At 37.8% G+C, this 55,401-nt stretch overlaps 1 protein-coding gene and 1 pseudogene across 1 annotated transcript; one reads left to right on the forward strand and one right to left on the reverse strand.

Moving 5' to 3' along the window:
- Positions 1 to 26,383: 26,383 nt before the first annotated feature.
- LOC103948858 lies at positions 26,384 to 30,712 on the forward strand (annotated as a pseudogene).
- A 291-nt stretch (positions 30,713 to 31,003) lies between these two features.
- LOC103948860 (N-terminal acetyltransferase A complex auxiliary subunit NAA15-like) lies at positions 31,004 to 47,951 on the reverse strand. The gene is made up of 26 exons (XM_048587267.1): positions 47,732 to 47,951; positions 46,576 to 46,654; positions 45,406 to 45,488; positions 45,151 to 45,300; positions 43,744 to 43,859; positions 43,555 to 43,660; positions 42,570 to 42,641; positions 42,344 to 42,459; positions 41,570 to 41,702; positions 36,406 to 36,483; positions 36,267 to 36,320; positions 36,075 to 36,145; positions 35,721 to 35,775; positions 35,522 to 35,617; positions 34,695 to 34,823; positions 34,311 to 34,393; positions 33,985 to 34,215; positions 33,659 to 33,791; positions 33,476 to 33,583; positions 33,201 to 33,332; positions 32,835 to 32,891; positions 32,643 to 32,740; positions 32,483 to 32,541; positions 32,275 to 32,386; positions 32,072 to 32,172; positions 31,004 to 31,645 (listed from the first exon to the last, which is right to left on the reverse strand). The coding sequence occupies exons 1-26, from the start codon at positions 47,780 to 47,782 to the stop codon at positions 31,455 to 31,457; spliced, it is 2,694 nt and encodes an 897-aa protein (XP_048443224.1). The 5' UTR covers positions 47,783 to 47,951; the 3' UTR covers positions 31,004 to 31,454.
- Positions 47,952 to 55,401: the final 7,450 nt, after the last annotated feature.

The raw sequence follows: 55,401 nt of genomic DNA on the forward strand, positions 1-55,401 counted from the left end.
GGGATGGGAATATACATATAAGGATCACACCCCTGGGTGATGTGGGATGTCACATTTAAAACCAATTCTTAATTAACTATTCAACACAAAATATGAAATTTTGAATTTTGAATTTTGAAATCATGAAATAAAATATAGATCGCAAGTAAGACTGGAAAAAATTCTCAAAAATTGCGAACCAAACCAAAAAATTCTTGATCCCAAACCAAAATTCCTGAAATTTTCGTGATGAAATACCGAACCAATCCCGAAATTTTGGTACAAGATTCAGTATTGTCTATTGAATTTTCAGTAATCCCATACCGAACCGAAAATAAGTATTATATATATAGATTATTATTTTATTATATATATATGTATATATATTATACATTTGAACAGTTGCTCACTACTAGTAGCAATATAATTGTATGGTCTACATGTAATAACCATAACCAATTATCGCCACATTTGCCGGTATGAACCTCTTGCAAATGTGTCTATTTCTTCAATACGAAATTAAAAAAAATTGTATTGTTAGTTTTTTAACATATTAGGTTTGTAACTTATATTTTTGCTTTTGGGTTTTGTTTCTTATTTTATTTGGGTTGCATGTTAATTTAACTTGGTATGAATGATTGTCATTTCAATTTGTATGAAATTTGGGAATACCAAACCATTCCGAAATACCGAAAATATTTCAGGAATCCCAAAAATTGGGATTACTTAAATTTTGGTTTAGGATTTGTCTTCAAATTCCCATCCTGAAAACTTTTGGTTTGGGATTCGGGATTCGGGATTTCATTTTCGGTTTGGGATCCCATACCAAACCACCCCTAATCGCAAGTAATTAAAGTTAACTTATTGGCAACAATATAAATCAAAGAAAGTAAAGATAGTACACTGTGACAGCCCGTCCCGAAATATTTGCATCGATGGCGTGGAATGACGATTTTGCCCTTGGACGTTAGTTGGTGTCATGGGTGATTTGTTTTTGGTTGGTGGCTGCAATCTGGACAAACACACACACACACCCAAACAACCTTGTTGACCCTTATATCTCTCCTCCCTCTCGGATTTTTCCGCATTTCTGTACAAGTCGTACGGACATCACCCAAATCAACCATTTCAGGCACGGATCGAGATCATTGTTGGTGTTTTTGAGTTCCTTGCAAGCTCAAAAACCCATTGATACCTTTGGTTGGACGTGAGGCCTTCGTTTTCCCAAGAAACCACGAATCCCGAATTGGTGGACTATTCATGCAATCGTGATCGAGAAGTTTTTAGAAGTTTTTAAGCTTCTAGGGAGCTTTAGAACATCTTCACAAAGCTCGGAGTAAAAAAACAAAGTGTTTTGGACGTCGTGAAGTTGAGTTTGTCGAGTTTCAAAAGTGGTAAGGTTTTGTTCTACTCTTTGTAAGCTTCATTTTGGTACAAATTTCATGGAATTTGGTTAAGAATTGAAGAAGATAGGAAGTTTTGAAGTTTTTGCAGAATCTGGCAAAAATTCAAGTTGTAGACGACGGTACTGACGGCGACGGATGGCGGCGACCGACGAGACTCACAGGAGAAAACGAAGAATATTCCGTCAACTTTGACGAAATATACTAACGGCATTACTAACGGCGTCAGGTATATATAACGGTATATTCCATTTTTGGACGGAATATTCCCTAATGTCGTTAAGGTTTCCGTACGTGTGCCAGGCACGTGCCTACGCGTCTGGCCTTGCCTTGGCTGATGCGTGGGTGGTCGGAAAATTTTTCTAAAAATATGGAGATGTTCGTGGTGTCGAGTAGATCATGTTGGTATATTCAATCACCCTATTTGAGCAATGTATGAGAAGTTATTAGCTAGTTTTTTTTATGTGCTTTAAATTGACGTTTATATAGTTATTTCGCATATAGGTGAGACCTATCCTGAGGACGAGCGCAGTCACTCGAGGCTCGGGGGCTACGACGGGCTACGACCCTTCCACATACTAGTGAGTGGGCTTTTGGTTTTCAGTATATATCTATATACTTGATTTTTCCTAGAAATTCATTTAAATGAAAGTATGTTTTGAAGTACCATGCCAAGTATTCATATGTTTTATACATGCATTAATAGTTGCATATATTTATGGTTGACGTTGTGGACGCTCATGTAAGTACCAGGTGAGTTATCGAATGTTTATGTAAATTGAGGATTATGTGAGATGTTTAGAGAGCTCATTAACCTGCACCCCGGTGTTAGTGCGCCGCCAGAGTTGAGGGCCTAGCCTTCACGTGATCGTTCACCTCTCGCACCACACATGCTCAACTTAAATCCAAGGCAGGTGCCAACTTGTCATACAAACCGCTTTAGGTGGTTCTGACTTGTAGGTGACTTGCAATACTTCGCACAGCCTTCGCATGATTGTAGCACTAAAGCGTATTTATTTACACCCAGCTTGTCGTACAGACCACTTTAGGTGGTTCCGACTCGCGTGCAGGCATATTGTCGATGAAATATGTATATATTGTTGCTGAGATGTGGATTTGAGCTCTAGATTCAGCTGTATAGGTCACGTTAGGTGACTCCAGCTGATATATCATTTGCATTGATTTATATCACCTGGATTACATATTTCATATTGAGATATTTGGCATGGCATATTCATGATTAAAGCTTGTTGAGCATGGTTTTGAGATACGAATATATTCTATTTTCTAGGAAATTATACAGGTTTTACGGCGAGGGGTTACTAGCTTTGATAATTGAAATGGTTTTGAAAAGCTTTGTTTTTGCCCACTCACACTTTCTGTTTTGTGCCCCTCCAAGTTTTAGGTAAAAGTGTTTTTGCTGCTCATAAGGATCTTGACGGTGGTTTTGACAGAACAATACAAATGTAGGATCACCTTTAGGTGTTGTTTAATTAGTACTTGTCCAGTCGGACTGCACTTAGGCTATTTATGCTCTGATTGTGTATTTCACACTTAATCTCGCATTAGCATGTTATCCTAGCTAGTATTGCTAGTAGTTTGGTTTTTATTCACTCGTATTTCTTATATCTTTATCGTTTCCGCACTGTGCACATGGTTACGTCACCCTTATGTGACAGCCAGCATGCCTTGATTTCGATCGGGGTGTGTCAGTTTAGTATCAGAGCATAGGTTTGCAATCCTGCATGTTTTGTGAATTCCCTAATTATTTTGGTGTCTTCTATCAGAATTATGCCGCCTTGTAGAGAGCCACGTCGTTTAGTTGAGCCTATTTTCCATGATATTGCTCAATTAGGGGAAGTTATAGCTCATGCGATTCAGTCTTCGCTTCACCCTCCTTAGATGACTCCTCTTGAGACTGTATATAATTTGAAGTTAAATCATTTTATGGGGAATGAAGGACCTGAAGGAACAGAGAAATGGTTCAATCGTGTGGAGAAGACCTTTCGAGTAATGCAAAGTCAAAGGAATCTTCTTCCTGATAAGTGGGTCGAGACGACTACTTAGTTTCTAGGTCCGGAGCCTACATCCTGGTAAAGACAGGAGTCTTATTCGATGAAACCTGAGGAAGTAGCTAACTATGAGGTATTTAAACAGTTGTTTCAGAAAAGGTTTATTCCTCCAGCTTATATTAACAGTAAGAAGCAAGAGTTTACTCATATGAGACAGGGGAAGATGACAGCAAATGAGTATTACAGGAAATTTACTGACTTGTCTCGTTATCATCCGGAGGTTGCTGCTAATCCAGTTGAGATGCTTCGTCGCTTTAGATTAGGTACTAAGAAGAAATGGCATTCTATGGCGACCACTACTCCTTGCAATGCTTACCAGGAGTTCTATGAGATTTTGTTGAGGATTCAAAGAATATGCCTAGTGAAAGTGAGGAAGAAGAGAAGGACATCAATCAAAAGAAAGATGATAAAGGCAAAGGTCATTCATCTCAGGGACCTCACAAGACCCAGAGTTTTAAGAAAAGTGGAGCTAGTTCTAGTTCTTCCAGCGGGGGATTTAGTTCCACTGGTCCGAGGAGAGGTGGTAAATTTTCTAGAGGTCCTAGATTCCAAAGACAGGGGGATTCTAGTAAAGGAAGTGCTCCTTTGTGTCGTAGATGTAATAATCAACATTTTGGGGAATGCAGGCAAGGTAGTAGAGGATGCCTTACTTGTGGTCAAGTGGGTCATAGAGCTATGAATTGTCCTCAGAATCAGCAGAGGCCCCAGCAGCATTCCTTACCACCACCTACACCAATGCAGCAAGGGCCAGGACCTGGTACTTATCCTCAGATAGGTCGTGGAGGTGCATATCATTATCAGGGTGATGCTGCCCCCTATTCGGCAGAGCGGTATTCATATCCTCAGGAATCGTATCAGTAGAGTGGGTATCCCCAGTTTTCGGGAGGTTATATGCCATATCAGCAGTTTTCAGCTAGTGGATCTCAATGGTACCAGGGAGGATAGCCCCAACAAGTAGAGATAGCTTCCAGTAGTGCAGGATCTTCAAGGCAGTCTGGTCAGCCTAGTCAGGGGCGAGGTATGTAGGGTCGAGGTGGTCAGACTAGCAAAGGTCGTGGTGGACGACAGCACACCCAGGGGCGTATCCACAACATCACATTGCAGGATACTCAAAATAATCCTGACTTGATCATGGGTACGTTAAATATTCTTGGTCACATTGCTAGAGTGTTAATTGATTATGGTGTTACACATTCTTTCATTTCTCATACATTTGCTCAAGTGGCGCAACCTCATCCAACACCTTTAGGGTATGATTTAGAGTTTGCTATGCCTAAAGGGGAGAGATGTTATGTTGATTGTGTATATCCAGGATGTCTAGTGATGGTAGAGGATATAGTTATGCCAGCTAACCTTATCCCGTTAGATATTGTTGATTTTGATGTGATTTTGGGCACAGATTGGTTGCATTATAATCATGTCAATATAGATTGCTACGGGAAAACAGTTACTTTCCATCGTCCTGGATTACCTGAGGTTACTTTTGTGGGAGAGCAAAGTGGGGTGAGGCATGGCATTATTTCCGCTATGAGAGCAAAAAGATTATTATCAAAAGGTTGCCAGGGATATTTAGCTCATGTGGTGTTGAATGATGTTGCTCCTTGTAGTGTGGATGATGTGAAAGTAGTCAGGCATTTTCCTGATGTATTCCCTGAAGATTTACCTGGATTACTGCCAGACCGAGATGTGGAGTTTACTATTGATTTGCTTCTAGGTACAGATCCTATATCTTTAACTCCTTATCGAATGGCTCCTGTTGAGTTGAGGGAATTGAAAATCCAGTTGCAAGAATTGGTTGATAAGGGTTTTATTCAGCCTAGCACTTCAACCTGGGGAGCTCCAGTGTTATTTGTGAGGAAGAAAGACGGGACTTTGAGGCTATGCATTGATTATAGGCAATTAAATCGGGTAACAATTAAAAACCGTTATCCATTGCCGCGTATAGATGATTTGTTTGATCAGCTTCGTGGTACCTGCATATTTTCTAAAAATGATTTGAGGTCTGGTTATTACCAGTTGAAGATCAACAATGTGGATGTCCCTAAAACAGCTTTCAGGACTCGTTATGGTCATTATGAGTTTTTAGTGATGCCATTTGGATTAATGAATGCACCAGCAGCTTTTATGGACTTGATGAATCGAGTGTTCCAGCCATATTTAGAGGTTTGTGATTGTTTTTATTGATGACATTCTAGTATATTCTAAGTATAAATCATAGCATGTTCGATATCTTACTTTGGTGTTGAAAAGATTAAGGGAACATCGATTGTACGCTAAGTTTAGCAAATGCCAATTTTGGTTGTATTAAGTGTCATTTTTGGGACACGTCATATCTGCTCAAGGCATTCTGGTGGATCCTCAAAAGGTAGCAGCAGTGGAGAATTGGGAGCAACCTCAAACCGTCACTGAGGTACGGAGTTTTCTTGGCTTGGCAGGATATTACAGATGGTTTGTTAAAGATTTTTCCGTTATTGTTTTACCACTGACGAAGTGAACTAGGAAGGATGTTAAATTTGAGTGGGATGATAATTGTGATCAAAGTTTCCAGTAGTTGAAGTATTATCTCACTAATGCACCTGTTTTAGCATTCCCAGATGATAGTGGTAATTTCAAGATCTATAGTGACGCTTCCTTGAATGGTCTGGGTTGTGTGCTAATGCAACATGTAGGGTGATTGCTTATGCTTCACGACAATTAAAACCTCATGAGATGAATTATCCTACTCATGATTTGGAGTTAGCAGCCATCATTTTTGCCCTGAAGATATGGAGACATTATCTTTATGAAGAAAAATGTAAGATTTTTACGGATCATAAGAGTCTTCAATATCTTTTCACTCAGAGAGATTTTAATCTTCTACAGCGGAGATGGTTGGAACTGCTTAGTGATTATGATTGCACAATTGATTATCACCTTGGTCGTGCAAATGTGGTAGTTGATGCACTTAGTAGGAAATCTCAGGGACGTATTAATGCTTTATACGCTAGTCGTGTTCCTCTTCTGGCAAACTTGAGATCAACTGGAGTGAAGTTAAGGGTAGAAGATCAGGAGGAAGCCTTACTTGCTAATTTTCAAGTTAGGCCAATTTTAATTGATCGATTACTTGAAGCCCAGTTGGATGATGAAGAGACCTAGGAAATAATTCAAGCAAGAAGTCAAGGGAAAAAGAAGGACTTTAGAATTTGAGAAACTGATGGCATGCTTCTGCAGGATAGTAGAATGTATGTGCTGAATAATATGGAATTAAAGAAAGAAATTTTGGATGAAGCGCATATTTTGGCATGTGCAATTCATCCTGGAGGTACTAAGATGTATCATACCATTCGACCTTTTTATTATTGGCTGGGTATGAAAAGAGAAATTGTTGAGTATGTGAGTAGGTGTGCCATTTGTCAGCAAGTTAAAGTTGAAAGGAAGAAGCCGTTTAGGTTGATGCATCCGCTTCCCGTTCCATAGTAGAAATGAGAAAACATTACTATGGATTTTGTGTACAAGCTTCCTCGTACACATAATGGTTATGACGGCATTGGGGTGATAGTTGATCAGCTTACTAAGTCAGCACATTTTATTCCTGTGAGGGAAAAGTATTCTTTAAGCCGATTAGCTGAATTATTCATATCGAAGATTGTGAAGTACCATAGAGTTCCTGTTAGTATTGTCTCGGATCGTGACCCTAGATTTACTTCTAAATTTTGGGTGGCTTTTCAGGAAGCTTTGGGTTTGAGATTACTTTATAGTACGGCATATCATCATCAGACAGACAGACAATCAGAGCGAACGATTCAGACGTTAAAGGATATGTTGAGATCTTCGGTATTGCAGTTTGGTGACGCTTGGCACAAGCGGTTGGATTTAATGAAATTTTCCTACAACAACAGCTTTCATTCAAGTATTGGCATGTCACCATTTGAGGCACTTTATAGTAAATCTTGTCGTACACCCTTATGTTGGTTAGAGGTCGGAGAAAGAGTTTTGGTGGGCCCCGAGATTGTAGATGAGACTACTTAAAATATTCAGGTGGTTAAGTCTAACCTGAAAATGGCCCAGGATCGACAAAAGAGCTTAGCAGATAGGCATGCCACTGATAGGGTATATAAAGTTGCGATTGGGTGTTTTTAAAGCTTTCACCGTGGAGAGGTGTAATGCGGTTCGGAAAGAAAGGCAAGCTAAGTCCTAGATATATCGGACCATATCAGATCACCGAGCGAGTTGGTGAAGTTGCTTACAGGCTTCAGTTGCCTTTAGAGTTGTCTCAAGTGTATGATGTATTCCATGTTTCGATGCTTCGTCATTTCATTGCAGATCCATCACATGTGATTCCTCCTCAACCATTGGAAATAAATCCGGATTTGACTTATGACGAGGAACCAGTGACTATTTTGGATTGGAAAAAAAAGGTTCGGAGGAACAAAACCGTGCGTTTAGTGAAAATTTTGTGGAGAAATCATTCAGTGGAAGAGGCTACTTGGGAAATGGATGACCGAATGAGAGATTTATATCCACGCTTGTTTTAGATTACTAGTGGTTGTATTTATTGTGTGAATTTCGAGGATGAAATTTTCTTAAGGGGGTAGGTTGTGACAGCCCGTCCTAAAATATTTGTATCGATGGCATAGAATGACGATTTTGCCCTTGGACGTTAGTTGGTGTCATGGGTGATTTGTTTTTGGTTGGTGGCTGCCATCTAGACACACATACACACACACACACACACCCAAACAACCCCGTTAACCCTTATCTTTCTCCTCCCTCTCGGATTTTTCTACATTTCCGTAAAAGTCGTACGGACATCACCCAAATCAACCATTTTAGGCACGGATCGAGATCATTGTTGGTATTTTTGAGTTCCTTGCAAGCTCAAGAACCCATTGATACCTTTGGTTGGACGTGAGGCCTTCGTTTTCCCGAGAAACCAAGAATCCCGAATTGGTGCACTGTTTATGCAATCGTGATCGCGAAGCTTTTAGAAGTTTTTCAGCTTCTAGGGAGCTTTAGAACATCTTCATGAAGCTCGGAGAAAAAAACGAAGTGCTTTGGACGTCGGGAAGTTGAGTTTGGCGAGTTTCAAGTTTGGCCAGATTATCGTGGGTTTTTCCGACGAGATTCCGTTGGATTTAAGTTCCAAAAGTGGTAAGGTTTTGTTCTACTCGTTGTAAGCTTCATTTTGGTACAAATTTGGTGGAATTTGGTTAAGAATTGAAAAAGATATAAAGTTTTGAAGTTTTTCCAGAAACCGGCGAAAATTCAAGTTGCAGACGGCAGTGGACGGCGGCGACCAGCGAGATTCACTGGAGAAGACGAAGAATATTCTGTCAACTTTGACGGAATATACTAACAGCGTTGCTAATGGTGTTAGGTATATATAACGGTATATTCTATTTTTGGACGAAATATTTCCTAACGCCGTTAGGGTTTTCGTACGTGTGCCAGGCACGTGCCTGCGCGTCTGGCCTTGCCTTGGCCAGTGCGTGGGTGGTCGGAAAATTTTTCTAAAAATTTGAGGATGTTCGTGGTGTCGAGTAGATCACGATGTTATATTCAATCACCTCATTGAGCAATGTATGAGAAGTTATTAGCTAGTTTTGTTTATGTGCTTTAAATTGACGTTTATATAGTTGTTTCGCATATAGGTGAGACCTACACTGAGGACAAGCACAGTCACTCGAGGCTCGGGGGCTACAACGGGCTACGACCCTTCCATATACCAGTGAGTGGGCTTTTGGTTTTCAGTATATATCTATATACTTGATTTTTCCCAGAAATTCATTTTAAATGAAAGTATGTTTTGAAGTACCGTGCCAAGTATTCATATGTTTTATACATGCATTAATAGTTGCATATATTTATGGTTGACGCTGTGGACGCTCATGCAAGTACCAGGTGAGTTATCGAATGTTTATGTAAATTGAGGATTAAGTGAGATGTTTAGAGAGCTCATTAACATGTACCCCGGTGTTAGTGCTTCGCCAAAGTTGAGGGCCTAGCTTTCATGTGATCATTCACCTATCGCACCACACACGCTCAACTTAGATCCAAGGCAAGTGCCAACCTGTCGTACATACCACTTTATGTGGTTCCGACTTATAGGTGATTTACGATACTTCGCACAGCCTTCGCATGATTGTACCACTATAGCATATTTATTTACACCCAGCTTGTCATATAAACCACTTTAGGTGGTTCCGACTCGTGTGCAGGCATATTGTTGATGAGATATGTATCTATTGCTGAAATGTGGATTTGAGCTTTAGATTCAGCCGTACAGGTCACGTTAGGTGACTCCGGCTGATATATCATTTGCATTGATTTATATCACCTGGATTACATATTTCATATTGAGATATTTGGCATGCCATATTCATGATTAAAGCTTGTTGAGCATGGTTTTGAGATACGAATATATTCTATTTTTAGGGAAATTATACAGGTTTTACGGTGAGGGGTTACTAGCTTTGATAATTGAGATGGTTTTGAAAAGCTTTGTTTTTACCCACTCATACTTTCTGTTTTGTGCCCCTCCAGGTTTTAGGTAGAAGTGCTTTGGCGGCTCACGAGGATATTGACGGTGGTTCTGACAGAACAACACAAATGTAGGATCACCTTTCGGTGTTGTTTAATTAGTACTTGTCCAGTCGAACTGCACTTAGGCTATTTATGCTCTGATTGTGTATTTCACACTTAATCTCGCATTAGCATGTTATCCTAGCTAGTACTGCTAGTAGTTTGGTTTTTATGCACTCGTATTTCTTATATCTTTATCGCTTCCGCATTGTGCACATGGTTACGTCACCCTCACGTGATGGCCAGCATGCCTTGATTTCGGTCGAGGTGTGTCATACACGGTTTAGAACATTCAAAGGTAAAAGACACTAGAGTTTAGCCGTCACCATTAACAATCCTATGTATTTTTTCCAATTACTTATTAGTTTACACATGCAAATTTTGAAGGTTAGGTTTTCCTAATGCATATTTTACCTGTGGTATTCAAGCTAGAACGTATACCTAACATGCAATCCGTTTATGGCATTCATATCAAATATAAACATGCAAGACTCATTAATAAAACCTTTTGAAAAAACATGCAACCTTTAAGAGCGTGGTTCGCCTTAAGTTAACCTACAATTGTCAACATTAACCAAGTTCAAGATAACATTCTAACAAAAATTGCATCTGATTACTTGTCTAAACATCCCAATGGTGATCAAACATCAAGATATATAGATAGTTTAAACACAATGATTAATAATTCAGAGCATGCATCTATAACATCATAATCCAATTGAAAAAAACAAACTGCATATTCATGCTAAGGCTCCTAGCCTCGCCCTAGCAATGGAGAATTAGTTACGCATAAGACAATCATCCAAAGCTCTATAAACAGAATTCACAGAAAAAACGTTATTCCCCTTTGGACTAAATACTCGGTATATAAATAAATTAATAAACCTGGGGTAAATTACATTTTACCCTCTCAGTTTTGGGGTCGATTTCAATTCCTTACAAACATGCGGGCCTCGTCGTCGCCGACCGCATTGGTCGTGAAGTCAGGCCGTGAAGTCCTGTTTGTGGTTGGGGTTTTGATTTGGGATCGAATTTTCGAATTCAGTGTGCAGGTGTTTGTGGGTGGGGTGGAAGATGGGTTTCTGGATGGTTTGTGGGGTGAGGGGGGGAGGTTGCGTGGGAGGTGGGGTGGGGTGTGCTCAAGGAAGAGGATGGTTTTTTTTTTTATTAATAGGATAAATTATTATAATATTTTAAATGCATAAAAAAAATTGCCACGTGGCACAAATTTGGCAGCCACATCATCACTTAATGGATGTATGAAATTGAAATAAAATGATAAGTAAATGTATGAAATTGAAATGTTTTCAAGATGTTGTAAGGAAGAAATTGACCCCAAACCTGAGGGTGTAAAATGTAATTTACCCATAAATATGAATCCTACCTAAAATAGGTATCCTAACAAATCTGGAAAACCAAAAAAAATAATAAATTTGAAAACACAATCTTATTCTAATTGGTTAATCTGGGCAGCCAAAGAATCAACACGTTCATTGATTAAATCTACACCAAATCAGACATACAAAGCGGTGTTGGAAATCTTAAGACAGCCCCTTCAACATTGTAGAAAGAACTTTCCTAAAAAAGCATCATATTCAATGATTTATGACCCCAAATAAGCCTAAACATCAATCTGGCGGCATTGCTCAGTTAACCTTCTTTTATTTGCCATGATCAAACACACTTGGAATTTAGGGTTGAGATTTTGACACAATCATCTTCGAAGACTTGCAAATCTACTCCATTTGGAATCACACTAAAATTCCACCATTTAACCACAATTTTAGCAAAGTAGATCTCACATGACCTATAATCAAAACATATAGAAAAGTATTAAAATTATCCCAAAATAACAAATATAGTAGTACTAAAACTTGTGTAACAACCCGTCCCTAATTTTACAATTTTATAAATTTTAAAAGAGTAAATTTACGAAAATGCCCCTAAAGGCAAGATTGTTGACTTTCATTGACATTCATTTCGTGACGCGTATGAGCTATTATATTAATGTATTTGTGTTGTACTCAATGGTACGAACGCGTGGGCATGAGCAGAATTGAATTGGGAGTTATAATGAAGATTTTACAACACACTAAATACCGAAAGCAAATTGGTAATTTCATGTTGGGAAGATACTTTCTGTCTTGTTTTGTGAGCCACGTGGGGCCCACACACCACTCCTCCCTTGTCCCTGGGTTCTCTTCCAGAACTTTTTGGACCACTCTCTTGCTACCACCTCATTTTTTTTTTAATTCTCTCTGTCCCATTATCTTATTCATCTCTGTAAATAGAGAGGCGGAAAGGCCAAGAACCAACCACACCACCTTCTTCTCCGGCCAACCACCCTTCCAGACCACCAACCCAACTTCTATTTTCTCTCTTCCCTTACCATCTATCTCTCTCACACTTAAAACTCTCTCAAGTTGTCTCTTCCTGTACACCGATGCATCATCTAGCCCATCACCATACACACACCACCATCGCCACTCCGCGAGTCCTCTGACCACCATCACACATTTTCAGGCCTTGAAATTAAGACAAAAATGTGTAGGAACCCAAACTTGAGGACTCTCAACCTCTGTATGAACTCAAAGATTTTCCCGACAAAACTCTGCCGTTCACGGCCTTGGTAAGCCTGAAAACTTTCTAGACCTTTTCCTTTTTATCCTTGTATTTTTTGTTGACGTGTTTTGGATGGTGGAATTTCACAAAGACAACCTGGGAACTTTTCCCCAGATTTCCAGTGAACTCACGAGTTATTGCAGGCTTTTCCAGCCATGGCAAGACCCAGCAAGGTTATACTTCAATTCCTTGTTCTCTGCTCTTCGTTTTGGTATGTTACATGGCTAAGTTTTGTGCTTAATTGAAGCCAGAATTTATCACCGCCTTTTCTTTCGCAGTCTCCGGCGGTTGCAGTGGCGATTGACCCAAAAAAAAAAGTCCTAAGCCCAAACCCGGCCCAAACCTTTGGCATGTTGACCCAATCTAGCCCACTTTCGAAAATGGATCTGGAATACTCTCTAGAATATTCCTTGTGTTGACTTTTTTGAAATTTTTCTCGAAAACCCTCCTAGTCTAATTTCGACACCCCAAGTCCATTTTTGACATCCATATAGTAAAATTCTAAAGTTTTAACGTAATTGATCACCGGGGCGGCTTGGTTGACTTTTAGGGTTGATGTTGACTTTTTACAAAATTTGCCCGGGACCCTTCCTAGCGTATTTCAACGCGCTGATTTTGAATCCACCGTCTATTTCTCCAAATTCAAACGTTTTAACTGAGTTTTACTAATGGGTCTCTATTATGCTTAGGTACGATTAGCATTGGCAATCTGTATCTACTTGTCCAAACGGCTACGACTTTGCAGGTATTTGTGAGTGGGTCTTTTCTTTTATATATTATTGAGTTTCCATACGTAGATTAATTATGCATTTTCTAAGTGATGCCATAATTAAATTGACGTTATAAGAATTGTTGCGATGATGAAAATTGTGAGATTATTATGAATCCCACGGGATGCACAGGTATACATATTATTACAGGATACCTTATTTATATTTACGGTAGTGAATAGTAATTTGTCAACATAAATTATTGATTTACCGCTATATGATTTTATTTACGTTATCTTCTCATTGTTGCTGCACCGGTGTTAATACTCGCCCAGGCCAAGCCCATTCTTGCACATGTATGTTCACATCACACTGTACGCTCACTTTGGATCCATTGTAGGTGCCAGTCTTGTCCTAGGTTGTTATAGGAAATTAGGACTTTTATGTGACGTGCTTAGCACCAGTCTTCATGTGATTGTAGTACCTAAGCGTAAATCAATATTACACCCAGTGTTATTCATGTTAGAATATCTCTGCATGAACTTGTGTGTCAGCATATGTCGATAAGCACTCGTTATGATATGTTTGTTATGCAATATATTGTGATTATCAGACGTTTAGTGTTTATTCAAAAAATATTGTGACATATTGAAATCCTGAGATATTGCATGGTACGGTAAGTATTTTCATACTATACGTAGTATGTATATTTTGAAAACTATACTTGTTTTACGGCGAGAGGTTATTATGTTTTTGAAAAGGATTTTACAAAGTTTTATTTTTAGGCCCACTCACGTTTACTTTTCGCCCTTCCAGGTTTTAGTAGCTGAGCTTTCATATTGGCGAAGATTCTCGGCAAATCTCGGTCTTGGAGATTACCTTCGAGGGTATAATTCTCACCCTATCTCTATTGTACATTACTTATGCTCTACATCACATGTGAATTGGGTTTAATCCCACTCACATGCGCACTCTTATATTTAGGCACTTTTAGGTTTGAATTCACTCACATTTTCCACATCACTATACTTTATGGCTTCGTCACCTTTATGGTGTCAGCCAACGCAGCTCGATTCGAAGTCCAGGTGGACATTCTGGGTCGAGGTGTGTTAGCTTGGTATCAGAGCATAAGTTTGGGCAATATTGCATTCATCAAACGCGTGATGTAAGCAAGGTTCTAAAAAATGCAAGGCGCTAGTCGGGCGGCAGGTAGGCGGATTTATGTAAATTTATTATATATCTTATAGATAAGTGCCTATTTACACTAAAAAATAAATAAAAATTAATTAATTAATTAAATAAAATAAAATAAAAAAATAAACTATGCTTGTATGAATAATAGAATAATGATAAAATGCAAAAATAGAAGTAGAAGAATACACAAAGTACATCCATCCAACAAGTTCAATATCTAAAAAACAGTAAGCATGTAATCATAATGAGGAGTATTCTTAGATAAATAGACTAAATTCTTCTTGTTCATAATCCTTGCATTGGATTGGATATAGATTAAATTATTTAACATTGTTGTTTCTAGTTTATTTCTTTTTTTTTTTTTTTCTATGTATGTATCCCCTCAAAAGTTCTCCAATTCATTTCACAATTGGATGAACTTGTAGTCAATCCATCCTTTGCAAATTAGGTACACCATTTTCATATGTATACCACCATGAAACTAAAAAATAAAAAAGCACACAATTAATTAAAAATTATATATATATATATATATATATATATACATGTGTGTGTGTGTGTGTGTGTGTGTGTGATTCTATCAAGTAAAATAATAATAAAACATTATCCCAAAAAAATAATATCCCAATATATATATATATATAACACATATATATGTATATATTCGAAGCAGTTTGAAATGATAAAACCCCCACGTAGTGGGTGGTTTATTAAAGATTAAAAACCAAATAATATCCCTGTGTTTCTAACCCCTCCACCCCACCTCTAACACGCCACCCAATATTTCCAAAGCCCATATCATTATCACACTTTGACCCATTGAAAAGCGGAACTTCTTCCATCTGTGTTTTTTCATTTCTTCTTCTTCCTTCAATCATCAGAACGTCAAACTGGATCTCAAATCCAGATCACGCTGCCATGGATTGATACCTTAAAAGTTAAGAGTTTCTCTCTTTTTGCATTCTCTCTTTCCTTTTCTACTCATAAACGGTGGGCTGCAGAATTTCAATCGAGGCCCTACTTTGAGATTGGGCGTTGCAAATTCTTAGTTGTAGAGCCAGTTAGAACCGCCCAAACCACCTAGAACGCCTAGTTAGTGCCTAGGTGGCCACCTAAATCTTCCCTGCCTTAGATGACCGTTTTGGCCTAAATCAGGTCGAAGACCCTCCGCCGAGTGCCTAGACGGCTGCCTAGACCATTTTTTAGAACACTGGATGTAACCATTCTCGGTTTTTGAACCTAAACGTCGAATCTTGCCACCTTGTCGAATACAAAAAAATGTGTTAGCTTTTCCTAAGTTATGGGTTACTTAAATGATTTATCAACCTTCTAGAAGAACATTTTGGCAACCGCCTCTGTAGTTTAAATAGAGAACCTCCCTGCCAAGAAGAAATCCCGATTTGGAATGAGTTTGTGGCCCTGAAACAGGGTTAAGTTATTGGTAGTTGTGCACCACTGAAGATTTACCCATCAATCTCTCTACTAATATCCAATCATCATTACCAAACCTTTCAAGATAGGAAACCAAAATTAGTTTTGATTATTGGTTGTACCTGTTAGTATACCACCTATTAGAATTCCTACGAAGTTTTACTTTCATCGAGATTTCCAAAAAAGTCTCGAGTATAATGTGGTGCTAAAGTTGTAGAACTCAACAGAAGAACATATGGGGGGACAGCCACTTTTGGTCCTCGATAACACTAATCTTCTCAAACACACTAGTCATAATTCTAGAACTTCAGGAGGAAGATCGAATCTCATTAGTCCATTCAAAAGTAGGTTGTTAGCAAATTCCTTTTCTTGGCCTTAGGACATTTCAACCAACACTAGTTCCTAGAATCTCTTTCATTGCCGTACTCATCATTTCAATGAGTATAGGCATGGATGTATGAGTTGTTATACCTTCGATTAGGGGTAATCAATTTCCCCTAGAATCAACTAAACCAAATCATAAGACCAATTCTTCACCAATCATCTGTAACTCATCACCCAAGCGGGCTTTAACCTGTAATCAGCCTACGGTGGCGCTACTTATTAACGATATTGTCTGATATCCAGAAGCTGAAAACCAATATTTAGGCAGTATGATTTATGATACCGGACACATGCTAGTATCTGGGAGTTATACCTTTGTGCCAGAACGCCGATTCATAATTGTAGGGTAACGAACAATATCAAAATATCATAAATGCTTTAATTAGCGGCGTGGCTGATAGACTGATTAACAATAACTACCTGTGTTGAAGAAACTAAATCATGAAAACTTAGGAGTAAGCCTTTTAGGATGACAGTAAATTCACAACTGTTTTTAACCATATTACCTATCTAGGTAACCAGAACATTCTTGACTAGTCATCCTTACGGCCACTTCCACAGACAAACACTAGAGTTGAAGTACACCAATAATCCACATTTATAATACCACACTTATTCTCCTTACTTCATATTGAACAATGTCATTAAGAAACTTAGTTACAAAGTTCACCGATGAGGAATTTACCCAACCAGGAACCAAACACTTTATCTTAGGAACCTCAAACCTATCCGCGAAGACGAAAGATTGAATCATAAGATCGTACCTAGACTTTAGCAACTCAATCGGGTGACGATTAAAACTGTTACCCCATACTTCAAATTGATGGTCTCTCCAACCAACTTTTGGCGCCCTAGTTTTCTTCCTTAGCCTGATGAATTCGTAGTAGTCGTATTGACGATTTTTTTCATCTACTTCAGCAACAAGACCAAATTCTCTAATCATTGGCAGTCAGTTTTATACCAAATTTCTTAAACGTTAGCTTGGTTAGATTGGTACCTTTCATGGGAGATGTAATCTCAGCAGACGATATTCTTTTCATTTTTCCAAAAGGTTGTAGCTAAAGAAAGTGTGACATTCCCACAAATTATTGTGAAATTCAAATTATTTTTTGCCTTATTGATTTTATCAGCAGATTATTAGCAATTTTCAATTATAATGTTTTCCTTACTTGTCAACTGCGGAAAGTTAGTTTAAATTGAGACATGAAATACGATTAAAGTTGTGGCAACTGAGGTGTTGCCTATTTCCTACCCTCGTTCATACACTTTTCGATAACGTCGATAAATTCAATATTCATGATGACATTTCCTTTGAATGATTTGGCTACGTACTGATGCACCATGACGTAGTATTGCGTATGTTTCGTAACAGTCAGAACCGTACAAAATGAACCATCTTACTTATAACTTAAGAGTCAACAATTACCATTTTTACTTGAAAACTGGATGACACTTCTCTAAGGAGAAATGTATCCAAAATCTTTACTAACCACACAAACTTTTCAAAAACCTTTTCTCTCGAAATGAGCTAAGTCTCAAACTATGACGATGGAGAAACCAAATCAACATCTTTGATTGCACTATTGTGTATTACCACGGTCATGCAAACGTAATTCTTATTTACCGCAGCAAAAGACATATCTACCCTTGAACATTTTCAGCCTGTCCTATTTCATTTCAATTGGAATTCACAAGTTTTGATGTGACGTTACTTACAAATCATCAAGAAATCGTTCGAGTGGTTATAATCACTTCCTGTATCCAAATGGAGATAGGGAAATATCACCATAAGTTGCCAGTACGAGGTATCTTTTACATGTGGATATTATGATGATGTTTCAGTGATTATCGACCAACTTGACAAGTCAGCTCATTTTTTGTTGGTCCACAGGGACTACATTTAGACCACTTGGTAAAATTCCTCATTCTTGAATTTACCATTTTTTCTGGGGTTTCAATCAACATTTACTCTGATTGTGATTCCATATTCACCTTTTGTGCTAGAAAGCATTTCAGTCAACCTTGGGTACATGTCTATCCTATTGCGTTTGTATTATTCTTGAAACAAACAAATTGTCTAGGAGTATTGCTCGAACATTGAAATTTAGTTGTGGCCATTAATTCTTCAATGACTGAATAAATACTCTACTAAGCGAACCGTGACCATTGGTGATTGAATATTCTGGAAGCTACAGTTGTAGAGAGATAGATGCATTTAATCCAGTTACTTTGTTTTTTAGATTGATGGACTTGTTTTGACTCTTAAATTCTTGAGTGTTCTTTTAGCTTTCTCGACATAATTTTTCGCTAAATTCGAGAGAAAATCACTATGAACCTACTCGCTAAGGCATTGTGAACTACATTGTTTGACTATATGGTGTGCATGTCACTACCGTATCTCACTATGATGCGTGTTTCACTACCAAGTCTTAGGAAGTCTTCTAGAAAATCATGGGTACTAAGTTGTTATCCAATACCACATTCACCCTTAGACTAATGGCTAGTCTGAACAAACTATCTAGATTTTAGTGGACATGTTGCGTTTTGTTCTTTTTGCAATTTTAGCATGATTATGACCGACACCTATCTTGTTAGAATTGTGTGTAACTACGGTTACAATTTGTAGTTTTGGGTATGGCATCGTTTGAGACATTGTGTAGAGATTTTATGCACAATACATGATCGATAGAAGAGTATTGCGAACAGGTATTCGAATGATCTAGATTACGATGTAGCAAAATTGTGTGCTATTGACGTTGTCACTCGAGAAGGTAGTACGTGGCATGATCGAGTGTTATTCGGTCGATTTATGCATCTTTCCTAATGGGGGCAAGATGGTAATATTGCACCCTTGAGAGTTTGTTACTTACTTATCGGGACAACAATGAGTTGTCGGTATTGCAGGCTGCAAACCGTAGTATCAATAACTTATTCGTTGGGTTCGTTAAGTAAGTGGACAATTAGGCCCGTCTACATTAGTATTTTTATTTATTTATTTACTTATTTATTGTTTGGGTTTGACCCAAAGATATTACAAGCATATCTTTGGAATACATGACGCTACAAGTGCGTAAGTGAAATTTTTCTACGTTCAGTTTTGATTTCAGTACAACCATTTTAATTTTATTAAATACGTATTTTGACGTTACGTCATTATATATCTATTTTTTAATTTATGTTTTTATAAAGGTATTATATTAGAGTGTTGTACTAAAGGAGAAGGAAAGTTTGAGTTTGGTGGCATGAAAGAGGAATCATTGCAATCCGATCACGTCGGAATAACATTCTCTTTTATGCAACTGCTTTAGCTTGATTTCTTCTTTATATATTTTCTTTATATCCTTAAGTATTTTATGTTTAGCAACTTATTTCAAATTTCAGGGATGAATATTTTTTAAGGTGGGTCGATTGTAACATCTCGTCCCTAATTTTACAATTTTATAAATTTTAAAAGAGTGAATTAACGAAAATGCCCCTAGAGGCGAGATTGTTGACTTTTGTTAACAGTCATTTCGTGATCCATATGACCTATTATTTTAGCGTATTTGTGTTGTACTCGATGGTATGAACACGTGGGTGTAAGTGGAATTGAATTTGGAGTTGTAATGAAAATTTTACAACACACCGAATACTGAAGCCAAATTGGTAATTTCATATTGGAAAGATATTTTGTGTCTTGTTTTGTGAGCCACGTGGGGCCCACACACCACTCCTCCCTTGTCCTCGGGTTCCCTTCCTGAAATTTTTGGACCACTTTCTTGCTACCACCTCATTTCCTCTCACTATTTTATAATTTTTTAAAACTCTCTCTCTTTCATTATATCTTCTTCATCTCTGTAAACAGAGAGGCGAAAAGGCCAGAAACCAACCACACCACCCTCTTATCCGGCCAACCACCCTTCTAGACCACGAACCCAACTTTCTATCTTCTCTTTTCCCTTACCATCTATCTCTCTCACACTTAAAACTCTCTCAAGCTCTTTTTGCTACATGCGCACCAACGCATCACCGAGCCCATCACCATACACACACCACCATCACCACTCCGCGAGTCCTCTGACAACCATCACACATTTTTAAGGCCTGAAATGAGGACAGAAATGAAATTTGTGGACTTTCGGCCTCTATATGAACACAGAGATTTTCCCGATGAAACTCCGCCGTTCACGGCCCTGGTAAGCCTCAGGACTTTCTAGACCTTTTCCTTTTTATCCTTGTAGTTGTTGTTGATCGTGTTAACATTTTTTGGGCGGTGGAATTTCACAAAGACGACGTGGGGACTTTTCCCTAGATTTCCTACAACTCGCGAGTTGTTCCAAGCTTTTTTGGCCATTTTCCGGCCACAACAAGACCCAGCGAGGGTATACTTCGATTCCTTGTTCTCTAATCTTCGTTTTGGTTGTTACATGGCTAAGTTTAGTGGTTGACTGAAGCCAGGATTTATCCCGGCTTTCTCTTTTGCAATCTTTAGCGGTTGCAACGGCAACCAGCCGGAAAAAAATAATAATAATAAAAGTCCTAAGCCCAAACCTAACCCAAACCTTTGCCCTGTTAACCCGATCTGGCCCATTTCTAAAAATGGATCTAGAATAATTTCGACGGCCCGAGTCCATTTTTTACACCATTTAATAAAATTCCAAAGTTTTAACGTAGTTGACCGCTAGGGCAGCTCGGTTGATTATTAAGGTCGACCGTTGACTTTTTACAAAATTTGCCCGAGACGATTCTTAGCGTATTTTGATGCCCTGATTCTGAATCCCCGTCTGTTTCTTGAAATTCAAACGTTTTAATTGAGTTTTACTAATGGGTCTCTATTATGCTTAGGTACGATTAGCATTGGCAATCCGTATCTACTCATCCGAACAACTACGACTTCGCAAGTATCTATGAGTGAGTTTTTTCTTTATATATTATTTGAGTTTCCATACATAGATTAATAATGCATTTTCTAAGTGATACCATAATTAAATTGATGTTATAAGAATTGTTACGATGATGAAAATTGTGAGATTATTATGAATCCCGCATATGCACAGGTATGCATATTACTATGGGATACCTTATTTATATTTACGGTAGTGAATAGTAATATGTCGACGTAAATTATGGATTTACCGCTATATGATTTTATTTACGTTATCTGCTCATCGTTGCTGCACCGGTGTTAGTACTCGCTCGAGCAAAAATCAGTCTTTCACGTGTATGTTCACATCGCACCGTACACTTTCTTTGGATCCATTGTAGGTGCCAGTCCTGCCCTAGGTTGCTGTAGGCAATTAGGACTCATATGTGACGTGTATAACACCAATCTTCACGTGATTGTAGTACTTAAGCATAAATCATTATTATACCCAATCTTGTTCATGTCAGAATACTTATGCATGAACTCATGTGTCAGCATATGTCGATAAGCACTCGTTATGATATGTCTGTTGTGCTAGATATTGTGATTATCCGACATTAAGTGTTTATTCATGAAATATTGTGACATATTGAATTCTTGAGATATTGTATGCTACAGTAAGTATTTTCATACCACACGTAGTATGTATATTTTGAAAACTACACTTGCTTTATGGCGAAGGGTTATTATGTTTTTGAAAAGGATTTTACAAAGCTTTATTTTTAGGCCCACTCACCTTTGTTTTGGAGATTCTTGGCAAATCTCGGTTTTGGAGATTACCTTCGACAAAGATTCTTGGCAAATCTCGGTTTTGGAGATTACCTTCGAGGGTATGTTTCTCACCTTGTCTCTACAGTACTTTACTTATGCTCTGCATCACTCATGAATTGGGTTCAATCCCGCTCACATGTGCACTCTTATATTTAGACACTTTTAGGTTTAAATTCATTCACATTTTCCACATCAATACATTTTATGGCTTCGTCACCTTTATGGTGTCGGCTAGCACAGCTCAATTCGGAGTCCAAGTGGATATTCTGGGTCGGGGTGTGTCATTTGAGTAAAAATATAGATTAATATCAACTCATCAAGTATCATTGTAGAGAAGTTTTGCTCTACTAGTTTTCTTCCCTTACAACGGAGGAGACCAAACATGTTTTTCCAAACAAGAAAACTATTTGTGCACACAAATCTAGCCCGACGAACCACAATTTGTTGGGTAAATGTGCTTTACATGACGAATTTTTCAGTTGATAAGACAGAACTGGTCAACATTTAGAGTTTACTCAGAACCTTTACGATACGAAATAGAGTTGTAGGGCAAGATTATATTTGTCGGCCAAGATTTTGGTGCCAAGAAGGATAAAATGGAGCGCAATGCTTGAAAATTTATTTATTATTAGTTGTGTTTTTTTTTTCATTTTAGTTTCATGGTGGTATACTTATGGAAATGGTGTACCTAATTTGTAAAGGATGGATTACTACAAGTTTATCCAATTGTGAAATGAATTGGAGCACTTTTGAGGGGATACATCTAACGAAAAGAAATAAACTAGATACAATAAGGTTAAATGTCTATGTCCAATCCAATGTAAGGATCATGAACAAGAAGTATTTTGTCTATATGCTCACTGTTTTTTAAATATTGAACTTGTTGGATGGATATACTTTGTGTATTCTTCTACTTTTATTTTTGCATTTTTTTAGGAATATTTTATCATTCTTTTATTATTCATACAAGTATATTTTTTGTTTTAGTGTAAATAGGCACTTAATTCCAAGATATACAATAAGGGGAGACTTTGAATGCGATCCCTAGTTATGAATATTTTTTTACTGAAACCTTATTGGTTTTTAATTTTTAATCAAAGTCCTTGAAATTAATGTGATAATTTATTTATATGTATGTTACTAATTTTTTAAATTAAAAATTAAAATTTATAGTTGTTTATATTAATGACATTTTAAATAATAAAAAAATCATAATTTGGGGGATTAAAAATATTATAATATAAATATATTGTTTTTGTGTGTGTGTGTGTGTGTGTGTAAACATGGGTACATTCATCAAAATTAACCAAAAAATTAGTGTACCAAAACATGGGTACATTCTTCAAAAACCACAAAAAAAAAAAAGAAAAAAAAAGGTATTAAGCTTAATAACATTAGTAAATTTCTTCGATTAAACTTAACATAGATACTGACACACCCCGACTGAGATCAGGGCATGCTGGCCGTCACGTGGAAGTGACGTAGCCATGTGCACAGTGCGGAAGCTAAAAGAAGTAATATAAAAGTACGAATAATTTAAAAACTAGCATACAACAAGTGATAAGATAAGTGCTAGCATAAGTGAGACACTGAATTCAGAGCATAAAGACTACAGCAGTCCAAAGAAAATGATACGACAATAGTACACCCGAAGGTGACCCTACATCGATAAGTGTCTGTCAGAAATGTCGGGACGCCCTCTGGGAAAACCACCGAAACTGCTGGCTACTAGAACCTGGAGGGGCGCAAAACAAAAGCGTGAGTGGGCAAAAACAAAGCTCTTTGAAAACCATTTCATAAAATACATTCTAACCCCTCGCCGTAAAACCTGTATACTTCCCAGAAAATAAACATATATATGTATGTATAAATATGCCAATCATGCTCAAGGGTATGCCAATCATGCTCAAAGGTATGCCATCTTAAAGCCTCATAAAGATATGCAAGTGCTCAGGTATAAATCACATCAATAACATATGACTGGCAGCCGGAGTCACCTAAAGTGACCTGTACGGCTGAATCTAGAGCTCAAATCTCAATCTCAATAACTAAACCTGCCCACGAGTCGGAACCACCTATAGTGGTCTGTACGACAGGCCTGGGTGTAATACATATAAACGCTCTAGTGCTACGATCACGTGAAGGCTGTGCGAATAATCGCGGGTCACTTACGAGTCGGAACCACCTAAAGTGGTCTGTACGACAGGACTGTGCACCTAACTTGGATCCAAGCTGAGCGTATGGTGCGGGAGGTAAACAACACGTGAAGGACTGTGCCCTACTCTGGGCGGGAGCACTAACACCGGGGGTGCAGGTTATGAGCTCTCTAAGCACCTCGAATCACTATTTAATGCAAAGGTTAAATAACGCTTACCTGGCACTTACCTGCGCCTCCACAGCACCAAATATAAATATGTATATGTATGCCACTACTAATGCATAGACAATAAGGATATGGTGCATGGCATAAAACAAATAACCCTTTTTAACAATTTCTGGGAATATAAATGTATATAGGTATAAACGGAAAACCAAAAGCCCACTCACTGGTATGTGGAAGGGTCGTAGCCCCCCTGTCTCGAGTGCGCACGCTCGTCCTCGGGATAGGAATCACCTATATGCGAAATAACTATAAAAACATTAATTTTTAAAGCACATAACCTTCCGTTCAAAATAACTTCTCATACATTGCTCAAAATGGACAAATGAATATACCAACGTGCTCTACACAACCTCAGGATCACAACCATATTTTTAGAAAAATTTTCCTCCGCCGCACGCGCAGGCACGTGCGGTGCACACGGACGGCGTCAACTGACGCCGTTAGGAATATTCCGTCAAAACTGACAGATTCCGTTAACGGCGTCAGGAATATTCCGTCAGAATTGACGGAATATTCCGTCACCTTCTCCGTTCAATCTCCGGCGACGTCGCCGGCGCCGGAAATTGGGAAAACCTGCAACTTGGGTTTTCTCGCTCATTTTTCCACCATTTTTCACGTTTCTTGCACCAAATTAAAGCTTAGGACTAGTAGAACACGATCCTACAAGTTTTAAGGCCTAAAACTACAAGATTATACCTGTCCAAAATCTCCATAACCGGCCAAGCTCGAACCAGGCTATTCTGACGTCCACTTCCGTCCAACGATACACTCCGAGGTTCCTTGGGATCTCACAAACACAACTACAAGCTTCAAAATCCCAAAAACTAGCTAGGTTAATTTTGCATGAATAGTACCCCAAACGGAGCTTGTGAAATCGACGTGAAAACGGTTACAACCTTACCTGAAAATGGTACCACTGGACTCCTCTCAGCCTCACGAGCACGAGGGTGGTCTTGGTTCCCTCGATTTGCAAGTGGTTGAGTGTGCTTGTGTGTGTCCGTACACTTTCAAAAGAAAGAGGAAGGAGATGGGCTCGGGAGAGAGAGAGAGAGAGAGACAGGGAAAAGACAGAGGGAGAGGGAAAAGGGACAGTGTGTGTGTGTGTGGTCCAACTCTGGCCAACACCACACAAAACAACCAAAAACATAACGTAAACAACTAGGGGTAAAAATGTCATTTCCCATGCACGTTTTAGATAATTTCGGGACGGGATGTCACAGATACATTCTCAAATCAAAGAAAAAAAAATGTACCCATCTAAGTTTTAAAATGGATTAGAAAAAAATTGAATAGATTTTATATAAAACAAAAAGGGTACATTTTACATATAACAAATTAGTATATTTAAGAATGAGTAAATTTTAAGATTAAAAATTTGAAAAAAAATACATGAATACAACATGTAAGATTAAAAAATTGAAAACATTTTTTAAAAAAGCGAATGGGTACAAACTTATTCTAATTTTTTTATTTATTTTGGAAATGTTTTGAATTGAAAATTACTTAGGATTTTAATAAAGGTGTGAGTATTTAAAATTTTAAATCGATTATTAATTTTTATTTTAAAAAATTATGCAACTGACATGTAAATTTATTATTACATTAATACTTGGGACTTGAATCAAAATCTAAAGACTAATAAAGTTTCAGTCAATGAACATTAGTAACTAAAGATCAGGTACTAATTTTTTCTACAATAAACTTACATAAATCCGTCTAAATCTCTATCCTCCGTCCGACTAGGGCGTGACATTTTTTAGAACATTGATCTTCAGTTGGGACTCGACAAGCCCGAGTTGTAGTCCCATTTTAGTAGATTTGGTGCAGTGCCTCCTACCAAATCAAGTGAATCTCAACCGTCCATCAAACCCAAGAACATACTGATATCACCCTCCGCAATCCAACGGCGCAAAAACTCTCGCAGTCACTCCCCCAGGTCCCACCAGCTCATCTCCGTTCTCAACGTTTACTCTCTCTCTGATGAGCTTGCGTGAGCGACGCAGCAAAAGAGCTGACGTTATATTTTTATTTTTTTTTCTCTAGAGAAAACTGAAAATCTTCGAGAAAATAAAAGAAATGGGAAGAAAAAGCGAGCTCTGAAGCTTTTCTTCTGACTGTGTGATACTCACTGTATCTTTTATACCAGGTATATTTGATTGATTCAATCCCTGCAAGTTTTCCTCCTTTTTTTGTTATCGTTTTTGGGTTGTAGGGTGGTTATTTCTGGGAAATTTGATTATATTTTGATTAATTTTGTATGATCATTAGTGGGGTTTTTAAGTTTTAAATCGAGTTTATAACTTAATGCCATTTCTTTGGTTTGATCGTTTTGGGACAGTGAATTTTTGGAAGGTTTTGAATTTCTATCACTACTAAGTGTAATTTAGTGAATTGAGCGAGTGTATGAAGTTTTTCAGACATGGGTTTTGCTTCTGAGATTGAAATAAGGCTCTGATTTTCTTAAATTTGATTTATTTTGATTTTCCATGAAGTGGGTCTCTGTGTTTTGATGCTGTTTTGTGCATTGACTTGTGTTGTACTACTTGTTCGAGACCGAAAAACTAGTCGAAAATGTAATGCATATCGGATGAACACATAATTGCGCATGATCATCCACTTAGGAAGAAAATTTGAGGCTTTTATTATGTTATAGAACAAGTCTTTAGTGTTTATTGGATGGGGTATGAGGTTTATTCACTTTCTGCTTGTCCGGTTGTATCTTTTTGTTGAATCTTGGTTATGTTTTTTTATGTCTTGTTCTCGTTCTTGTTTCTTTGTCGTGGTGATATCCCCAACAAATTGGGGAGTAATTTAGTAATGTATGAACGTCAACTAGTCACGTGAACCATGTAACCACCCATCTGTTTGGTTGTGTGATCCTGATCAATTATGTGATATTGCAATCCGGTTCTGCTGCATTTAATTAGTATTGTTTGATTCGTGTTTTATAGAAATGATTAAAAGAACTAATCATAGTTCTGATATTGTTGCATCTTACAGCCTTAGATATGAAATAGAAATAAATTCTTTGACTCTTCCAGTTCCAGACCGTGGCATGTATTGCAAGTAAGAAAGAGGAAGACTTTTGATAAGGGGAAAAATCTAGAAAGTTGAGCATAATCTATGCATTCTCACCTTCCAATTTGGTTGGTGGAGTTAGATGGATGTTCCCTCTGCAGCACCAAATAGTGACACCCAAGGTGACCAATTTCCTTTGCTACTAGAGCAGATGGAAAGTCATAACAATCGTGTGCACGTAATTGATGTAACAAGGAATGATGATGCTTCATCAAGTACATCTAGTGATGACCAGCGTCCTAGAGTGGACATGCCCCAGCATGAAGACAGACCATCAGCGAGTACACATGCCCCAACTTATCTAGGTGCATCATTTTCATCAAACAGATTAAATTCTAGGAATTCCTCATTTGTGAGGAGAGGTGATGGGTATAGTCGTCACTGAAGAAGCCCCTTAAATTCAGGGTTATGGATTTCTGTTGAGATTCTTGTCACAGTGAGTCAGATTATAGCATCTATTGTTGTTTTGTCACTGTCAACAAACGAAGATCCACAAGCCCCTTTGTTTGCATGGGTTGTGGGTTATGCATCAGGTTGTGTTGCAACACTTCCTGTTCTTTACTGGAGGTTCCGTAACCGCAACAGGGCTGCTGAGCAAGAATCCATTCAATCGCATCAAGGGTCTTCTGTAAGCAGTCCTGAACCAACGTCTTATACAGCTATTTCAATTACTCAAGCTTCAGATGAAGAGCACAATCGCACCTCCGAAACGGTTACAACTAACCCTCAAATTGGAGGACCCTTAAGTGCAAGGTTTTCCATTTTTCCTTCATCTTCCCATTTTATGTGTAATTGGTGGTCATGTCTTACGTTTTACTTATTGATATTGTCACCTCACCTGTCAAGTTTCCTAATGAGCATGCTTTAAGGAAAATGAATTTAGTTTAGTACATTAAGTTGTGTTTGTTATGACAATTAAACACACACATTTCATAACTGTTCAACAGTATGTCCCCGAAAAGGCAAGCCTTCTCTACAAGTTAAAATGCACGAACAGCTAATAAAGATACACAAGACGGCAGAATCACCCAACTGAATCTTTTCCTCAAAAATATTTGGCACTATCTAATTGGATAATGAAGAAAATAAATGATCAATGTTTGAAGAACCTCTTCAATCGTGTTCATAACACACCAAGAAGGTGAAAGACAACATAAAGGGCCTCTTCTGTCGAATAGTAATCTTAAGTATTGAGCCTCCATGAGCAACAATGCAAGCAAGTATTAAACCTTGCAAGGAACCTTATGCCTTCCAGACATTGATGATGGACTGAAAGGGTGAATGGATGGATTATCGATTAACCAAGTGATCTACAGTACTTGAAGGATGAACTACCTCATTCATTGACAACTTACAATTTTGATGGGGAAAGATGTTCATAGTGCATGCTAGATCACCAAGAAGTGGCTGACATAAAATACCACATGTTAAATTTCAGTTTTGAGTTTCTTGTTCGTTGCTCTGGCTCTCATTCTTCTCTAAAGGTTTTCTTGCTTGGGTTTCTATAATATACCTGTTGTCATCCATGCTAGCATAAAATCATAGGTCGTATTAGAAATTTACTTACTTTGGAAAGTGAAATCAAAAGGAGATCTATTTTTACTGTAGCATGTGCATAGAAATAAGACAATAAACTGAAGCACGATGACAACGCTAAGATTTTAAGGCCACTTTGATGCATCAAACAGTTTAAATACTATTTTCAAGTTGTAATATCTTATCTTTTTTATCTTTCCATGTGTTTTATGCAAATTATAGATGGTGTCGTGAAGTGAGGAAGCTCATTCAATTTTGCAGAATTAATGGGTTAGTGGATCATTTCAAGATGGCTTTAGATTGCTTCTTTGCAGTCTGGTTTGTTGTAGGCAATGTGTGGATTTTTGGAAGTCACTCTTCTCCTTCTGATGCTCCTAAACTGTACAGGTACGTAAAGTTAATATGTGCTATGTTTGAGTCATCTAACACTTCCTTGGTTTCTTCTAGGTTGTCGAGTCATTTTACGTATCCGGTGTTTCTTATAGGTTATGCATAGTGTTCCTTACCTTCAGCTGTATTGGATATGCAATGCCATTCATACTGTGTGCAACAATTTGCTGCTGCCTACCTTGCATCATTTCTGTCCTCGGATTTCGAGAGGATCTTTCTCAGACTAGAGGAGCCACCGTGGAATCAATTAATGCTCTCCCGACGTACAAATTCAAGTTGAAGGAAAATGAGAGCAATGATGATCAGGAGGGCAACCTAGGTAGTGAATGTGGGCTCTTGGCTGCAGGGACAGAAAAGGAGCGTGAGATATCTGGAGAAGATGCGGTGAGTAGGTTGTGTCCCTGCCGAGTTCATGGTCTTGAAATTAAACCGTGCTTAATCAAATTTGATTCTCACACCATCTTTAACCATCAAGTTCATAAAATTTTACCTGACACTAAATTAAAATCCAGTATACTTCTTACATATTGCCTAACACGCATCATTAATTATTAAGTTAGCTGGAGGTATCAGATATTCGAACAAATCGAATTTTATTTAATCGTATTATAATGTTACTATAAAACAAAATATTACAATCAATGACATTCGTATTGGTTAACTGGCAATAATCACTTTCTTGGTTAGCTTGAACTGGAGTTATATGCTGGCGTAGTTGGTTATATATAGCGTTGCGTTTGTTATAGGAACAAAGCTTTATACATTCCTAAAGTTTTGAAAAGTGCAACAACGAGACCGTTTCCTAACTGCAATTCTCATTTGATTGATTTGCTCCTTCCATATGGTGCAGGTTTGTTGTATTTGCTTGGCAAGGTATGCAGATGACGATGAGCTACGGGAGCTACCATGTTTACATGTCTTTCACGTGGAGTGTGTTGACAAATGGTTGAAAATCAATGCATCGTGTCCCCTCTGCAAAGGTGAGGTCGGAGAGAGCAGCGGTGAGGCCAGGGACTCCAGCCAACAATAGGGTAAGCAAGATGAACCCAGCAATGGCGTATATGAAAGCAGAGACTATTCCAATTCGGGTGGTTCATCCAAGTGCGAAAATCTCCCATCCCATTTCACAACTGAGGCCGTTGTCTTGGGTTTTATTTGTGGACTCGCAGTTAAGTATATCTGTAAATTTCATGGATACCATTCAAAATATACGCTTGAGTTTTGTACTTTGCCTTATTCTTTTTGTGGCTGGCATCCATTGCTATAGAGAAAAAAATGAAACTGTTTCACGTCCATGACCATTCTACCTTGGAGCCATTCTGTTCTGTTCAGGTAGAGTGTATTCAGCTATGTTCGGATGCTCATATTTTGCCGGGGTTTAGAAATGTGGAACGTCATGGGTCCATGGATTCTTGAAGAAATCATGTCTCAAAATCTTGTTGCAAAACAAATTAAAGCTGGCAGATCACGGATACCAACTGCCTTGAACTCGGAAAACATCCCACACCATAAGCTCGATTGGAAAAATAAACATAAAATTGGTTCACGTCCAACGCTACCAACGCGTTGATTTGAAGTCATATCCATGGCAAAAAATTTCAAATAAATTAGTGTTTATACATGATGATGAAAGGAAATAAAATGGGAAAAGTACAACATTGCTCCGGCATCTATTCCGACCGGCTCTAAACCCATAGCTGAAAAAATGATTCTGTAGCTCCTCCCTGACCTATTAGTAAGCTCGGGCGTAGTCGCAGAAGCAGACTCAACTAACATACTCACAAAAATGTGAGCAGGTTCAAAATTAAGAAAGAAAAATCAACCCTAGAGGCACAATAGAAAGTAGATTATACACATTTTCATGAAAACCTCATCTTAAAACCATAACATGCACAAAACCTCGGTATAGTTATCTCAAAAGAGCTGCAACCTAATAACCCCCCACGCTTTAGTTTTTGACCTGCAGCTTGGTTTTGTGATTTGTCAATCAAACACCGCAAAGTTGCATGTTTCTTTAGTTAAAGTTTCCATTCAACTTCATGATTGGACACTGAGGCCTTTGAAAGCCTCTAATTTTCCATTTACTGCAATGGAATCTGCACTTTCCTGCTCTTCCGAATGTTTTGCCCTGCCCTTTTGGTTGTATGCTGAGTTGGGTACGGCAGAGCTACATTTACCTTCAAAGTATGTTGAGTAAGGGAAGTACTCGGCACATCGCCCTTTCCATCCTACAAAGGAATCAAATAGCATATTATTGAATTACATCACTTTGCATCAGATGAAGCGCTCTAAATACACGTAAAGCAATACAAATTCCGACTATTTCCCAACCATAAAGTGTCTTTGTAACATGGATTACTAGCAGGACGAGATTCAACACAGAAAAACATAAGATAACGAGTACAGGTGACAAATTTTCGAAACAAACAATTTAAACTTGAGTGAGATGAACTGGAGCAATCCAATGCGCTATTTGATACCAATATCTTCAATTTTGTGAGAAGTAAACCAACTTCTTAGATATACCATAAATTGGCTAAAATGCCAACACCAATATGTAAAACTGCTTTTATTATTTTATTGAGTACGAAAGGAAGGTTGACCATGAATAAGCATACGGATGGAACAAAATACACTTTAGTTAAAGTACTTACTCAAAGCAGCCGCAGGGTCACCAAGAATTGTTTCAAGGAGTTTGCTGACAGTAATACAATCTTTGAGTGTCCATTCTCTGACAGGTCCAAGTGCTCCATTTCTAATGATACATGCAAAGATTTACAATAATTACTTATAAAGAAAGTAGACCGATTTTCAATTTTCAAAGAAATAAAATTCAAAAAATGGATCAGGGCATTACTTGGGAACCATATTGTTGGTCGACTCTTCTATTAATTTAATAGCCTCAGATTTCTTGTCAGGTTCCAGAGCATATAGCATTTCTGCAACTGCAGCTCTATGCATCAAAGAATCTGAAAAGACGAACAAAGAAAGGATGACATAAGTCAACAATTCAAACAATGAGGAGCTTAAGCGTTTATCGTTTAAAGGGCAATCTTAAAAGTCACCTTGATGTTTCTCCAAGAAATTCTTGTTTGCCTCCACCAAAGATTTATTCTGCAATTGACTACAGAAAGAATAGAAGAGATCTCCAGTAAGCGAGTTTGATGTCAAACACATACAGGAGAGAGAGAGAGAGAGTGAGCAAAGTGCACATTCAAAGAAAACCTGATCATTGGGCGCTCAGCTTCCAAGACACTCCAAATGAGTTTCTCACTATCAGTTACAGGAGCTGGCATTGAAGCCACTTTATGGAAGAATTTAATCTGTTAACATATTAAGTATTGCAATAAGGGCCTCTAAAAGAATCACAACATATATGTACACATACAAACAAGCGAGACATGATGTCTGACATACCAAGGAGCGATGTGAGTCTGGGTGTTCAGCATTTAACCTCAGAAGCTGCTTCAAAGCCTACAGCCAAAAGAAAATTTACAAAATATGAGTAAAATTGTTGTCCAAATCAAAAGAATGATTTATGCAAAACAGGTCAAGTAACTTCCAAAATACAAAGTGATTTAACTAGCAATAATGAAATTCCATTCCTGGCAGAAGCACTTTGTGATAGATGGTAAACTAACAAGTATAAATTCCAAGTACTATTTTCCAGTTGTTTGTGACAGATATCTTGGATACTAAAATTCGAACTCTTCCAACCATAAAACAAAATGGGAGTGCTTCAAGTAAACAAAAATAAATGAGAAACATCTTGCTCAATGTTACCTGAAAGGCAAGCAAAATCTTCTGCTTCCTCATATTTACTTCAAAAGAAAGCAAGTGCGTCTCCAAGGACTCGGGCGAGTTCTTCTGAAGCAGTTTCAAGTACTTAGTAGCTTCTAACATGGGATCCTCAACCTGAGCAAATATGTACGAATGTAAGAGGGAGAATAACACCATTTACTATGTAACAGCAGTATATAGTGAAATCTAAAGATGCCTGCATAGCAGTTTGAAATATGAAGCTTAGGGGTGAGAAGCAATTGGGAAACAAAAATAACCTGCAACAACTTCTCCCCATGCGGATCAGGGTCGACAGGCTTTACATGTCGTTTCCCAGACTTAGAAACACCACCTGCATTAGATTCTTCATTTTTCCCCTCTGCCTCCTAAAAAGAATGCTGAGCATTAGGATGGGGAAGACAACAATGACAACCACAAGCTACACAAAGAAAATACAATACCTTCTTAGCTCGTGCTTCTGCCTTTCTCTGTTTTTGCCTCAGCTTCTTTTTCTGAGAAGAGGGCAACTTAGACATCTCATCATCTTCTTCGGATGTAGATTTCAAAGGAGTATCATACAGCTTCAAATAGCATCTGCATGTCAAATTCAATAACCACGAACATGAACATGGGCCAAGAACTAAAGTACTGCATATTATTCTATTTCAAAGTGAATGACAGACTACAACCCAACAAATTCTATAAGGCGTAAATAACATCAAATTTTGGATGCAGTTGTGATATGGAAAAATTATATGAAAACTGCAAACCATTAATTCTACTTCACCTGATTGCACCAACCGCTGCTTTGTGAAAATATGCATGTGAATGCAACCGATCTTGAAATTTAAGCATTTCAACATAGGCCCGTAGTGTCATTTTCCTTAAGCAATAAGAATGGAAATCAAACTGATCTTCTGTAATATCAGCATAGTGCTTCTCCACGCCTAAAAATCTTTTCAAGGCTCGTCCAAGATCACCTTGGCGGAAATAACTCTCACCAGAAGCAAGTTCATACCTTCAAAAGGACAAAGTATGGAATATTAAGAGTTCCTGACCAAAAATATTATTTCATGCAAGCAGTAAACAGTCCCAGAGAAAATTGATACAAACCACATGCACTGCATATCATGAAGGTTGTTGTGCTGGTCACCATCTTTTGTGAACAATACAGCAGTTTTATCTGCCAAAGGAACCTTGAAAAGGAGGGGAAAAAACATGTAGAAAACAGGCTCAGTATTAAGAGAAGCTATATAGAAAAGGCAACACAATTCAACAATTTCTACGATAAAAATGCCTACTAAGTATGGCTCCCCTATATCATTTGTTTTTTATATAAGTGTGGCATTACTTGTTTTGTTTTAGGTGATTGGTTCAAATGGACCCTATGCCCATTCCCTTCACCAACCCCCCCCCCTTGCTATGTTCCTCATTCTACAAAATATTTTCCTATTAACAGAACAAAGAGAAAAGGTCACAAAAGGTGAGATCTAAAACCTGATCAGCCTGCAGCATACGCTTAACGCAGTCACTATTTATATAACGATCTGCAAGATCCATACATCGAGCTTCATCTGCAAGTGCAGCAGCAGCAGGCAAATCACCAGCATGCTTCAAAACCCGACTCTGTGAACAGGAGGTGAGACAAAATTAGTTATTGACACAAACAAAGCTTTCCAACTAAACATGTAAAACATTGTTCAACTTAAATGATCCATTACTTTTTTGTGCAAGTTAAAGATAGAATACAATGAGAAACAGTATTACCCAAGGATGCTACTTTGAATTGTTTAAATTAAGGTAATCCTTACGAGTGAACTGACGTTAATACAAAATATAAATAATCAAAAATACAGTAGCAGCCCAAGAATTAAATTTAAACAGTCTGCATAAGGCCTTGCTTGTGGTCTCGAAACTTGTGGGCGCCCAATATACGGGGTAAGAATTTTATTCAATGCCTTCCAACAACGCATATAAGAACATACCAGAATACAGCACCTACAGTTGACCTTATGGCATGTGTTAGAACTTATCAAGGCTTTTTATCTAAGCACTGAATCTCATTTTTGCACCACATTCACAACTCAAATAACTCCGAAAGAAACAAAAATATGCATTAATTTTCATTGTTATATGTAGATTACTAAAATAGACTATCTTGACAACTCCACCATTTGAACCGCCTGTTATATTTTGCTCGCAAACATCACAGAGAAAAAAGAGAATAGGAACACCTCAGAAAACAATTATTTAAAGCCACAGCAGGTGAAACCAGAAGACAGCAATAAACAGCAAAAGCACACAGACAGGTGGTTCAAACCAACCTTTGCAGAGTATAAATCAATCACTGTTGGAGTGTGCTCTATGGCCTCATCAATTTTAGATAGAGCCATGTCGTATTGACCTCGTCTATCATAATGCTGCATCAGTACAAAAACTATAAGTGTATGTGAATTCAAAGCAATAAGAATTGAAGGTGCAGAAGCACCAAAGGGAGAAAAAAAACCATAAATGACAGTCAACCTGAGCCAACAAAAACAAGGCCCACAAAAGTGTCGAAGGGGGCTCCTTATCCTCCCTGTATTCAAGACGAAAAGCAACAGCACATAAGCGTAAACAAATACTAAAAGAACTCCAAGGCACAAAAAAAAAAAATTAAAGAGAGAATTTTTTTTTTTTTTTTTTTTAATAAAAATAGCAAGTTGTTAGTACCAGAAGAGAATAATATTTAGAGTCTAAAAACCAATCCACCCGTTGTAGCTTTTCACACTCAGCAAGGAGGGATACGACAATAATGATGTTGTAATGCTCGGCCAGATAACATGGTTTATACCCAAATCATAATTTCACAATATAATAATTACAGTTGCGTATTACCTCCCAGGGTATCGACCAGTCGTCCAAACAGAATGTTCCAACTCAAGAATAAGTTGTTCCAGAATGTCTGCCTGGATAAGAGTTCCCAAAATAAAAATTTCAAACCCAATGAGTTAATAATCCCAATACCATCATCTACTTCCCACAACCTCCTCAAAATATTCAAACCATAATACAAATGATTAGACTAACCTTTCCAGGGTGATCATACAGAGGAGAAAGATCAGAGAATAAGGAAGGAACTCCCTAGAAACACAAAAAAGATTAGTTAAAATTTAAACTCCAAAACTGGGTAGTCCGATAAGAACTGCATGCATATGACCGTAGATACCTTAGTAAGGAGAGGCCTGATATAATTATCTGCTGCTTCTCGAAATTTGTCACCTTGTAAGAAATCAAGTGGAATTCTCTGATTGAACAAAACAGGAAACAAAAAAGTTAAGACAGTAGAGAGAAAATAATCATGCAATTAAACAAACATCGCACCCCTGAATATGTGGGAATGCTAAGATAGTATAGATAAATAAAAAATTAACTGAGGAAAAAAGATATAGCACTATATATAGAAACTGGAAACTTCCTCTGTAAGCTTTCCAATTGTATTTCTGAATTAATTAGTTTGTACACTGTGAAGACATATATATAGCCTTTGGCTATTTACAAAGATACCCCTTAACTACCTACCTTATAACAGTTCTAACTAATCACAAACATTAGCACAGCTAAGTACATTTAGAGATAACAGACTATTTTACAGTAACTGAAATGGGTGACTTGTCATTTTCCCTAATACACCCCCTCAAGCTAGAAGGGGAATCAGAACAGATTCCAATGGGTAGCTTGGAGCACAGGAACTGAAATCGACTTTTGGATAAGGACTTGGTGTGAAGATCAGCTAATTGGTCTGCACTGCAAACATACTGAACTTTGAGAAGATTAGCTAAAACCAATTCTCGAATATAGTGGTAATCAATCTCAACATGCTTTGTACGAGCATGAAAAACAGGATTAGATGCTAGGGAGATGGCTGAGATGTTGTCACACCAAAGTGTAGGCAGTGTAGGGATAGGGAAGTGAAGATCTCTGAGGATTTTGCAAACCCAAGTAAGTTCAGCAGCTGTATGAGCTAAGGAGCGATATTCAGCCTCTGTAGATGACCGTGCAACAGTACTTTGTTTCTTAGCACTCCAGCTAATGAGATTGGAGCCTAAGAACACACAATAGCCACTGGTAGATCTTCGATCAAAAGTGCAGCCAGCCCAATCAGCATCAGAGTATGCTGAAAGATGGGTTGAACCCTTGGTGAACCATAAACCATGGGAAAGAGAACCTTTAAGAAATCGAAGAACTCGTTTAGCTGCCTGAAGATGTTGTTCCCTGGGAGCATGCATGAATTGGCAGATCTGGTTGACAGCAAAAGCGAGATCCGGTCTAGTCCAAGTAAGGTATTGTAATCCCCCAACAATAGAACGATATTCAGTGGGGTTGGACAAGAGAGGCCCACTGTTATCTAATTTTGTGGAACTAAGGGGTGTGCAGCACGGTTTGGCACCCTCCATGTGTGTTTTCTTAAGAAGATCAATTAAGTACTTGGATTGATGAACAAAAATGCCATGGGAGGATCTGTGTACTTCTAAGCCCAAGAAGTAGTGTAAAGGACCAAGATCCTTGACTGGAAACTGAGAACTGAGTTGAGTGATAAACTGTTGACAGATTTGAGAGTGAGGACCGGTTACTAGAATGTCATCAACATACACAAGAACAATAACCAAATGAGGACCATGAAGAACAAACAATGAGGCATCGGATGAAGATTGTTGAAACCCAAGAGAATGAAGAGCTTGAAAAAGTTTATCAAACCAAGCTCGAGGAGCTTGTTTTAGTCCATATAGGGATTTCTTCAACTTACAAACTGAAGTAGGAGAATTGGGATCAACAAACCCAGGAGGTTGTTGCATGTAGACATCCTCCTTTAAGTCACCATGAAGAAAGGCATTGCTTATATCCAATTGATTGAGAAACCAGTTATGTTGGACAGCAAGACTGAGTAAGATCCAAATGGTAACTGGCTTGGCAACTGGACTAAAAGTCTCTTGGAAGTCAATACCTTCTTGTTGATGAAAACCCTTTGCCACTAGTCTGGCCTTAAATCTGTCAATGGTGCCATCAGCCTTTTTCTTAACTCGAAACACCCATTTACATCCAACTATATTTTGGGAAGGATGAGAGGGGACAATGGACCAAGTACCAGTAGAGATCAATGCATTATACTCATCTTGCATTGCAGCTCGCCAATGAGCATGCTTAGAAGCTTGCAGGTATGTACTAGGAACATAATCAGTGTCAACAGGAAGAGGATGCTTAGTTGCTGCATAGGCATGAGGGAGAGATTTATAAATGCCAGCCTTGGATCGTGTGATCATTGGATGAGAATTAAGAGGAAGAGGAGGAGGATTGGACTGACTTAAGGGTAAGGTGGAGGATTCAGAAACAAAGTCAGAACCGGAAGCAGCAGGGACTGAAATGGGTTGAGAAGAAGAAGGATGGGGAGAAGCAGAGGTAGAAGGAGAAACAGGTGAAGAAGATGGTGCACGGCTAGTAGAGATATGGGGAATATATTTCTCAAAATAAAGATCCAAAGAGGAAGAGCTTGCTGGTGAGGATGGGTTGGGACAGAAACAGGGAGGCTGCAGGGATTGAAAAGGATAAGAACTTTCATCAAAGACAACATGTCTGGAGATGTAAATTCGAGTGGTGAGGGGATCAAGACATCGATAGCCTTTGTGTTGAAGGCTATATCCGAGAAAGACACAACTTTTGCTCTTGGCATCTAATTTGCTGTGAACATATGGTTGGAGCCAAGGGAAGCATTGGCAACCAAACACTTTAAGTTTAGAGTAATCTGGGGGTTGCTTGAATAATAATTCCCATGGTGATGAGGAAAGACCAGATATGGGAAGCCGATTAATAAGATAGATGGCAGTGGAGAAGGCTTCAACCCAAAATACATGAGGAACATTAGAAGCAACTAGCAAAGTACAAGCTGTCTCAACAAGATGCCTGTGCTTTCTCTCAGCACAACTATTCTGTTCAGGAGTATGTGGACAGCTAAATTGGTGAAAAATGCCATGTGTACTGAGAAAGGAAGCAAAAGCGGTACTGATGAATTCACCCCCTGAATCTGAGCGCAAAACTTTGATTTTATTGCCAAGTAAATTTTCTACATAAGATTTGAAGACAACAAATGTAGAAAAAACATCTGACTTGGACTTCAAAGGAAAAAACCAGCTATATTTGCTAAAGTCATCAACAATGAGCAAATAGTACTTGAAACCACTGTTTGAGATAACAGGCGCTGGACCCCACAGATCACAGTGTAGAAGTTGAAGACTGTGAGTTGTTGTTGAAGAAGAAATTCCAAAAGGAAGCTTATGATTCTTGGCAAGAGCACAATCTGAGCAGAAGAAATCAATAGTAGACTTGCCTTGTAAGGACAGTTTATTAGTAGAAAGTACCCTTCTGAAAATAGAGGAGGATGGATGACCCAAGCGTCGGTGCCAAACGTTGACAGGAGCCTTGACACTGAGCAGAGCTGAGGGAGAAGAATGTGAAGAAGAGCTGGAGCCTTGAAGAGGGTAGAATCCATCTCTAACGGGTCCCCGCAAAAGCATCTTCCCCGAAATACGATCCTTGACAGTGGATCCATAAGGGTCAAGGGTCAATGAACAATTATTATCTTTGAGAAACTGATAAGCAGACAAGAGATTATGTTTCATGTAGGGAACGTGTAAAACATTCTGCAGCTTAAAGGAAGTATGAGGAGTATGCAAAGCAGATGAACCAATATGATGAATAGAAAGACCTTTACCATCACCAATATACACTTTATCTTCACCAGTATAGGGAGTGGGAGAAGAAATGTTGGCAACATCATTAGTAATGTGAGAAGTCGCACCCGAGTCAATCAACCAAGGCTGAGCTGGTTTGGCAGATTGATTGACATACATAGCAGCGAGTTTAGCTGGAGGAATCCGACCACAAATGTCAGGATTCATTCGATCAAAACAATCAAGAGCCTCATGACTGTTAGAACCACAGATTTGACAAGGAACTTTGAAATGAGAAGAGCCTTGAGGATGACGAGAGCCTTGAAAGTTACGATTTCCACGAGTGTTGGAGTAAGTGCCACGGTTCATTTGAAAATTGCGATTGCCTCTGTGAGAGAAGGAATGGCCTCTGTTATGTCTGCCACGATTTGCAGATTTTGATTGTTGCCAGGATGAAGATTGGTGCTGAGCAGCGAACACAGAAGGAGTAGGTAGCAGAGGAGGCTGAGAGTGCACCGAGAAGGCTTGAAAAGGTTCAGTAGCAGAGGATGAACTGATATTTTTGCGTCGAGCCATGGACAGTTCTTTAGTGAGAAGAAGACCATGGAGTTCATCAAGAGAGGTAGAGGACAATCGAAGCATGATTGAGTCAATGAATGACTCAAAATCATCAGGCAAGCCATGAAGTGTGGCTGCAATTAGGTCGCGATCAGAAACGGAGGCACCAGCAGCTTGCAAGGAGTCTGAGATTTCCTTAATTTCTTGAAGATACTCGGAGATGGAGCGAGAACCTTTCTGAACAGATTGGAGACGCGACCGTAATTGATGAATATGAGCCTCTGAAATTCCACCAAATCTCTGTTCAAGCTTCAACCAGAGTTCGCGAGACGAAGAAACACCCACCGTGAAGGGGATGATTTCCTCAGAAAGTGTGGAATTGAACCAGATCAAGAGATTTTGATCTTTTTCGTACCATTCCTCAAAGGCAGGATTAATGCTGCGATCAGTTAGGAAAGGTGATGGACATACATCAGTACCATCAATGATTCCAAGAAGCTTGTAACGTCGTAGGATTGGGCCAAACAGCGCACGCCATGGCAAATAGTTCGATCGTTTCAGCTTGATCGGCACCATGCTGCCGATGTTATGGATCGTAAGGGAGGTGTAGGAACTCAGAGGACTTGGATTTCCAGAGAAATTAGGGTTTTGAACCGACGGAGAAGACGATTCAGGTGGTGGCGAAGATGATTGCGCCGCCATAGCTTGCAAAGACGTTGATGCAAGAGAGATCGGAGAAGAGAAACTGAAGAATCAGAGGAGAAGAACAGAGATCGATCAAGAATCGATCGATCGATCAAGTCGAGGGAGCGGAAGGATCGATGCGGTGAAGCAGAAATGGCGTGATACCATATAGAAACTGGAAACTTCCTCTGTAAGCTTTCCAATTGTATTTCTGAATTAATTAGTTTGTACACTGTGAAGACATATATATAGCCTTTGGCTATTTACAAAGATACCCCTTAACTACCTACCTTATAACAGTTCTAACTAATCACAAACATTAGCACAGCTAAGTACATTTAGAGATAACAGACTATTTTACAGTAACTGAAATGGGTGACTTGTCATTTTCCCTAATACTATAAACATCAATAGAAAGTATGCTACCTTAACGGCAGACGACCAATTGTATTTCTGCGCAAGGGATTTGTACAAGGCATCCAAGCGTTCGATTTCATCAGGGGAATACTGACCATTCTCTGCATACAGCCCAAGACATTTTTGCAGGCCTTGATAATATCTGGCCATTGAAAAAGCAATTAATTAAACTCACCTTAAACAATAGGAACTGTGTAAAGAAAGATTACATTATACATAGTAATACTTTCCAACCAAAAACTTAGTCAACAACATTAGAAAAAGAAAAAACTAAAGCAGAAAAAATGAACACAATCTTGAGATAACAAAGGTCACGCACCACTGATTAAGGACATGTTTAGTGGGAAGGAGAATGGAACCTGTTCAGTGTTTACAAAGTCAATAAGCATGAGAAATCACACCATATTCTCGTTGTTTCCACTCTGTTTGGGTATTGGGATTGGGAATATTCCACCAGGAGTCAACATTTTAATTATAATACCAACCCAAGTAACTTTGATACAAATTTGACTGATTTACAATTTTTTTTATTTGTTGGACAAAACTGATTTAACTTGCTTAATCAGTAAAGTTTTTGTCCTAGGATAGCATAGGTTAAGCAATTCTAAGGTTTAAAAATAACATAAAACTCCAACTACTGTTCTTAAGAATCCCAACTCAAAATAAGCACATATCGTTCATCCAATAAAATTCTTGCACCTTGTCCAAATATCAAAAAATGAAATTTAGGACCTATAAATGGTTTGAAAAACGCAAACATGGAAAGTGGAAAATGGACATTACCCATAGTTGTCGGGATTCATGGAAAGCAATACCCTATACAATTCAGCACCTTCTTCTAGGTGACCAAGCTTCACCAAAAGAGAAACCTCTTGCTCTTTATAATCTAACTTATCAACCTAGAAAGAAAAAAAATCAACAAAGAATGGTTAGAGCCAGAAGCCACTAATATTCAAAGCATGAAATTAAACAACCTGATTGACCAGAAAAAATTGAAATACACACTTACAATTCTCGACTCTTTCTTGTGCAACTCCTCAAGAGCTCTCTCAATTAAGCTACATTCCTCTAACAACGAAATCTAGAGACATTCGCATACAATGATCAAAAACTTAAGAGGTAGCCACTAAAAATACCATTAATTTTGCATGAAAGTACAAATCTGGTACAATAAAAAGCTAATGAAGTCATGCTGGCAGAGTTATAAGGAACTAGGCATGATTATGCAGAAGGAAATTTGCCAAATTGAGTTATTCCTAGCTTGAGCAATGGCACCATTTACGACAACCAAAAAAACAGTTTCTCAAATCACTTAAAATCATTCTTTAGAAAGATCTATAGAAAGCATTACATTAAAAATAATAATTAAAGTGTCATTAAAAATGAATGATGATTGAAAGGTTACGATTATTATGAAACATGTCCTTTTGATGATATGTTACCCGTGAATAGAAAGTCATTTCAAATTAGAAGTCTTTTTTTCCTTGTGGTATAGTAGCTAAGTACTCAGTAGTGATCAAAACTTGACCTAACAAACCCCAACTTTATCTTCCAATTTCAGCCATTTAAGCTCTTTTGAGTCTTTCCATGGCTTATCCAAACTCCAAAATATATTCATCAAATATAGCTAATATAAGACACTTACACAAATTACTTAAGCACCTATGTAGAATCAATTTATTTCAAACCAAAATGGATCTCATCATATGTTGACAGTTTGAAACCCAACTTAAAACTAAAAACAGAAGTACAAGAGGTAGAACAAGATATTTATATTAAAAAGCACGCATCCTCTTCATTTAATAGAAAATGGAGAGGTACATTCATTTGATCCATACAGTTGAATGTACAGGTCCCCCAATACTGGAAGCAGACCCCTCTGCAGGGCATAGACAATTCTCACATGGACTTACAGTTCCTGTTTTTACAGGCCTTCTCCATTTCGTACTGCAGAGAGGAGCTGAACCTATAGAAAAAGCATCAGTGAAAAATACCTTATATAAAAGCATCTCCCCATGCTCACAACGCTCATTATCTGGAGGGTAATCATCTTCTAGAGTCCCTTCATATGCTTCCAGGATTTCAACAGCTTTCAAAGCACTAAAAGATAACAAATTAATTTTTGTGTACTACTCACTGCAAAATTAAAAAAAAAAAAAAAAATCAAAAATTATGATTCATACTTTGAATTTAAATGATGGGAAACAGCAAAGCCAATCCAATTCATGCGATGATTTGGTTTCAAAGTCAGAAGTTGCTGTCTTGTCTCAACAAAACCAGTCAAATCCCGCATTTGAGCCTGTAACACAATGGGTAAATGCATCAGTAGCTGATTGAAATTTGCACATAAATAAACCAAATTAAAAAAAGTCAAAGATTGTTGTAGATAGCACAATAGAAAAAATAAAAATTAACAAAAGCATCATATCAGTAACCAACAAACTAGCGACACAGGTGAAATGTATATGTTAAGCAGAAAAACCCTGACGAACTTGAGAATTAAAGCAAATGTATACCAGCGATCAAAATATTTTCTTATAAATTCTCTTTTCTACAAGTCTGATAGACCCCAAGCGGCAAGTATAAACTTATTTATGATACATAGTACACATATACATATACATATATATAGTAATTAGTATCTCCATATGTTAAAAATACGCCTGTCCTTATTGTCCCACTTCCTAAACAATTGCACCAAATTGCAAACGATGAGGATTTCTGGTCCGTATAACATACAGGTGAAATTAGCCCTTAATGAAATGTAGCACAATCCCCTTTTGTGGTAAAGTTCAGAGACCCATAAGGAATATTTAAAAAAAAAAAAAAAAAAAAAAAAAATTTGAACTGGATAAAGAATATTAATTTAGGCAATGGCAGATAGCCAATACAAAATCAACTGTGGACCATCTTTCCAGTGGCAGCCAAACTGATGTGTGCTGTTTAGCCATTTCCGACATTGACTTCAGTTTGCACCACCCTTGAATTTGTGTCAAAAATGTTCAGCCCTCTATTTATCATTACACTTTCTACTCACACAAGATAATGTCAAAAACTTATCCATGTTATGCCAAGTTTAATGCACAACTTATTAAAGCAATGAGGTCACAAGATTTGGAAACATTCTCTCCTCTCAGCCATCCAAAACTCAAAGTCACTCTTTATATAAAACCTCATGTTAATTTTTCACAAGTCTTACTTTATAATAGTCAGTCGTTCCTGCATATATTTTGGCAAATAAAATCTCGATGGATCTAAACAACCATTACATGGTACACCATAATGCATCCTATTACTTTTCCAGATAGGCATTAACCTCCAATACTGGTATAATGACAGAACACAGGAAATATCATCAATATTATGCAAAGACACTCTTGACTTATAACATCTCAATTTCAAATGACAAAACATATTGCAATAGTAGGTTAGAAAATGTAAAGCATGCACCCATGTCAAACGTCAATAAGTGACAATGGCCATTTTATGTTTTTAGGCAACACTATCTTCTTGTTGCATGCAAGTTGATAAGAAAAATTCAACAAAGGCATTTACTTGGTTCTAAGCTTTAAGTGACATCTAATGCATACCTGTAGGAGTGACAGATCCCGTAGTATTTCAATATTGTCTGGATCTATCCTCAGAGCATTTCTGTAGCATTTTATTGCCTCCCTGTATTCTCTGTCTGACCGGTAAAGAAGACCATAAACATGCCAGCAAACATGACTTTTGAGGTCATTCTGGGTAAAGAAAGACATAAGGGTAAGTCCTATAAATTACAGAGTAATTAGGATATATCCACGAAACAATATAAAGTATAAAACGAATTGAAACCACATCCTTACCTTGAGTCCTATCCGGACAAGTTCATATGCTTCAGATTTGCGGTCCATGCAATTTAATGTTAATCCCTTCATTGATAAAGTTTCTGAAAGGGTAGCATGATTCCATAAGTTTGATATTTTGTTTTATTAGGGATGGGAAACAGAAAGTATTTTACTGATACAAAAATTAGTACATTTACATTAAAGCTCAATATCAGTCTACCATAAAGAAAAACAGCAAGTATAATCAACTAACAACTCAAGAAACAACTGGTTTTTTTTCAGCTTGCCTTAAGAAACAATCATAAGTATGAGCGTTCACAAGGAAACCACAGCAAAATGGGGGAAAAAACGAAAGGAGACTTTTGGGTGGATAAGTAAAATAGCATAGCTCCAGTAAAAACAAACATAGCAAAACACGAAGAAAAAAAAAAAAAAACAAAAACGCTAAACTCATCACCATCTCCAATATCTCCAGTTTCATGAGCCACATACTTCACAGAAATAAAGGCTCAAATATATAGTCAAATCCAAACTACAGTATCATCTATTCCAAAACTATATATTTAACAACAGAGAGATACAACAAAATCAACAACCTAACTAATGACATCCATACCCGCAGGAAGAGAGCGACAATGATTATCACCAGCATCATGATTTCATTATCAGTCTAATTTTCTGAGAAGTGCCAATCATCATAGTCTAAGTTTATGTATTTGGACATATGGGATAGATAATAAAGTATTTTGTTGTGAAGCAATCATTTTTTGAGCTCAAGAACTTCTATCATCCCATAGTTTCATATATTTCTTGCATTTAAGTTGTACTGGTTCTTTTTCTTTTCAGAACAGGATTCTTCAATATCACCTGTCCTACTGGATTTGTGAACCCATGGCTTTTCTTTTCAGTGTTCACTAATTCCCATATAACGCATTAAACAAATCAATGAGAATGTCTAAATAAGAAATCATCTACTACCAATGACAATGAGACGTAATATTCAGTGGGGTACATAAAAGCATTTTCGGTAGACTTTCAGTTAAACTTTATGTAAGTTGAGCATATTTGAATTAAAACATTAAATTCACAGAACTGTCTCAGTAAGAAAACAAAACAGATCATTTACTTGGGCCAAAAGACAAGCACTTTTAAATTAAACAACACATTTAGTAAAGGCTGTAAGCATACCTCCATGGTCTGGAAACTTTTTCAATATGGCATCTGCTGCCTTCAGTCCCTTCTTATATTGTTTAGTTTCATATGATTTCTACAATGATGTAAACAAGAAAAAAGAGGTTTAAATTAGTAGTAGCACAAAGACTTCAGCCACTAATAATGTGTGATAAGTTAATTACAAGAGATACAGATCATACTGCCAATTATTATCACCATATTAATATAACAACAGGCTAAATAACAAGACCCAGCATCATAATCATATATCAAGTAGAAAAGCCAGCAGGTGACAAAAAGTAATCCTGCGATAATAACTTGGATGCTAAATTCAACCAAAACAAAATTTACTTGAAACTTTCTGGATGTATCTCTTTCTTCTACCAAGACAGCTCATACGATGGAAATGAAAAGGTGAAATTATATGAGGGTTTTTTGTTACTAGCCACAAAACAAACCCAGAGGTTAACTGTGTGCAGAGCAGTCGTGATAAGGTAAAGTTTCTGTAAAATGCTTGCATTCCATATTAACAATCCGGGATTAGAACCAGCACCATATGGATAGACAATTTTTAACCAACTTTACGTTAACAATCAGGGTCAGCACAGAGCTTTGGAGTGCACATTATACAGTTCTCAATTAAGCTTAAGAATGTACTACCGTGGTGCAACAAATTACCAGAGATGGTAAGTTATTTCAAATTAATTTTTCTTTCTTATTGATTTGTTTATAATAATCACTACCCACAAAATTTCACTTCCCAATCGTTTTCTTCTACTTGAAAACTCAATCCTTTAACGGAAGCAGTACCAAAGTAATAAGCTTTACAATCACTAAAACCAAACAAAACCTATACTGTAATGCTTCCTTACAGACGAATGCCAAAAAAATCAACGAAGCTGATGAAATTGCAGAATACCCAGTAGACTTAACCATTCACTTAGCTTAAAAACCCTGACATCAATCTGAAAGAGCCCCAATTACTACAATTTACCAAAGTTCTCTAATTCCTGAGCAAGATAGAATACAGTATACAAGCAAAGCACAGAATCGCACAGAAAATCTAGGGTTTTGCTTCTTTTCATCTTCTGGATTATGTTAGTGAGAACAAGTGAAAAAAAATTGGATCCTAGTGATAAGCAGTAAGACAGCGAGCGGCATCGGAGCTTACGACGATGAGCTTGAAGAGGTTGGCCTCTTTGGGGGGCAGTGAGGCACCCATTGTTGCAGACGAAGAAGAAGGGCCTCACGTACTAGAGGGCCCGAAGAGGCTTCCGGGAGTGCGGCGGTCGGCGGTGATGAGCTGCGTTCACAGAGAGGGAGAAAGGAGAGGACAGGAAGAAAATGGTGGCGTTTATTTATCTGCTGCAACCCTACTGTGAAGGTGAAGCGAAAGAGAGACCGAACGAGTAAAATAAGACCTCGAAGCTGTTAGGATTTTACTTCTTTTTTTTTCTTTTTCTTTTTTCTTTTTTTTATTTTTTAATTTTGATAGGGGAAGTTTCTATGTACCGCTTGTGAAATGGAAATTATGCATTTTATTTACTTTTTTTTAGTTCAAATGACTATTATAGGTATCAAAAAAAATTTATCTATATCTTCTCTATTAATTCATGAAACCCTATTTGTCAATCAAAAGACAGCTTAGTCTTCTATCACACAAAAAAAAAAAATGATGGGCAACAATGTAATTTCCCAGGTTTAAATTTTATTGTTTTTTATTGAAACATCACCTACAAGTAATGTTAAAATATCTCTAATATTTAAAATTAAAAAAAAAAAAAACCAAAAACAAAAATTTCTCACTCCCCCCCCTCCCTTTATCCTTCTCATTTTTAAAAAAAAATATGTTCTTACACACAAAATATGTAGGCAAATGCTAGTATTATATATAAAGGGAGAGCCCCAGTTTGGTGAAGCTTTCCAAAATGCCAAAAATGCCCATTTGTTTCCTTCACAATCAAAACCCAAAAAATTCAAAAAAGCAAGGACAAACTAATAAAAAACCATATCTCAACAAAAAAAAACTATATTGGAAAAAAAAAAAAATAGAAAAAGAAAAAGAAAAAAGAAAATGGAATTTAAAACCAATACTGGCCAAGATTCACGTTATGACAACCCGTTCTAAATTTTACGTTTTTATTTTATTTTAAAAGAGTGAATTTACGAAAATGTCATAGAGACAAAGATTTTGACTTATGTTGACCATCGTCTAGAGAGATGTATGACTTATTCTTTTAACATATTCTCGTAGTACTTGTTGGTGTGAACGCATAAGCAAAAGCCGTTTGCGAGTCCGGATTATAGCGGTATAGTTATGGACGTTTGAAATTGGTTATTTAAATATTTGAATTCCTACCTTGTGGGATTAGTGGACCAATTAAATTAAAGGGACAAGGAACCAATTAGAAGGGAGGAGGAAAGCCTTCAGCCAATCAGAAAGAAAGAAGAAAAAAAAAAATGGGAAAGCTTCCCGTGCTCGACCTGTGTGACCACCCATTTTCCAAGGCCGATTTCGGCCAACTCCGATGGAATTTTTGGACGCCACCACGACCATCTTAAAGCTCTCATTCCCCTCTACAAAACCCACCCAAGAACCACCTTGATTAACCACGGTATGTGGCGGTTTGAGGCCACGAAAGTTGGCGGTTCTCACGGTGCTCCGGGCACCCTTTTTGATTTTCCGGCAAATCGGCAAAGTGATGGCCGATGCCACCACTTGGGCTTTGTAGCCCATCATCCCAGGAGCAAAACCCAACCAACCTTGACCCCATTGGACCACTGTAGAAGACGAATCGACACCGAGAAGTTTTAGGCACCCGCTGGCTTTGTGGGCAAAATTGACTATTTTCCGTCCACTTTTGGACTTCGTGGCAGGTATGAAAGTTTCTCCACTCACTGAGATCTTCATTTCTGTGAAGTTTGAGAATTTTTGGAAATAGTTGGATTTTCCGGCGAGTCGGGGCGGCCGACCGCCACCCACGGGGGCGCGTGCAGTGGCGCGTGGCCAGTGGGCCGCCAATGCTATTTTTAGGCTATGTCGAATGTCTTGAATTCAGTTTTGTTATTTGAATGACGTAGGTTGATCGTTGGAACCTAAATTCGTTACGATACGTTACTTGATAAAAATGTGAATCGACGATCCGACCGTTGGATCGTCACCAAAATTGGATACATTATAATACGTAATATCTAAAGATCATAGGAATTTATGGATCGAGAATCCGACTTACAGATCTTCCTGAATTGGATTTGTAAGTTAGTAAAATAAATGTTCACGGCCACTTGTTTTAGGCAATTGGCGGAGATCCGACCGTTGGATCATAATGAAATTTTAATATGTTATTTTTGAAACATATTGTGGATCGTTGGGAGTTGCAGATTGGAAATCTGATATGCGGATCTTCTGGGTCGAGTTATACAGGGTTGTAGACCCTACCGTCGATCTTTGATCGACTGTTGACTTGTGGTCAATGGGTCTCAAACTATTTCAGAATGCCCTTGAGGTTGTGTTTTATGTGAATTACGTATTCTACGGATAAGAGTTCTGATATGTGATTTGATAATTAGTCACAGGGACCAATCACTCAGGACGCTTCGATGCGTGCGCTAGAAAATTATAGCGTGGACTCTAGGTGAGTGGATCTTTTCCTTTTTATCGTACATATTATTGAGAGTTCTATCTACACTTTTAAATTGATTAGGTATATTACCTTCATATATAATTATTGTGAATGCTTGAAGTACTATATGAACTACGAATGGCTTGATCCCTGTTTAGGGTACATAGGCAGTCTAACGAGACGTTAGATGCAGCCATAATATATTTGAGACAAAAGCCTTATTTGGGAAATTGAGTAATGCGAAGGAAATTGGTAAAGGCAAGTTTTAGTTTTGTGAATTGGTTAGTTAAATTAGTGTTAATTGGGTTGTCATGGATAATTATCCCTGAAAATAAGTAGTTCGAGAGTATGGCGTTATTGATTGTACATTTCACACCGTATTGTTTATAATTGAAAATGCTATGACATGGTTGAGTATTAGATTGCATCATGGTATATCCATATGTATATTACTTACATATAATTATTGGGAATGCTTTCAAGTGCAAAGGTGAACGCAGGACACCCAGGTAAGTCAGGTGAGTTTATGGTATTAGTTGAATCGATTGCGTTATAGCATGACTACATTTATGTGTTAGGCAACTCCGATACTGTCGTGCTGGTTGCCATGAGTTGCACATGTTATATTGAGATACATTGAAAGCTCATAAACCTGCACCCCGGTGTTAGTGCTCCCGCCCGTGGCCAGGGCACAGTCCTTCACATGATGTTCACCTCTCGCACCTTACGCTTACCTTGGACTTAAGGTAGGTGCACAGGCTTGTCGTACAGACCATTATAGGTGGTTCCGACTCGTAGGTGACCCGCGATTATTTGCCCAGTCTTCACGTGATCGTAGCACTTGAGCGTACTTATTTACACTCAGTCATGTCGTACAGACCACTAGAGGTGGTTCCGACTCATGTACAGGGATGTTTGATGAGCTATAGATTAAGTCGTACAGGTCACTATAGGTGACTCCCGACTTGTATGCTAGTATTGATTGATGAGATATGGATACCTGCACCCCGGTGTTAGTGCTCCCGCCCGTGGTCAGGGCACAGTCCTTCACGTGATGTTCATTTCCCGCACCTTACGCTCACCTTGGACTCAAGGTAGGTGCACAGGCCTGTCGTACAGACCACTATAGGTGGTTCCGACTCGTAAGTGACCCGCGATTATTCGCCCAGTCTTCACGTGATCGTAGCACTTGAGCGTACTTATTTACAGCCAGTCCTATCATACAGACCACTAGAGGTGGTTCCGACTCGTGTGCAGGGATACTTGATGAGATATGGATAAGTCGTACAGGTCACTAGAGATGACTCCCGACTTATATGTTAGTAGTGATTGATGAGATATGAGTACAGTCGTACGGGTCACGTTAGGTGATTCTGGCTGATGTATCATTTTATATTGATTAAGTTCATTTGGCCTACTTGTTAATGCATTGTAGAGTCTATGAACATGGCATACTCGTGGTTTTGGCCATTTTTTAGCATAGGTGGATATATATATGTGTGTTGTACTGTCTTACAAAAAACGATAAGGGAATTACAGTGAGGGGTTATTACTGATAGAAAGGTAATAGTTTTGGGAAGCTTGGTTTTACTGTTTACTCACACTTTTTGTTTTGTACCCCCTTCAGGTTTTAACTGCTGAGTTCATATTGACGAGGATATATGGCTAATCTTAGTAGTGGTGGCTACTTTTAAGGATATGATTCTTACCCACATTACTGTACTTTACTTATGCTCTAACATCGCGTATGAAATAGGTTCGCTCCCACTCGTAGTGCACTCTGGTATTTATGGAAGCTATATATAAGCTTTATTTGTATTCATGGAAGCTATATATAAGCTATCCAAAAAGCTATCAAAATATTATTGTCAACATGCAACCATTGCTTCTTCAACAAAAAGTAACTCATGACTAATATTTGTTCTTCTGTACTGGCACTATTGGACCCAAATATCTCATACACTAAGGGTAGAAAGAAGGATAATATTAGCAATTTGAAAATGATAAAACGTGGTATTGAGTTGGCTTAACAAAAGAAGAAAAGAAAATATCATTTGTGCAATAAGTTAGTACGATCTAACACAAAAAGTTGGCCATCAAATCCCAAAAGAAGAAAGATTAAATCAACTAATGAATGTACGTCAAATTAACTTTTCCCACTTATGTATAATCTTTTTTATTTTTTATTTTGTAATCTATCAGGGAGTGAGGAAAAAAAAAACTTGGGCAAAGATGTGGAAATTGGAGAGTGATGACCAAGAATATTTGGAGAGTGATGACCAAGATATCTAGGAAGTAGATATTGCATCTCGTAGGAGTGTGATTACTTGCGGTTCATGTCAATCCTTAGATTGTAAGGATTGCAAAATTATAGGAAACCTGTTGATTTCTTACTGGATTATTTTCTTGAAACTTGTGGAACAAGAATGGTATATCTCAATGACGTCGACAAACTTCACCCACTAATTTTGATAGGAGCATATTTATGCTACTTAGCTATATTGTTTCCTTGCATTTAGTTAGTTAATTACTATTTATTATAGTCTTTTAAGCTATTTTCGTATGTTTTTAGGTCCTAATGGCAAAAGGAGCAAGAAAGTGCATTTTGGAGCTATTTGGAAGAGTTTTGGGCATGGATTGGATAGCTTAACTATGGAGCAAAGTGGATGGACGAAATTGAAGTCAAGAAAGGCTAGGAAATGCTACAAATCTGGAGAAAGAAGTTCAAATACAAAGAAGATAAGGAAAGAGCAAGAAATAAGGAACATTATCCAACCTTATCTTATCCTATCCTAACCAACCTTATCCTTTCCTAAATCAAACATTATCCTATCTTATCTTATCCAAATCAGTTTGGGCCTTAATTCTAGCTATTTAGAAGGGATTAGTTATCCATTTAAACACATAATTCAGATTTTAGAAGCCTAATCCCTGTGTATGCCGCATATAGGCCATTCCTTGGAGGTTTAGGAGTTGTAATCCTTCTTCTACACCTATGTCGTGAGTCATTGTCCATTTAGGTCTAGAAATATGCCCTCAAACATCCTTTCTAGAAGCCCTATCTTCCTCCTACAAAGGTGCCGCACCCTCTCCATATTCTCTTTGGTTTTCAGATTTCTAGAAGGTCCAAAACCCTAGTCCTTTTCCCATTGGATTGTGCAATCATTTTCCTTCAGAAAATTGTGCAAAACCTAGCCTATAAATTCAAGCTTTTGTTGCACCATTCATACCATCCATCCATTCATTCATACATTCAGCCATCAAACACCATAATTTACACCACATCACCCTAGTGCTGCAAGCAAGGAAGGAAGGAGAAGAAGACTTGTGCAATCTGGCATCCAAGGAGGGTTTGAAATCTACCATTGGAGTGTGGAGTGTTTCTAGGTGTATTCTATCCTTAGTTTTAGTTCAATGTTTATATTAATTTGGTTTTCAACTATGATGAACATGTGGAACTAATTTCCTTTTAGTTGGAGGTGAATTCGAAGCCATGATTATATGTTTTATATGAATTGATGATATCCAATTATTGTTTCTTAAATCTTGAATGTGATTTGCTTATCTAAGTTATCAAAACTTGTTTATGTATGTTGGTTGAGAGTCGACACTTAATTTGCATGCATGAATTTGATGCTAGAGTATAAAGGAGTTTCACATAATAGTTATTCACTTATATTTACAAGTAGTGGAGGTTGCTAGTCACAATCGTGTTAAGTAAATCCTTGGTATGAGTCTCATGCGTTTCATAATGATGAATGCCTTGTCAATGCTTATGATTTTCACAAAACTTAATGACTTTTGACATGTATCTTTATTATGCGTTTCATATAAAGAACTTGAGAAAGATAATTTGGTTGTAATGCGTATTCATTCAATTCAATGGAATAAGGAAAATCTGATGGTTAGTTGTGCAGTGCAACTAACTTGGAGCGTTGTCATTCATAGTCTAAAGGAATAATAACTGGAAATTGGTTTATATGCATATGTCATGTGTGGTGAAAGACCCTCTAACTAGCCTTTCACCCATTTAATTCACCCAAATTCGTTTTTACAAAGTGTTTTATGCAAAGTTTCTGTTTCAAGTTTTAAATTCATAAAAAACAATCCCCCTTTCATTTAGTCTTGTTATTTGAGTCAAAATCTGTTTTCATTTAGTCTTTTGAGTCAATTTAAGTTTTATTTTCGTCAAAACCACTTGTTAGGTCTAGAATTGAGTCTTTTTGATTGTTTGTTGCTGTTTTAAGTGTTTTAAGTTAGTTTGGAGTCTATAGAGTCTAGTTTAGTGTTCTTAAGTCTTATTTGTGTTTGATTAGCATCCCTAGTTAATCTCCGGTCTAGAACGATCCCTACTTGCATATATACTATAATTGTCACAAATAAGGTTTAATTTGTGTGTCAAGTTAATTTTCACATCAGATTTCAGAACAAGATGATGGTGGCACCGCTGATCCATTTAGTTAGCTCTGGTATGGAGGTTGTTAAGTTTATGACCAGACTTTTGAGGTAGGCGTACTTTGATCCGTCTTACTTCAGCCTTGGAAAATCAAGGTCTCATAATTGCCCCAACTAGGCATCATAAAAGACTTGTTCCCCTTAAAGATGGATAGTTACCCAGAAATCATCATCTTCGGAGTAAGTCAGAATACGTACTGTTTTCTTCCTTTTAAATAAGTGGCATTTTAGTTTTGTTTCTTGTGAACTTTTGATGTTCTAGATTCAACTGTGTGACCTTGAATATTGAGAAGAATACATTAATGATGAAAGAAGTCTTCTTACTTGTGCACATTAAACAAAGAGTAGCTCTCCATATCACCAAGCAATCTTCGTTCTTTGAACACACAAATCTCTAGGAAAAACTTTTCAGGTTCAACAGTAAGATTTTTCTAGTATTTTGCCTTTAAATAACTTCATTGCAACAATGGTTTTCAAATTAGCCTCATTTTATCCTTTATACCATGAAACCTCCTTACTTGCATCATGTTTTACCTTATAAACCCAGTTCTCTCCTTAAGCCTTTGTTGATTAGGATTTGCAGCAAAAAAACATACCTTAACCATATTTGTCTTAGTCAAGCAAGACTAAACGAGACAAAGATGAACCATAATCTTACAATAGCCAACATTTCTTCTCGCACTATTTCCATTACGTTCATCCCTAGCCCTCATGTATATGACATCATCTTCCTAGTTTTCTCATACATGTTCAACTTTAGGAG

Source organism: the organism of the source record quoted next, unplaced genomic scaffold (genome assembly GCF_019419815.1).
Source record: "Pyrus x bretschneideri cultivar Hongxiangsu unplaced genomic scaffold, Pyrus_bretschneideri_v1 Contig26, whole genome shotgun sequence".
NCBI classification, from domain to species: Eukaryota; Viridiplantae; Streptophyta; class Magnoliopsida; order Rosales; family Rosaceae; genus Pyrus; species Pyrus x bretschneideri.

Excerpts from the sequence above, each read along its gene's own strand:
- LOC103948860 (XM_048587267.1), bottom strand. The coding sequence starts at position 47,782 with ATGGGTGCCTCACTGCCCCCCAAAGAGGCCAACCTCTTCAAGCTCATC. Across the intron at positions 33,333-33,475 it reads ATGGGGAGAAGTTGTTGCAG|GTTGAGGATCCCATGTTAGA; the intron begins GTTATTTTTGTT and ends ATATTTGCTCAG. Across the intron at positions 32,387-32,482 it reads TTTCTTGGAGAAACATCAAG|ATTCTTTGATGCATAGAGCT; the intron begins GTGACTTTTAAG and ends TCGTCTTTTCAG.